Source organism: Zingiber officinale, chromosome 1B (genome assembly GCF_018446385.1).
Source record: "Zingiber officinale cultivar Zhangliang chromosome 1B, Zo_v1.1, whole genome shotgun sequence".
Taxonomy (NCBI): Eukaryota; Viridiplantae; Streptophyta; class Magnoliopsida; order Zingiberales; family Zingiberaceae; genus Zingiber; species Zingiber officinale.
In genome coordinates, this window is record NC_055986.1 from 170,447,424 (window position 1) to 170,509,716 (window position 62,293).

Consider the following 62,293-nt stretch of genomic DNA (forward strand, 5'->3'; position numbering starts at 1 on the left):
GCTCCTGCCTGGGGCTTCTTTTATATGCTGTCTCGGGCGCCTGGATCCCTTCCGGGCGCCTGGAATGTGACGTAGCTGCACAAACCATGATGCTCCACGTGGCGACGACTCGGCTGGATGAAATTTGCCTTCCGGGCGCTCGGATCCCCTCCGGGCGCCCGGACCCCTCTTCTCCAGAAAGTCCTTCTCCTGCAAGAAAAGGTTAGTCCGAGGCAAATGTACCCTGCAGCAAAGATTGTTAGCACAGTTTTATAGATAAGCAAAGTATGACTTAGATTCCGTCTTTCCGAGACCGGAATCTAGTCACGATCTCGACTTAGATATCCGAAATGGATCTAAGCCGGATCGACGCCTAATGTTCCCTTCCCGAGAACGCGTCCTCGCAGTCACTCCCCTCCAGTGACTTACCTCACTTACCTGCCAGACGTCCGGTCAGCCCGTCGACCCGTCTGGACTTCTCGCCAAGCGTCCGGTCAGCCCGTCGACCCGCTTGGACTTCTCGCCAGCTATCCGGTCAGCCCGTCGACCTAGCTGGACTTCTCGCCAAGCGTCCGGTCAGCCCGTCGACCCGCTTGGACTTCGTGCCAGACATCCGGTCAGCTTGTCGACCTGTCTGGACTTTTCCTGCACACTTGATCAAAGTGTTAGAACATGACAAACCTAACTTAACCTGATTTGTCATTCATCAAAACTCGAGTTAGACCGTTAGTGCTAACCGCACCAACAGGGACATCCTCCTTTTGATGGAATGACAACCTGGTTAAGTTAGTGATAAAAAGTATGCAAAAATCAAGCATGATTTTTGAGGTTTTTAAGGTTTAAGTTAGTTTTTTTTAAGTTTGCATTTAGTTGCCCTAACTTAACCAACCTAACCCTCCCCCTTTGGCATTCATCAAAAAACAAGGGTAAACAATCATAGCGAGAAATACTGAAAACAGTAATACCTTGAACAATAACTGAGTTTTTAAATCCAAGAGAAGATCAAATTGACTTGGGGGGGTATAAAGTTTTGAAAATTTGTTTAAAGCATTAGTTTTTAGCTTTTAGAAGAAATGCTAAGTTTAGATAGGTTAATTTTCAAACATAAGTGTATAAAAAAATTTTCCAAAACAAGTTTCAACTTTGAAATGCTACTTAAACATAAGTTTTCAAAACCAAAATTCCAAAACTAAGTTTGAAAAGTCTATTTTTCAAAACTAATTGAATTTTATTTTTCAACACTAAGTGTACAAGAGTCAATTTTCAAAATAAGGAAAATAACTTTGAGAAGCTTAGTTTGTAAACTAAATTTTGTAAAATTTATCCTTCAAATTAAATTGTCAAAATTAAGTAAAGTCAAACTTTTAAGAAGTAGACTCAGGATAATTTTCAAAGTAAAATTAAGTTTAAATCTTTATTTTTAGTTTTCAAAGGAGTTTTGATAAACGTAAGAAAAAAATTTTTGGAATGTTTTTGTAAAGTTTGCTTTTCAAAATCAAATTTTTCAAAGTTTAAAAGTATTAGATTCAAAACCATGGTTTAAGATACTTGAAAAGTTCAGTTTTCAAAGAATAGGTAAAAAGGATAAAAAATTTCACAATTTTAAACAAATTATTTTTAAACTTTGATTTTCAAAATTAAGTTTAAAATTCAATTTGGAAAACTAAAGTAGTTTTATTTCTCCCCCTGAATTTGATATTTAACTTCAACCAGCTGTCTAACCAATTAGGTACTAACTAACTATTAGAAAATAGTAGCTTTCACTTGGTTAGTCAGATTAAGTTAATTATAATCAGTCAGTGTTTGACTCGACTGATGAACTTTAATCTGATTAATATTTGAATTGTATTTAACGTCCAGACTTATACTGATGCACTGAAATAAGCATCTTAAGTCCAGACAGATGGCCTATGCATCTCACCCCTTTCTATGTTTATCAACCACAAGCAAGGTAAACCTAAGGTGTTGGTGAGATGCTCAAGAACTAAACCTATGGGTACATGCTTTCTAAGGATGTAAGACTAGTCTAAGGCCAAAACTGTTTTTGAAAGTTTAAAAATGGAAATTTTGAAAACAAACAAGTTTAGCCTATAAGTTGATAAAATCAGTTTTGAATTTTGAGAATCCTAGTCTATTAAACACATTCCTAACTGTCTACGCAGATTGCTAAATTCACTTTCAGAGAGTGGTTTTGTGAATATGTCAGCTAAATTAGATTTGGACTCAATGTATTTGAGTTTAATGTCTCCTTTAGTAACATGATCCCTGATGAAGTGATGCCTAATTTCAATATGTTTAGTTCTGGAATGATGCACTGAATTTTTTGTTAGGTTAATCGAACTTATATTATCAATTAATACTTTTACATTTGTGATATTTAAGTTGAAATCTTTTAGAGTATGCATCATCCATAATATTTGTGCAACACACTCGCCTATAGCTATGTATTCGACTCAGTTGTAGATAGTGCAACACGGTGTTGCTTTCTACTAAACTAGTTGACAAGGGATGGACCAAGTAGTTGGCATCCACCACTTGTGCTTTTGAGGTCTAATTTGCATCCGGCATAATCTGAATCGAATATCCTATTAATTCAAAGTTGTTGGTCCTAGGATACCAAATACCTACATTTGTGGTTCCTTGAGGTATCTAAAGATTCTTTTGACTTGAGTCAAATGAGATTCTTTAGCATAGGTTTAGTATCGAGCGCACATACTAACTGCAAATAAAATGTCGTCGGCTTGCAGTTAAGTAAAGTAGACTACCTATCGCTCCGATAATGTTTTAAGTCTACTGATTTTCCATTAGGATCATCATCTAGGATTGTGTTTACTACCATAGGTGTTTTTATTTCTTTAGTATTTTCCATTCCAAATTTTCTAAGTAACTCTTTAGTATATTTTTGTTGATAAATATAATTTCCTTCATTTGTTTGTTTGACTTGTAACCCTAGAAAATAAGTTAATTTTCCTACCAAACTCATTTCGAATTCGTGTTCCATTAGGTTTGTAAATTCGTTTAAAAATTCTGAGTTGGTTGAACCAAAGATGATATCATCTACATAAATTTGAGCTATAAAAATATCTTCTTTTATTGATTTCACAAATAGTGTTGGGTCAATTTGACCTTGATTGAACCCTTTAGAGGTTAAGTAAGAGGTTAGTCTTTCATACCATGCCCTAGGTGCCTGTTTAAGTCCATATAATGCCTTTTTTAATTTGTAGACATAATCAGGGTGTTCTAGGCTTTCAAAACCTGGCGGCTGACCTACATACACTTCTTCTTTTATCAATCCATTAAGAAAGGCAGACTTGACATCCATTTGGTATAGTTTGAATCCTTTATGGGCTGCATAGCTTAGTAACATTCTAATGGACTCTAGTCTAGCTACCGAGGCATAAGTTTCATCGTAGTCAAGTCCTTCAACTTGACTGAACCCTTTGGCAACTAACCTGGCCTTGTTCCTAGTAATTTCTCCACTTAATTTGTTTCGAAATACCCATTTGGTTTCTATTATTTTCTTATCGGTAGGTTGAGGTACTAGGTCCCAAACTTCATTGCGCTCAAATTGAGCTAATTCTTCTTGCATAGCTATGACCCAGTCTGGGTCAAGTAGAGATTCAGCTACAGTTTTGGGTTCAATATTTGAGATTAACGAGATTTGACTTAGGTTTCTGAAAGATGACCTAGTTTGAACCCTCAGGTCTGGGTCACCAATTATTTGATTAGTAGGATGGTTTGGGTTGACTCTTATGGTTCTAGGAGGTTGACTTTCTTGTAGTTGTTCTTCTTCTTCATTATTTTGGGTTTGGTTTGTTCCCTCATAATTGATATGTTCGTGAACAGAGTCAACTGGTTGAGGTTGGGCTTGTTCTAGGTTTTGATTGGATTCTTTGAATTTTACATTGGTGGTTTCTTCAATTCTTAAAGTGACTTTATTATAAATTCTGTAGCCTCTGCTATTCAGAGAGTAACCTAGAAAAATTCCATTTTCTATTTTGGAAGTGAATTTGCCTAAGTGTTCTCTAGTATTTAGGATAAAGGCTGGGCAACCAAATACCTTAAAGTATTTTATATTAGGTTGCTTGTTGTAAAACATTTCAAAAAATGTTTTATTGTGGTTTTTGTTTAGTGTTGTTCGGTTTTGTACATAGCAGGCTGTACTAACAGCTTCTGCCCAAAAATATTTAGGTAAGTTGTATTCATTTAGCATAGTTCTAGATGCTTCAAGTAAGGTTCTATTTTTCCTTTCTACAATTCCATTTTGTTGGGGAGTTTTAGGGCAAGAAAATTCATGATGGTAGCCATTTTCAAGGCAAAATTTATCAAAATTATGATTTTTAAATTCTCCTCCATTATCACTTCTGATTCTTTTAATTTTTATGCCTTTTTCATTTTCAATTTGTTTGCAGAAATTCGTAAAAATTTCAAAAGTTTCATCTTTATGTTTTAGAATTTGACCCAAGTGAACCTAGAATAGTCGTCTATTATAACTAAACAGTACAGACTTCCATTTATTGATTTGACCCCATGGGAGTCAAATAAATCTAAGTGTAAAAGTTCTAGGACTGAGTTGGTTTGGGATTCATTAATTGGTTTGTGGGTAGATTTTGTTTGTTTGCCTTGTTGACAAGCATTACATATTGTTGAATCTAAGTTAGGTAATTTTGGTAAACCTCTAACTAGACCGTTTAATTTACTTATGTTTCTGAAATGGGTGTGTGCCATAACCAGGTTTCTTCTTTTTGCGTTAAATAACACTTGACTGAAGAAGTGGTTAAGTTGATGGCATAGATATTGTCTTTTCTAAAGCCTTTTAAGCTTATAGTTGGATTATCTAGATGTTTGATCAAACATTCTGTGGATAGAAATTTTACCTTATACCTAGTGTCACACAATTGACTTATGCTCAGAAGATTGTATTTAAAATTTTCAACAAGTAGAACATTTGAAATTATGAAATTTATTTTTAATTCAATATTACCTATACCAATTACCTTGAGTTTACCGTTGTTTCCAAAGGCAACTGTTCCTAGGCTTTTGTAGGTTAATTGAGTGAACTTGGTGTGATCTCCAGTCATATGTTTGGAGCAACCACTGTCCAAAATCCACTTGGTTTCCTACAACAAGTAGGATTTTTATGTTAGTCTTAGTTTATCAATTTTTTAATCAATCATTATTTAAGTAAATTTTTTTTTTAATTGAGATTAAAACTAATTTAGGTTTTAGAATTTTAAGTTTTAAGATTAAAATTTTGAAATTGATTTAAGTTTTAAAATTTTGAAATTAATTTAAGTGTTTGAAATTAAAATCTTGAAATTAATTTTTAAGTTTAAAATTAAATTTTTGAAATTAATTTTTAAGTTTGAAATTAAAATTTTTGAAATTAATTTTTAAGTTTAAAATTAAAATTTTTGAAATTAATTTTTAAGTTTAAAATTAAAATTTTGAAATTAATTTTTATGTTTAAAATTTTGAAAATAATTTTTTAAGTTTAAAATTAAAATTTTTGAAATTAATTTTTAAGTTTAAAATTAAAATTTTGAAATTAATTTTTATGTTTAAAATTTTAAAATTAAAATTTTTGAAATTAATTTTAAGTTTAAAATTAAAATTTTTGAAATTAATTTTTAAGTTTAAAATTTTTGAAATTAATTTTTAAGTTTAAAATTAAAATTTTGAAATTAATTTTTAAGTTTAAAATGAAAATTTTGAAATTAATTTTTATGTTTAAAATTTTGAAAATAATTTTTAAGTTTAAAATTTTGAAAATAATTTTTAAGTTTAAAATTTTTGAAATTAATTTTTAAGTTTAAAATTAAAATTTTGAAATTAATTTTTAAGTTTAAAATTAAATTTTGAAATTAATTTTAAAATTAAATTAAGCCTTATTCATCTCACCCGATCTATATTATCAATCAGGGAATCCTATGATTTTGTGAGATGAAATTGGTTTGATTACAGACTTTTGGTTTAACTTGTGTTAGATTCAGATTTAGTTTTGGTTTCCACAAATAGGCATTCTTCGGATAAACTTCTAAGCTTGGTGAGTCACAGGGACATCATTAGAAGTAACCAACCTTTCGAAGTTTTCCGAATAGTCCTATCCACGGAACTTAGTACTAAATCTTGGTCTAACTGGTTAGGATTCGTTTAAGGGTAGCTTCGGTCAGTTCCACTTGGCCAAATGCACCAGATCGAAGCCATATCTTTCTAGACATGCGATGCCCAAGCTTCCCTAACGTACTATCATCCAAAAACTTCACCAGTACCATGAGTCAAGTTAACCTCGGTCTCTTTTTAACTAATCCTGATTACCCTGTCGGGTTAGTTTGTTTTGGGTTACCCTGTCGGGTATGTTAGTTTTGGAGGTGCCAGCTATTCTGGAGCCTCCCCCTGAATTATTGGCCATTAATTTAGATTTTAGGTTTGTGTCGATTCTTTTTATAGTTATAATCAACTTGGTGATAGTCTAAATTTTGTAGAGTTTTGAATTTTGATTTTAAGTTAAATTTATTTTTTAGTTTTTGATCTGATTTATTCAAGTTTATATAATGTATTTTATCTTTAGGTATATAGAATTGATTAAGTCCTACTTGCGTGGTTAAGCACGCTTTCGGGACCCAGGCTTGTTTAGTTGCTTTGTGTTGGGTTAATAATGATTTAAAGGTTTTGTTTGATTTTGACTTATATCCAAGTCCGGTTTTATTATAGCATGCCTTTTGGTTATTTAGAATTAAATCTAAATTTTTAGATCTTGTTGTGAATTTTTTCAACAATTCTTTTAAATTATTAATTTCACATTTTAATGATAAATTCTCCTCCTCAAGTGTTCGGTCTTGAGTTGGATTCGAATTTTTTAATTGTTCCTTCAGGTTTTAATTTTCCTCAAGAAGCGATTTATTTTCATTTTCCAATTTAACTAATTTTTTATTTAAACACGAGATAATTCTAAAGAATTTATGATTTAAGTTTAGGTATACCTCTTCGGAACCTTCGGAAACGAGTGCGGACTCGTGGCTCGATTCGGGTTCGGACCCGTCTTCCGATTCGTCTTCCGTTTCAGCTTCGCGAGCCATCAGCGCGAGGTGACTTTGGTGCTTTTGCCTTTCTCCCTCTGATTCGTCTGAGGAGGAATCGTCCCATGTTGCTTTGAGGGCTTTCTTCTTTGTTGACTTTGGTTTGTCAAGTTTCAATCTTGGGCATTCGTTCTTATAGTGCCCCTTTTGTTACATCCGAAACATGTGACATTTCTTGAGTCAGCTGGCGAACAGATCTTTTCTGCTGAAGTTTTTCTTTTCCTGGTGAACATTTTCCTTACCAGTTCACGGTGTTCTTCGTCTTGAGTCTTGATCGGAATCTTCTTATTCGGGTTTGAATTCAATCTAATCTCCAGTATAAATTCTTTGCCACAGAATGAAGTCTATAGAGCCACTCGGCTCAAAGTACAAAAGAATCATACCAATTTAATAATTTAGATAGAGAATTTTTTAAATTTTGTGGGCATCTACATTTTCCCACTTATTCATCGGAAAAGCAATTAACGCAGGATCTTATTAAGTCGTTCTCCATTTGGCCCGCTGGAACCGTCTGAGATATCTGACTCAGATACTTGATTTCTGCTTTTTTTTTATATTAAAATTTTATTTAACAGAAATCGTTACGTTGGGTTTTCTTCAAAACCGTTTCGTTTATCCCGGAGCTCCTTAGCGTTTTCACGCGGTCCGACCCGGTTCAGTTCTTCTCGTGTTAGTCCGCAGTAGAGTGTTGATGGCTTTGTTTTCAATTGACGCCTTTTTCTTTAAATCATTTGTCCATTCTTCAGGTCTATTATTTTTCCGGAGTTGTCTTGGAATTTTATAAGCCTTTGTGACGCTCATCCATTGGTCGTAGTCTGTCTTCATGTAGACCTCCATTCTTCTCTTCCAAGACGAAAAGTCATCCCGTTGAATAGGGGAGGACGTACCTGAAGCCTTCTTGTTGAGACATCTTATCCTGCACACACTAAATTAATCGAAAATCCCAAGACTTCGTCTTGGATTAGCAATGCGGGAAAAATAGAAACTCTAAGTGTAACGAAAAAAAACTTCCAAAAGATAATAATATCAGTTTGAATTGAAAAAATATTTCACCATTGGTGGTTGCACCAAATCGAGGCGACGCTCCGATACCACTTGTAAGACCGTTAGATTCGATAGAGGGGGTGAATATCGATTCAAAATATCGAGTATAAGCGCAGCGGAAAAGTAAAGTAGACACAGTTGTTTTACTTCGAGCCTGTGACGACTCCTACTCAAGGCCTGTGCTCCTTTCGCTGGGCAATCACTAGCAATTCGAATATAATTACAAAATGAATACGAAATGCTAATGAAACAAAGTAATACCGACAAGGAAATTAAGAAAACGAAGAAGCACTTTGTCGAGCTTTGTTAGCGTCGCAGAACGTAGAGCGGCAGGACCAAATGAAAAGTTCTCGATTGATGATTGATTCGAAGCTCTGCCCGGGCTTCTTTTATATCGTCCCGCTGGATCCTTCCGCGAATGTGACGTAGCTGCACAAACCATGATGCTCCACGTGGCGACGACTGGCTGGATGGAATTTGCCTTCCGGCGCCAGCGCCCGGACCCCTCTTCTCCAGAAAGTCCTTCTCCTGCAAGAAAAGGTTAGTCCGAGGCAAATGTACCCTGCAGCAAAGAGTGTTAGCACAGTTTTATAGATGAGCAAAGTATGACTTAGATTCCGTCTTTCCGAGACCGGAATCTAGTCACGATCTCGACTTAGATATCCGAAATGGATCTAAGCCGGATCGACGCCTAATGTTCCCTACCCGGGAACGCGTCCTTGCAGTCACTCCCCTCCAGTGACTTACCTCACTTACCTGCTAGACGTCCGGTCAGCCCGTCGACCCGTCTGGACTTCTCGCCAAGCGTCCGGTCAGCCTGTCGACTCGCTTGGACTTCTCGCCAGCTATCCGGTCAGCCCGTCGACCTAGCTGGACTTCTCGCCAAGCGTCCGGTCAGCCCGTCGACCCGCTTGGACTTCTCGCCAGCTATCCGGTCAGCCCGTCGACCTAGCTGGACTTTTCCTGCACACTTGATAAAAGTGTCAGACAACAACAAACCTAACTTAACCTGATTTGTCATTCATCAAAACCTGAGTTAGACCGTTAGTGCTAACCGCACCAACAGTATTGAATATTTTGTCTAATTTATAGACAACTATTCAAGATACAAATAAATTTACTTAATGTACCGCAAGACTAAGTACTTTGATTAGTTCAAAGAGTACAAGGTTGATGTGGAGAAATAAAGTAAAAAGTCACTATGGAAGATCGTAGTGGCAAGTACCTCTTGAGAGATTTTAGGAGTCACTTATCAGAAGTTGATCAATCCCAACTAACTGTATCTGGTAGAAAGAAGGTAAAGAACTCTTATGGAATAATTAGATAGATGATGAGTTATTCAGAAAATTACCAAATTTGTTTTAAGGATAAACTCTGAAAATGAAAGTGAACACAGTGCCTTCCAAGTCATAACTCTCTACTCATATAGAATTGCTGAATAGGCGTAAGCCTATTTTGAAGCATATTCGGATTCAGGTAATCCAGCATATATGTTAAAGAGAGATAAGTTGGATAGGAGTTCACTTGTTTGTAAGTTATCCTAGATAAACAAAAGTAGGTTTATAGTCTTAAAAATCAGAAGGTCATTGATAACATCAATGACTGATTTTTAGAAAAGGACTATATAATGAACCACGTGCTCATAAGTAAATTTGTAATAAAAGACATGTCTAATCTAGTACCAACTGTACAAGATGAGATACCACAAGAAAACTGCAACACGTATCACAAATGATACACAATTGCAGAAGATGCCTTGTCGTAGTGGGAGGGTTGTTAAAGCAACCTTAAAAGATTAATGTTTTGGGAGAGTTTTTGAACTCGATCCCTGAAGGACATGAACCTGATCTCCGGACATATGACGAAGCACTCCAAGATAAATATGAAGCATCTTGACAAAGAGTAATGAATAATAGAATTAGAATATATGCATTCTAATAAAATCTGGAAGCTTGTAGAACCACCAAGTGGTGTAAAAGCCTTTGGGTGTAAAAGGTCTATAATAGAAAAAGAGGGATAGACAGGAAGGTAGAAACCTTCAAAGCAAGGCTTGATGAAAAAGGAAACTTTTTTCACTGGTAGCCATGCTTAAGTCTATCCGGATTCTTTTATCTATTTGGCAAGTGGATGTCAAGACAGCATTCCTTAATGGAAGTCTTGAAGAAAGCATCCATATAAAGCAACCAGAAGGGTTCATTGCAAAGTGCTAAGAGCATCTTGTGTGCAAGATCAATCAGTCTATGGACTGATACAAAGCTTCAAGGTCTTGGAACATCCAGTTTATCAAAGTAATCCACACCTATGGATTTATTGAGTAAACGGATAAAGTTTTGTGTATACAAAGGATGTGATGGAAACGTGGTGGTATTTCTTGTACTATACGTAGATAACATTTTTGGTAGTTGGAAACAATATCAAAATGTTGTCAGAAGTAGGGGTATGGTTGTCCAAATAATTCGATATAAAGGACTTGGGAGAATGTATATATTTTTAAGATCAAAGAAATAAGGGATCACAAGAAAAAATATATTTATTCCAAGCTTGATACATCGGAAAAATCCTTGCTCGTTTTAAGCATGCAAAACTCCTCAAAAGGTTTCTTACCTTTTAAGCATGGAGTGTCTTTATCTAAAGAGATGTCTCCGATGACATTAAAGGAGATTGAGTTCTTTATGCTTCGGCAGTTAGACAACCTAATGTATGCTATGCACGAGATCAGAAATCTGTTTTGCCAAGAGCATAGTTAGCAGATATCAAAGTAACCCTAGACAAGGACATTGGACTGCAGTAAAACATATATTAAAGTACCTTAGAGGCACTAAAGATTATATGCTAGCTTACAAGGCAGTTAATTTGGTTCCTATGGGTTGTATGGATTTTGACCTCCAATCAGATAGGGACAATAATAAGTCAACCTCGGGGTTTTGTGTTTACTTTAGGAGGTAAAGTCATAACTATGAAAGAGTGATAAGCATAGGTGTTTTTCTGGACTCCACCATAGAAGCTTAGTATATGGCAAGCCTCTGAGGTAGCCATTAAAAGCTGTATGACTCAATAACCTCAAGATAGACTTAGATATGATTTCTGGTTTGTCCAAAGATTATTACAATTTATTGTAATAATGTTGGTGCAGTAGCAAACTCGAAGAAACCATAAGTCTATAAGGCAAGTAAACACAATAGAGCGCAAGTACCACCCAATACGAGAAATCGTATAAACGAGGAGAAGTTGTTGCTGCCTAGATTGCATCAGGTGATGACCTATTGATCCTTCCACTGAGGTCCTTAAGGCAAGAGCTTTTGATGGGCATATTGAAGGATTAGGAATCAGATGTATGGTAGCAGATATAGCAGCTTAGTCTTTTAGTATAAGTGGGAGATTGTTGGAGTGTATACTAAAAGCCTAGCTTTTGGTATAAACATTTATCTAGAAATAAGAATCACATTGGTCAAATGTCTACATTTATGATAAATGTAGTTGTTCAATTAATTTATATTGTAGATGACATGGTGTGTGGTGTCACACACAGAAGATCATGTTATCAGTACCTTATAAATTATAAACAGTAGCTCACGACCATGATGGAAAGGAACAAACCATTGGAAGGTCGTAGTGTAATTAGGTATTAGTTTATCTTGACTATATAATTACACTAGTACACTCAGAGTGTATTGAGTAGGACCAATTGAGGTCGTTTCTTTTATACTGACTTTATAAAGAAACAAAGACCTCGGTTATTATGGAAGTGTGTGCTCTTAATCCTAATGTAATAACAAGCACATATATTTGATATTTATTTCTTTAATTTATCAATGGGTGAGATTTAGTTCGTTGAATCAATAAACCCGATAAGTTGGGAAATGGTATCACTTATAGTGTGTGTTGTTGATTATAGAAGGAAACTGTGTCCTAGAGATACTAGGTTGATAATGTCCTCAAGAGGAGCTTGTAACACCCCTAGAAAGCCTAGATAAAGTAAGGGCAATGAGAGTACTAATGTAATAAAAAGAAAGTGTAGATAGTCTACGTTGAATGTTACGATGGGAAGGATTTAGATGATTATGAAAGAAAATAAAGTTGAGAATATAAATCATCTATGCATGATTTATAATGTATGGAATTAATGTAGACAAAAGGAAGAAATATGAATACATGTATGAAATATTTATGCATAATGCATAATAGGGAAATATACGAATTATTATGTACAAAAGAAAATAAAAATGTTAGAAGAGAGATTGAACCCTGGACCTCTTGTAAGGAACATGTATAAGATACCAAAGGGGATAGGAGAATTATTGATAAGGAGAGAAAGGATTAAGTAGTTAAGAATAAGAAAGGATTCTTTTTACTTAAAAGAAAAAGGAAGTAAAAAGAAATAAAAATATACATAACCAAGTTTTGAACCTTGGTTCTCTTGTGGATGCATGCATGTATTAACCAATTGGGATAAGAGAGGATATTGTAAGAGGAGAGATAGAAAATTTTATTAAAGGAGAGAAAAGAGAGAGATTAAGAGAGAACTCACAAGGCATATCTCTAGAATATTCCTATCATAAAGAAGAGGAATAAATGGGGAGGATGAATCAAGTCAAATTTCCTCCCCTCATTTTAGTATAAATAGGCATGGAGGGGTGACTTCAAATTCATCCTCCACTCCTCTCCCTCTCCTCCTCCCTCTTGTGCCGAGACCCCTCTCCCTCTCCTCTTCTTCTTGTTGCCAAGCAACACAAGAGGAAGGAAGCTCCTCTTCCTCCTCACTCCCTCCCTCTTCTTTCTTCCTTGTTGTTGCCGAGCAACACAAGAGGAAGAAGCTTCTTCTTCCTCCCCTCTCCACCAAAAGACCTAGCCACTCCTTTCCCTCCATTGGTGCCGAACCTAGCAAGCAAGAAGAAAGGTCCAAGCAAGTTCTCAATTCTAGGAAACTTAAGCGAAGAAGGTAAGCTTCCTCACCTGTGGTACAAGGCTTTTTACATGTTTTTATGATTTTATGAGGATTTTAAAACCTAGAAACAAGTATGAGAAAATTCGGTTAAGAAGAGCTTTCGAAATCTGGTGATGTTTAACTAGTCTTCACTAAATGATAGATTTTCTATGCCATAGGAAAGGATTCTTCTTCATGTTTTTATACCTATATGATGCTTGATAAGAGGAGCACTTAACCCTAGAATTTCGGCCAAAAATATTTTTAAGAGGCTAGAGAAATTCATTGTTTTACTCAACTAGTACAAGGTTCTTCCTATGAAATGTTAGGGACCATGTAATTAGTTTTCTTGCTTAGAAGATGTTTGAACTAAAAGGAAACCCACCCATATGTTTCGGCCAAGAAGGGGTTTAGGGTTAGGAATACCCTTAAATTTAAATAAACATGCTCATGAGGTAGGATACAAAGATGTTAAAAGATTTGTATGTTTCGGCCAAGTTGTTCATGAACTAAATTTATATGTTTATTTCTTAGTAAATTTTACCATGAAACTCACTTAGGTTTTCATGCTTTAGACTACTTAAGAACCTAGCTAAAGAATGGTAGGTTTCGGCCATGTGAAAGAAATAAAAGAAAAAAAAAAAAGGGAAAGAAAGAAACCTAGGAAATGTTATGCAATGAAATTTATGTAAATGCCATGATATGTGATAGCATATGAAATGCTATACATAATAAGAAGAATGAAATTTATGTAAATGCCATGATATGTGATAGCATATGAAATGCTATACATAATGAGAAGAATGAAATATATGTAAATGCCATGATATGTGATAGCATATGAAATGCTATACATAATGAGAAGAATGAAATTATGTGAATGCCATGATATGTGATAGCGTATGAAATGCTATACATAATGAGAAGAATGAAAAATGAAATGCATGAAAGATTGTTAGGGATATGATATGATAGTTATGCATGATAAATTACTTTGTATGGTTTGTACCAAGGGTGGGCTCCGTAAATGAATAAGACTCGGGCCTCGTCAGTAATGGGCTTCTGATGCCCTAGGTCGATGGAGTAAGACTCGGGCCTAGTATGTATGTATGGTAGGGTTCAAGACTTGCTACCTTGGACCTACGTATGATGTATGTGGTACAAACCGGGATCCCCAATGATGATGATATTAATTTTAAGTACTTACAAGTATAAGTTTTCAAATTCATGATGCATTGCCTGCATATGTGCTTGAATTAGCTAATGATTTGATATGATGCCATGATGATATGAATACGATACCTTTGTACGTTGTATGCTTATGATATTACGCATGATGTTAATATACGATGATTTTCGGTTTAGTGAGTAGGAAAGGAACTTACTGAGCCATGAGTGCTCACAGCTTACTTTCCTTGTACCGCAGATAAAAGAACTAGATGAACTAGAGGAGCAACAGGAGGAGCGGATAATGATGTGTGTGGTGGTGGCTCGGCAAAGAACGATTCGGATAGATTAATATGATTAGTTATAGAATCAATATATACATATTTAATCTGTGATATCATGCTTATTTAAATAAAATGAATAGTTTAAAATTTTTTACTCTTCCGCTGTTATAACTAAAGCATGTACGTAAGTAGTGTAAGAACGTAGCGCCGCCTTTGGTTGGGTAAGAAGGGTGGGCGTTACAGAGCTCATAAAGATTGTCATGTTAAACCCTGCAGGTGGACTTAGTCCGACATGATAATAAGGTTGAGTGGTACTACTCTTGGACTTAGATATTAATTAAATGAGTTGTCAGTAACTCACTTAATTAGTGGACATTCGATATCTTAAACACAGGGAGACTAACACACTCATAATAAGAAGGAGCCCAAAAATGTAATTTGGGATTGGTGCGGTAGTTCAATGATAATTCTCTAGTGGAATGAATTATCATTGATAAAATTAAGTTGTGTGTTCGGGGCGAACACGGGATGCTTAATTTTATCGGGAGACCAAAACTAATTCCTCCTCTCGGTCCCTATCGTAGCCTCTTATTTATAGAGTTCTATACCCACCTTCTATACCCACCCAATAGGGGCCGGCCAAGCTAGCTTGGGATCAAGCTAGGGCCGACCTAGGTATGAGATTGGGTGGCCGGCCCTAGCTTGAACCCAAGCTAGTAGGGCCGGCCAAAATAAATTAAAAAAGAAATTTAATTTTAATTTTTATTATTATGTGGAAGATATATTTTAAAGAGAATTAAAATTAAAATATCTCTTGTGTAAAAGATCTACAAAAGATTAAAGAAAGAGATTAGATCTCTTTCCTTATTTGTAGATTGGAGAGATGTTTTATTTTTTCTTTAAAAATTATTCACATGTTGATAAAATTAAAATTATAGAAATTTCCTTTTATCAACCATGAAGAGATTTTAAAGAGAAATTTTATTTTTTAAAATTTCCGGAAACAAATTAGGAAGTTTTAATTGTTGATTAAAACTTGTCCTCTTTTGTTTTCCAATAATGTGGCCGGCCACTTGAAATTAATTGGGGAAATTTTATTTTATTTCTCTCAATTAAATCATGTCAAGGAAATTAAGGAAAATTTATTGTAATTAAATTTCCTAATTTACCTAGGCCAAGGAATATAAAAGAAGGGGTGAGGGTGCCTTCACAAGACACAACATCTATTATTCCTCTCCTTTTGTTCCTTAGTGTGGCCGACCAACCTCTCCCTCTCTTCCTCTTGTGGTGGCCGAACCCTACCCTTCTATTGGAGCTCTTGTGGTGGCCGGATACTACTCGGAGAAGAAGAAGAAGAAGGAGAGAAAGCTAGCATCTCTTGGAGCTTGGTTAGTATTTTGTTTTTCTTCCTTGGTGAAGCTTCCTCTTTGTTGGCCGAACCTAGCTAGGAGGAGAAGAAGGTGATTGGTGGTTTCTCGTCTCGGAAGATTGTTGCCCACACAACGTCCGAGGTTAGAAGAGGAATACGGTAGAAGATCAAGAGGTTTTTCTACAAGGTATAACTAGTAAATTTTATTTCCGCATCATGCTAGTTATTTATGGAAATAATACCAAATACAAGAGGCTTACGTTCTAGAATTTCGAATATGTTTTTTTCGAAGTTGTGTTCTTTTGTTTCTTTCTTTTCCTTGTGATTTGATTGTTCTCTTTGGTTAACCTAAAGTTATTTTAGGAAATTAAATATTAGCTTTCTATTAAAGGTTTTGTCTAGTCGGTGGTGGTTGCTCCCATATCCAAGAAGGCCATGTGCCTCGCCACGTCAGTACTGGGAACCTTTTATGGAAATTAATATTTAATGGAATTAATAACTTAAGGAGACTTGGGTCGAACGTGTTAAGTTCCGCAGGAGATCCAAGTCAAAACCTAAAAGAACAAATAGATTAAGTTTTGGATCAAACGTGTTAAGTTCCGCAGGCGATCCAAAATTTAATTTAAAAGAACACATGGTAGCTAGGAAAAGGTTCAGACCTTTGTACAAAATTTTTGTACAGTGGAACCTATAGGTTTTCCGAGTAGCAACCAACAATTGGTGGGTATAGAAAGTGGGTATAGGTGGGTATAGAACTCTACAAATAAGAGGCTACGATAGGGACCGAGAGGAGGAATTGGTTTTGGTCTCCCGATAAAATTAAGCATCCCGTGTTCGCCCCGAACACACAACTTAATTTTATCAATGATAATTCATTCCACTAGAGAACTATCATTGAACTACCGCACCAATCCCAAATTACATTTTTGGGCTCCTTCTTATTATGAGTGTGTTCTCTAAGATAGACCTCAGATCAGGTTATCATCAGGTGAAAGTTAAAGAAGGGGATATACCCAAGACAGCATTCAGAACTAGATACGGACACTACGAGTTCGTAGTCATGCCCTTTGGCGTGACAAATGCTCCAGCTACTTTCATGGACCTCATGAACAGAGTATTCAGGGACTACCTAGATGGATTTGTTATTGTGTTTATCGATGACATTCTTATCTATTCAGGAACTCAGGAAGAACACGCAGAGCACCTGAGAATAGTATTGCAGACCCTTCAGCAGAACCAGCTGTACGCCAAGTTCACGAAATGTGAATTTTGGTTAGATCAGGTGTCCTTCCTGGGTCACATCATCTCAAAGGATGGTATCATGGTGGACCCCAGTAAAATAGAAGCTGTGAGTAACTGGAAAAGACCTAAGAATGCCAGTGAAATCAGAAGCTTCTTGGGACTAGCAGACTATTACAGAAAATTTGTAGAGGACTTCTCCAGAATAGCCTCCCCACTGACAGCTCTTACCAGAAAGAACAGAACATTTCAGTGGACAGAGGACTGTGAGAACAGCTTCAGTGAGTTAAAAAGGAGGTTGACCAGTGCACCTATTCTGACTCTACCAGAAAACACATATAGCTTTGACATTTACAGTGATGCCTCTAAATTGGGACTAGGAGCAGTACTGATGCAAGAAGGTAAGGTGATCGCCTATGCCTCCAGACAACTCAAGGAATATGAGAAGAATTACCCTACTCATGACCTTGAGCTTGCAGCAGTAGTGTTCGCTCTCAAAATTTGGAGACATTACTTGTATAGAGCTCAGTGCAGAGTGTATACAGATCATCAGAGTCTGAAGTACTTCTTTACTCAGAAGGATCTGAATATGCGACAGCGTAGATGGCTTGAGCTGGTCAAAGATTATGACATAGACATCCTCTACCACCCAGGAAAGACCAATAAGGTGGCAGACGCACTTAGCAGAAAGTCCAGTGCTACCTTATTATCCCTAACAGCCATGTCACCACCCCTACAGAAAGAGATCACAGATTTTGATCTCGAACTTATAGTGGGACAGCTCTCTACTATGACATTAGCATCTACTCTGCTTGGTGACATCCAGACAGCTTAGGAGTAGGATCCTGAAATTCAGAAAATCAAGCAAGGGTTAGCAGAATCAGAAAGTAGAGAATTCAGAGTGTCCGATAGTGGGGTATTATACTTCGGTGACAGACTCTGTGTTCCAGATCAAGAGGAAATGAAGAGGAAGATTTTAGACGAGGCTCACAGGACCCCTTATGCGATGCATCCAGGTTCCACCAAGATGTACCAAGATCTAAAGAAACATTTTTGGTGGCCTGGGATGAAAAGAGACATCGCTAGATATGTTAGCACCTGTCTGACCTGTCAGAGGGTCAAGGCAGAACATCAGAGACCAGGAGAAGTTCTGCAGCCTATTCAAATTCCAGAATGAAAGTGGGAAGACATCTCTATGGATTTCATAGTGGGCTTACCCAGAACCACGAATGGTTTCGATGCCATCTGGGTAATAGTCGACAGGTTGACTAAATCATCCCACTTCTTAGCTATCAGGATATCCTACTCCATGGAACAGCTAGCTCAGTTGTATCTCAAGGGGATCGTCAGACTACGTGGAGTCCCACAGACCATTATTTCAGACAGAGACAGTCGATTCACATCACACTTCTGGGAGTGTGTACAGTCAGCATTGGGCACTAAGTTGAAATTCAGCACAGCTTTCCATCCCCAGACAGATGGTCAGACGGAGCGAGTAAATCAGGTACTCGAAGATATGCTCCGAGCATGTGCCCTATACTTTAAGGGAAGTTGGTGCAAATATCTGAGTTTAGCAGAATTTGCATACAACAACAGCTATCAGGCCACCATCGGCATGACACCTTACGAGGCTCTCTATGGGCGGAGGTGTAGATCTCCAATCTGCTGGTATGAAAGTAGTGAACAGAAAGAACTAGAACTTCAGACAGATCTAGTAGCAGATACTACAGCAGCTATACAGCAGATCCGCCAGAGGATAGAGACAGCTCAGAGCCGCCAGAAAAGCTATGCTGATACACGGCACAAACCCTTAGAGTTTTCAGTTGGGGATTCAGTATTTCTCAGAGTGGCTCCCATGAAGGAAGTAATGCGTTTTGGGAAAAAGGGCAAACTAAGTCCCAGATATGTGGGACCATACCTTATCACTAGAAGAGTTGGCAAGGTAGCGTATGAGCTAGAGCTACCACAGGAGTTGTCAGTCATCCATAATGTATTTCATGTCTCTATGCTGAAGAAGCATATCCCAGATGCCACCCAGGTGATTGAGCCCCAGTCGGTACCATTCCGTGAAGACCTCAGCTATGATAGTCGGCCTATTCAGATAATAGACCGAGCAGTTAAGAAATTGTGGAACAAGGAGGTACCATTAGTAAAAGTTATTTGGCAAAATCACACCACAGAAGAGGCAACATGGGAGACAGAAGCTAGTATGAGACAGAAGTACCCAGAATTATTCTAAGTTCGAGGACGAACGTTTTATAAGGTATGGGGGATTGTAACGCCTGAAAATTCTCAAAATTATTTTAGAAATATTCTATGAATTTTTGAGAATTTTAGAATATTTTTATGGAATTTTTAGAGTAGCGGAAGTAGCAAAAACAAATAGAAGAGAAAATAGTCTACGCAGGAATTGAACCCGAGACCTATGAGGCCCTATGTCTTATAGATAGCTTTAGTAATCAGGTGAACCCAGCAGGGCCATGCTGAAAGGAAAGGGGAACAATTATATTTATATTTGAGTTGGGCTGAATTACCCACTTAATATAAATAGGGAAAAATTAAGTGAAGAGTTATTTTTAACGTAACTCTCCTCTCCCTCAAAACCCTTACACGCCGCCCCTCTCCCTACTCTTCTCCTCTCGGCGCACCAAGCCCCAAGGGCTAGGGTTCCATTCCAAGGCCTTCAAGAGCACCTTCCGGCAATGACTCAAACACGAGGACGCTTCTCTCCACGAGAAGAACGCGTAGAGCAAGAGAATCGTCGAGAAGATCGTCTCCACCGGAAAACTAGCGACTAGATTCGTAAGAAAACTAGAGCAGGAGGTAAGAAACCCCTCACCTACAGTATAAGTAGTTCTCGTGTGATTGCATGCTTTAGTTTAGTAGTATATGGATTTGTGGCACATAGGGTGTGCAACAGCGCACGCCAAGTGCTCGATAGTATGAACAATACAATTAAAATGCGACTTAGGCATTTTAATAGTTTAGCTAAATGCGATAGAAGCATTTATCTAGTATATGCAATTTTACTACAGCTTATATGGGACTACGGTCCAATGGGTGGGCTCCCACAGTCGCCTCTAGGTTCAGATAACCTAGCTCTAGGTTCAGATAACCTAGAAATAGCAAGATAAGAAGAATTCAACTATAACCAGTATTTTATTTTAGCAGTGGCACTGTACTGGATCAGATATCCATTGGGTTGGACTCCACAGTCGTCCCTAGGTTTAGATAACCTAGTAAACCCTACTAGATTCGGAATTTGCAACCCCGGGTTTAGTTAGGGATGCGCGCATAGCACGTACAGTTATCGGGCCCATCAGCAGCATGATTATGTATTTTCATCTATCTATGAATATAGTTTTTTAAAACTTCACAAATAGTTATGTGGAATCAGTACAGCTTTAGCATTAGTTTAGAATTAGCTTAACTCAGTTTTTGTATCAGTTTAGTTTTCTATTGATACAATATGATAGCTTATGTTAGCACTTTTTGTCATGACTAGTTTGTTTGTATGCCCTGCTATGCTTTTACATGTCCAGTATATATTTCAAATAGCATGTTTTAAAAGCATGATTTCATCGTATGCATGTTTTTGTGAGGTAGATGATTTCTTACTAAGCTCTCAAGCTTACAGATACTTTCTTTTCCTTATATTGCAGATAAAGGTAAGGGAAAGATGGACTAGCGGAGGCTGAAGGTCAATGCTACAAAGATGTGTGTGGGCAGGAACTTGGAATAAAGATCTTAGGGATCCAGCAAGTTTTGTTTAAGCATTAGAACTCTGTAGCGTTTTATTTATTCCGCACTTTAGTCTGTTTAAGTGTCATGAACTAGTGAACTATGCAGTAGGCTATGCTTAGAATGCTAAATATTTGTTGTTAGAATGTTTCTCAGCCATTTTAGAACTTGTATATATGATTTAGGCATGAAACAGTGCTGAAATCAGAACACATATGCGAAATCAGAAACCCCAATCGATCAGTGGATCGATTGGGGCCCCTCAACCGATCAGTGGATCGATTGGGAGTCTGGTCCCGTAAACAGTAAGCTTCTGGATTGATCAGCCGATCGATCCAGACGCATTCTGTCGCAAACAGAGAATTCCGGGATCGATCGGGGAAAATCGCTCCCGCGAACAGAGAGCATTGGAATCGATCACTGGATCGATTGCCCAACCTGGATCGATCAGCCGATCGATCCAAATTGGTCTCCGTGCATAGTAGCACGCTGGATCGATCCGTGGATCGATCAGAGGACTAGTACTAGCTAAAAACACTTTAGTTCAGCCCCAGATGACAGCAAAGACCTAGAACACCCCTTCTAGCATAGCCACAGCAATTCAAGGGGTAGTTTAAACATTAAGTTCAGATAGTATAGCGATTAACCGGAGCATATTCATTAGTTCAGCAAAATTTTCATCAGACCAGCTTTCCGCACATGAATTAGTTAGCCTAATGTAATGATCGGCCTTACAGTCTAGTTAGTAGGAGGTGGGTCGTTACAGTTTTTGACCAAAACCCACTGATGGCCCTCCCCTACTTGGATTTACCTGAAATCACGTTCCCTGTGAAAGTCTAACTGGGGAGAAGGTATATCTGGTGTCAAAAAGTATTTATACCCCCTGTCTAAGAAGGTATAGTTCCGTGCCAGTTGGCACGGGGAACAGTGCATAACATTTCTTTTCAACCCTATAGAAGGGGACTTTTAAAATTGATGTTATTTATTTTTTTTTTTATCAGGACACTGTTAGAATGTTTGGAGTTTATATTAGGGGGAGATAGAATCAACCTTTATGAAACGATACGATACCAGGCCCAACGGAGGCTGATTATATCTTTTTTCCCAGCACCTATAGAGCTTTAAATAAGGATTTGCCAGCAGATTTGGAGTCCTTGTAACTCCAGATTACCACTCGAACTGAAATGAATCGAATCAGAAGTGTCTAGGTCCATCAGTGGGTTTTGACCAAAACCCACTAATGGCCCTCCCCTACTTGTATTTACCTGAAATCACGTTCCCTGTGAAGGTCTGAATGGGGAGAAGGTATATCTGGCGTCACAAAGTATTTATACCCTCTGTCTAAGAAGGTATAACTTCGTGCCAGTTAGCACGGAACAATGCATAACATTTCTTTTCAACCCTATGGAAGGGGACTTTTAAAATTGATGTTATTTATTTTTTTTTATCAGGACACTGTTAGAATATTTGGAGTTTATATTAGGGGGGAGATAGAATCAACCTTTATGAAACGATACGATATCAGGCCCACGTTGGGCCTGATATGCACTCATATCAGGCCCACGTTAGGCCTGATATTGAAGCATATCAGGCCCAACGGAGGTTGATTATATTTTATTTTTTTTTCCAACACCTATAAAGCTTTAAATAAGGATTTGCCAGCAGATTTGGAGTCCTTGCAACTCCAGATTACCACTCAAACTGAAATGGGTCGAATCAGAGGTGTCTAGGTCCATCAGTGGGTTTTGACCAAAACCCACTGATGGCCCTCCCCTACTTAGATTTACCTGAAATCATGTTCCCTGTGAAGGTCTGACTGGGGAGAAGGTATATCTGGTGTTAAAACGTATTTATACCCATTTTTAAGAAGGTATTGCTCCGTGTGAGTTGGCACGGAACCTAGTGACATTGGTCCAAGCCTATTTGATATTTTAAACAATCACAACCGTTGTCATGTATTTAGTTTTGAGAAGATAGAAATGGTGTGCAGTATAACTTATATACATTATGTCTCTTTCCACTGATAAGCACCAGCATCACATTTTGTATATTGTGACTTATATTTGACTAATCACTATGCAATATTATTAATATTCCAGTGACAGTTTATAATCTTCTCATATACTACATACCACTGTATTATACAACAAAGATTACATACAAAGATATTAAACTACCCAGACTACGTAATAAGTTCATTTACATTCTATACAAGTTTTTGCCTTACAAGACTGGATATTTAATCCAATGTTTTAAAATACTTATCCCTCAAAATTGATCCCATTACATCAATTCTAATCTTTTTCATGTCTCCTTATTTGAAGTCCATCTTCATATCATATAGGAGACATCGAATGTATTGCATCACAAAGAAGTCACAGTCAACGCTGTAAACAACAACATTTTTATGGTCAATATTTTCTTATTAATAATTTATATTCACACTCTGTGCTCGATTTACCTTGCTTGTTGTTGTGGACATTCTATTGTGTGATTGTGCGAGAGACCCATTTATTGAACGGATAATGCCTTTCCAAGTTTGGATGAATAGCAGCAACGTGCTCACGACTATATAATTTAAAATCTGATACCTAAAGATTGAAGAGGAAATTTTCATTTTCCATCAACTAGCATTTATATTAAAATACAACCATACACATTATTATTAGATGCTCACCGCTGCTTCAAATTCATATTTGTATTTACTTCCACTTGCTAGAGAATTGTACTGATTGAACGTCATTGATTTGGTGTCCACCAGCAGCAAGTGGAAGTGTGCATTATCACTGCACAAAGGTATAAATATATACCTTACCTCTTCATCTCCTCTATCCGTCTTTATCAGGTGTTGAAAGGCAAACTTACTTGACGATTTCATTAATGACTACAAATATGCAAAGTCATACATACATAACCAAATAATAAAAAGAATTCTAAATTTTACTATATTCAAATCAATTCCTTACTGTGAAGAATGTTGAACAATATATTGACTTGGTGTATGTGCTTCTAGATGGGAATGCCCCCCTAAATAGAATTTTACAATACGTGTCGATTACATCCCCTCTTGTCAACATCTCTCCATTCACACCAGATAAAAGGGAATACAAATTTAAACAAAAGGGTGATTCCTCCCAAATTATATCATTTGTAAACCTACAAAGTAAACAAATCAGAGATTATTTTTACAAATTTAATTTTGATAACCTTAGCTCAACTATGTAATTAGAGAAGCATATAATAGTCTTGACTAATCAACTATGTAATTTACATACTTTATTTCCTTCAAGGCTTTTAACAAGTACGCCATCTCTTCGTCTTATTTTTTTTCTTGGAAGACTTAAATTGATTCTTCACATACTATGCACACAAACAAAAAAGGCAATTAGATAATCCATTAAATCTAACAAATTACAATGAAATTTACAGATATCGTCTTACAACAATTGCTTGTTTCCTCATTTTGTCATATTTGGCAAACATATCTACATCCTTCTCTGACTCTTCATCAGATTTGTCTTCTATCAATTATACAATATTAATTTCTTCTTCCATTTCATCCAAATCAATTTTTCATTTCCCCTTGCCCACAACAACATATTCTTTGACAACTTTTCTTTCTTCTCCTAGACTTGTAACTTTCTCCGCAGGCTCACTTATTTGTATATTCTACGTTGCCTCTTAGGTAAAGTTTTGAGCCACAATGGACTATCAATTGGAGTGTCCTTGTAATCATAGCGACTTCTGTCACGTCCTCTCCTACTTCTTGTTGTAACACCTACAGGTTCAATTTGAGGATCATCTACAGGCTCCCTATATTGAGATTCCATGCCTTTATTTTCAACTATGTTAAGTAATTCTTTCACCCTCTCCTTCAATTGCATGTTCTCCATTGTTAGCTTTTTAATTCTGTTTGCTTGAATAATGCAATTACAACACTCCTTATTAATCTGTCTTCGTACTTCAGTGACTTCAATTTGTGATGCCTCCATTGCAGGTGGACTGTCAACAACGCCAGCAAGGTTCTCAACCAATGATTTTTCATCTTTGTTAGGGATTAGGTCAATCACAACCTGTAAGAATATTAAACCACATGTTAAAGCAAGACTTTTTAACCAAACTATAGTCAAAGTATTCAAAATTTACCTCTTCAGATAAGACTTTGTCAATCAATTCTCTCACCTTACTAATATGTGAAGGAATATTCCTCCACTTATTTATTCTTGCTCCTTTGATTTTGTATGATTTTTGGATTGGAACATGCTCCAAAAACCATGCCTGATTCACCATCACAATGGTTAACTATTTTAAAATTGTCCGCAAAATATTAAAAAATTTCACATAAATTATACACTTACTGCCAAAAGACTAGCAAATCTCTTTAGGTAAGGAAGGTTGGTGTTAGACTATTTTGTCTCAGTTGATGAAAATATGTCCCCAATCTTAGGTAATTGTGGAGTCATAAATTCATGGATTACTTCAACCCAGTTGAATCTATCAAAATTCTCAAAATCATCTACTATATCTATAAGACTTAACGGGATCTTATATGTACTAGAAGAAAATAAGAGACAAACAAATATATACAAAATATAGAATTTGCAAAATAATAAAACATCATCTTCGCCTTCAACGCGATTGCCATAAAATTTAAACAATTCCTCAATTCTTGATCTAGTAGCTTCTTTTTTGTTTGAGAAGTAAGTTAGAAAGAGGTCACTGGATGCTTTAGCTGAATTCATCAGAATTGAAGCTCCACGGTCTGCAATACCAAGTAGCAATGAAACGTCTCCTCTTGTGAAGCCAACTGGAACACCTGACCAAGTTAAATTTTTATTAGACTTCTACCAACACATACAAAAGTATTAGGAACACCGTGGACATGATACGATGCCATATCAAGCACACGTTGGGCCTGATACGGCATCGTATCAGGCCCAGGTTTAGCAAAAGATTAAATTTTACCATACAACTACTTTGTGATTAAAATATAAAATTATAAATTGTACCTGAGAATCTAAAGGTTTGACTACTTGGATATCCCAATTTTGAAATATATTTACCAAAATCCAACGGATGTGTTGCATATCTTCTATGTCCAAAAAAATATGAAAGGGTGACTGTTTGATCAGCACTATGTGTCGATCATGTAAAATAACAGACCCTTCATGCGTTCCTTTCTTCGTGGATGGTTGAAAAAAACTTTTAAAGTGACCGAGGACACTATTCCAATGCAGTTTCTGTCCAACATCAACTAAACCCTATACTTTATAAAAATAAAAAAAATTAAATCATACTATTTCAGCTTCTCAAGATCACAGAGTTTGTAAAATGATAACCTTTACAGCTAATTGATGTGGAGAGGATGATGATACACCCGATCGACGTCTTTGCGTCATTATGATACTAGCTTATTGATGTAAACCCTAGAATCCTTCACTATTGGCGTGCAAACAGTCCTGATTTTTAATTGAACTGAAATGTTTGATGCCGCTTAAGAAACACTCGATGTCACTAAACTAGGGTTTCACAAGAGGGAGCTGCACTCGCATGTCACGAAGAAGGAGCTATACTAATGATCGAATTTATTTTTTTTAAATCAAAGTTATTCAAAAATATGGTTCGGATGCGTGGGAAATGATGACTGATCAGAGGAGATTAGCAGGAGGGTTATATTCGATATTACACATCACTTACCTATATCTTTTGGTAAATATCAAATAGTGATACGTCTTTTGATAAATACAATATACCATGTACATCTTTTTGATAAATTACCGAAAAAATAAACACCATTTCTGATATCTCCCACGAGGATTATTATTTTTATTAAAATATATCATAGTATGCATTACAAAGCTATAAAATTAATGCATGTATGCACCGTACATGCATGCACATACAAACATATATTTCATAATTAAGATTTATAAATAGTATAGTCATTTGCATTCGTATTTGAGAATGCCCGGAATATGAATGCCGTGGAGATAAGAGTTCCACTCGATGTGCTTGGAGTCCATCTCAAACATCTCCTCCTTTCCCATCATCGCCCTTAATTTTTCCAAGTTGGCATCATCAAACCTAATTGCACCAAAACAAGATCATGCATGCATGTAAACGAATCATATATATATATATATAAATATATATATTGTCGATCGATGAAAACAAAGCATACCGGCCTTTGAAGAAAGTGTATGGCTCAAAAAGATCGATAAGAAGCTTCAAGTATTTATACTTGCGGTTTAGATCATCGTATAGACGCCCAAATATAAACCCACAAGTTATAAAATGAATAAGGCCAAGTACCTAAAACACAGATATAATTACTCCGGGGATATATAGAATAATCTAATCATAATTAAGACTATTTGAGATGCATATATATATATATATATATATATATATATATAATCAGTACCTGTAATAAGAATTTGTATACCATAATTAAGAAGGTGGTTCTAATGCTCGGATTCATCTTTCTAGTGATCTTCAGGGGGGTTCCATCCTTCCCTGTACGGGGATATACGGAGAAATAATCGAACCAACACTGCAGTAGAGAATCATAAGTAATAGGGTTTCTTGTGGAGGAGCCAACATGGTAGATGAACTCAGACTGCTGCTTTGAGTGAGCCACCGTGGTAGCCATCATAGCATTCACCACCATGTCTCCTGGTATCTGCATTCACGCATGATCAATTTAATTAATTAATTAATGCATGTATATGTAATTAAACTGATCAGTACCAAATCTACAGTCATCTGAGGGTCTCCTGGAAAACTTTGGAGCTTCCTGTCTGCATAAGCCATCATGAAGATGTCAGTTGTCCTGCACATCGATCGATCGCCAACAATTAATTAATGCACACATGACTCATGCAGATTAATAACTGAGTTGTATTGATTTGACGACCTTATGCCTTCTATCCAACCAGGCAATGGATCTCTGAGGATGCTCGTTATGATACTTGGTCTCACGATGACCAGAGGCAAGTTTCCCCGCGAGTGCCCTAGCACCATCTCACCCATTGCCTTGGTGAAAACGTAAGTGTTGGGCCACCCAAAAAACCTTGCTCTTAATTAGTTTTATAGTCAGTTAATTAGTTATTCAGAAATATTATACATATAGTTTTATTAATTAAATTAACCTTTGCATGCCCAACTCTTTCATGGCGAGTTTTTGGGCTATTGGAGTGAGATTATGATCAGCTTGCAGCTCCACTTTCTTCTTCTCTACCAAATCTATCTCAGCTTCGATGTCCAAATAACAAGAGTTTGATCCTGATCTGAGAGTTTCACCCATTGACAATCTCTTCTCTGGTATGAGTCCACTGCGCTCAGTACCAGATACGTAAGCTGGGGATCGGAGAAGAAATAAATAGATAATATAATGTATTAATTATTAGTTTAGATTAAATGATTAATTTTAGATATATGCACAAAAGAAAACGTAACAATAAGTAAAAATATATCTATATATATACCAGTTGAAACATGAAGAAACATTTCGAGTTTCACACATTGTTTTGCAAACTGCAGCACGTGCTTAGCTCCAAGCACGTTTATGTTCAAAGAAACATCATATCTGCATATATATTAATTAAAGTTGGTTGATTAATATTGATAGCCATTATCAATATATATAATTAATTAATTAATTAATTAATTAATTACCTCTCGTAAAAGTTGGTGGTGGCAGCAACGTTGACAATAATTTGCACTTCCTTGAACAATTCATTTACAAGATTAGAATCTTGAATTCCTAAATTCTCATGAACAATGTCTCCAGCCACAGGCCACAATTTGCTCCTCGCAAATGACTGGAATCCGTCTCCATGTTTCTCTTTCAGGGCCTTGAATAATTCCTTGCCTAAAATCTGAAAATTGCACCGATCGAGGATATATATCTCACGTCGATATGTATATTAAGATAAATCGTATACGTATACGTACGTACCTCATCTTCAAGGCGTTGCATGGCTGATGCAGCGTCGGCAGCTCTGATGAGGAGGAAGACCCTCTCCACGTCTGCCTGAACCCTCAGCAACTTCTCCACAAACACTAATTGATTCGTTCAAAAAAACAAAGAAAGAGAAAGTTAATTTAATTCTCTAGCTGTTTGCTTGTTTTTTCCTTCTTTTATATATTAATTTCAACTACAGTAGAAATTAATATAAAAATACATACTTTTGGCCAGAAACCCAGTCGATCCAGTTACGAGAATGGTCTTCGCCTTGAAAAAGTCCACGATGCTTTTCTCCCTGCTGCTCTCCATCTCAGTTCTCACACACTTTTTTTTGTTTTTGAAGGTTTATTAAGTGTTGAAGGGAGGTGGTAGTCGTAGTGCCATGTATAAATAGCCCAGCAAAGCTGCACTCTCACTTTTGTAAAAATAAATAAATAAATAAATTTAATGAAAAGAGGGACAGCTCAGGACAAAAAGGGGGTGACACTCTCACTAAGGGAAGTGCCTTAAGATTTTGGGAGACGAAAGAGGGGACGGCGGGTTGAACTTGAAGGCCACGAGCACATGTTAAGTTAAAATACAGTTTTGTTTTAAAAATGGGCCATGATCATTAATTAAAATTATAATCTTTTGTATTTTTCACGCCAAATACTAACAGTGTCATGTTATTACCGCTACTTAAATGATATTAAATAGTTATCATTAATTTTAAAATTGAGATTTTTTTTTGACTATTTTAAAATTCTTTAAAAATTAAAAGATATTTAATTACTGTAAAAAGCATAAGGAAGGACTAGGGGAGTTAAAATATGTTTCAGGAAAAGAAAAACTTATTCAGATATTTATTATTTTTTTTAAAAAATATTGATTTCAGTGGAGTAAATTTTTTAAAAAGTTAAAAGCAATTAGTGGAAAAAGAACCTAAGCCTAATAAAATTGTCATTTTAACAATTAAATAGAGATTATTTTTTGCATTCCTATATTCGATTTAAAAACTATTTTATCGTTTAAATGATTAATACTCCTGGTGGCTAGCATCCCTTTGAATTAAGTAAATTGAAAAATAAATGGCAAATTACTAAATCAGGTAGCAATTTAAGTTTCATATTATCCAAATTGATTTGTAGGCAATTACTTTTAAAATACTCAAATCGCATACTCGATGTTAATTTTGCACATCCACTTGTTCGCTTATGCTCGTCGGATCAATTGATACAGCATAACAAACAACAACATAACAATACAATAAAAAAACAAGTCTTATCCTACTAGGCGGGGTCCTTTTATGTCATTGAGCTATATCTCCTATTATTTTTATATCGTCTATATTTAAATAAATTTTATTTTATTTTATTATTACTAACTAAGTCTCTTTTTATCTTCCTCATTCTCGTTTGATATGTATGTTTGTCATTGTTTCACATTATCTAACTGAACCATTTATTGGTCATCTAAGTACATGTTCATACCACTCATTTCTTATTTTGTCTATCCTCGTATTTCCACACATCCACCTTAACATTTGCATATCTGTAACTCTCATTTTCTGCTCATGTGTTAACTTGAGCCATAGCTCAACATTCAGTTCCATATAATATAGCATGTCTAACTGCTATTTTATAAAATTTTCCTTTAAGTTTTATAGGTACTTTATGTAAGTATCCTGTGGAGATTTTGATGTGATCAATTAAGTTAAATTAGATCCTATTATTATTTTGATGCATTGTGTCTAATTGTGCAGGAACTTAGGAGTGCAGGAAGTCGAGCGAAAAACATAGCTAGCGAGAAAGACGACATGGGAGAGAGTCGACGGGCTCAATGCTTCTAAGGGATGAGGCGTTGCGGAAGAGTATGCTGATGGACGAAAAGGAGGCGCATGACGTTTCCAAGGGACGAGAAGCCGGAGTGGAAGATTGCTCAAGAAGGTCGAAAAATGGGTTCGGATGAGCCCTATTTTAGATGTTCAAAATAACCTCAGCGAGCGGAGCCGGAGCGAAAGACTCGGATGAAAAGTCAACTGGAAGTTGACTTTGGTCCGAGTGCCTGGGGCACCTGGACTGGTTTAGTCTAGCCGAGGTGCCTTGGCAAGGCGCCCCTGTGCGAAGGTGGTCCGTGTTGGCGCTGGGAATTCCATTCTGTGTAAATCCCCTGTACCAAAATTTATACGAGCACAGAACTTTTCCTAGCAACCCACATGATCGATCAGACATGTGTTTGATCAATCAAACAATTTCTTGATTGATCAAAGCATACCTTAATCGAAACACAAGATCGTTGGCCTCTTGTGTTGGTGTTCAGGATCCATACGAAGAAAAACAAACTAATTGCACTGCGGAATAAGAATTAGTTGTACCTTTCCTCGTGTGCTAAGACCTCTTGATCTTCTGTTATATTCCTCTCCTCCTCTTGGACGTCGTGTGAGCGATGATCTACCAAGACAAGACCACTCGACTCCTTCTTACTTAAAGGAAATAAAAAAAATAAAAATCTTACTTAAAAACTAAAAATAAAAATGTAAGAAAAGAGAATTTAGAAATAAAAAAATCTTAACAAAATCTTACTTAATAGAGGATCTTGAAAAAATAAAAAATTGAAAATGTTAATTTAAAGGAAAAAATAGAAAATTTTAAAAATTTCTACATTCTCAAATTTTAGATATTCTCAAAAATTAAATTGGTATTATAGATTTCACAAGGACCAAATCAGAAAAGTAACAAAAACATACATCTCTGAAAAATACTTGATCAATCTAGTAGAAAGGAACCTATATTAGATTTTAAAATCATACTTAGTTTAAATTGTACATATTTCTAATTTTAATTTGGTTGAATATTTGCCTTTTTAATTGTCAAGTGTGATAAAATAAGTTTCCTCATATAATTCTATTCAAAATTAATTAGGTATTAATTATTCTGAAAAAGAGGATTTCATTTTCTATCGGTAGAAAAATATTTTAAATTTTTTTACTATTGTATTATTTTTTTATTTTTGTTATAAATATTATATTTTTTAATTTAAAAATATCTTACAAAGTTATTTTTATAAAGTTTAACTTTTTGTAAAAATTTATAATATTCTATGTCTAAAACAATATTTTTGAAAATTTTAACTAATATTTAATCTTCTATGGATTATTTATTCAAATGCTAATTTTAATATTAAAAATTCTAGAACAATAAATTTTAAAAAATTTAATTTTTTTTACGAAAATGATTACTCTATTACAGTCTTAGAAAAATTTTCAAGATTTTTTAAACTTCAAAATATTTTTAAAATATTTTTAAGAAAAATTCATCTTTCTTTAGTAAATAATTCTTTTACTACTTACATTAATATTATTTTTCCATGAAAATTTTATTAGTACTTTGGATATCTCTCCTTAGCCTTTATAAAAGATTTTCAGAATTTTTCAATAGATAAAATAATTTATAAAATTATTTTTGTTGAAAATTATTTTTTAATCACAAAAAAACAGAATCTCGAGAATAAATAATATATTTTTTTAAAGTATTATTCACTGTACGTGTATTCCTTATACTTTAAATTCAATTTAATTTCACAAAACCCTTATTTTTAATGTAATCAAAGGGGAAGAGTTTGACGTTAAATTTAAGGAGGAGGTACATTTTTTTAATGCATATCAAATGTTTTAAACTTGCATAGTAATTTAATGTCTTGTTTTACCCAAACTTAACTTGGGTTGATCCACATCAAAAAAGGGGAGATTGTAAGTACCCTGTGAAGGTTTTGACGTGATCAACTAAGTCAAGTTAGGTTTTGTTATTATTTTGATGCCTTGTGTCTAAGTATGCAGGAACTTAGGAGCACAGAAAATCAAGCGAAAGACGTAGCTAGCGAGAAGGACGGCATGGGAGAGAGTCGTCGGACTCGGTGAGAGTTGACGGTCTCGGTGCGTCAGAGGGACGAGGCGTTGCAGAATAATACGCTGGCGAACAAGAAGAGGCGCACGACGTTTCCGAGGGACGAGAAGCCAGAGCAAAAGATTACTCGAGAAGGTCGGAAAATGGGTTCGGGTGAGCCCTATTCCAGATGACCGAAATTATCTAAGCGAGTAGAGCTAAAGCAGAAGACCCGGACGAAAGTCAACTGAAAGTTGACTTTGGTCTGGGCGCTCGGAGCTACTCCGAATGCTCGGACCGGTCTGATCCAGTCGGGGCACTCATGTATGAAGGCGGTCCGGGCACCCTGAACCCTTCCAAGCGCTCGGACCGGAGATTTTATCCAGACCTATTGCGATGTGATCCGTTACATCGCGGATAAAATTTTATCCACGCCTTCATGCATAGAATCTTTCCAGACGCCCAGATTATGTATGTAAATACATTCCTAAATGAACTCTCTTTCTATTCTACTACTTTTGTGAGCTGTCAATATTGTAAAGAGACTATTTCGGTCAAAGGAGATTTTAGTGAGCCTTATTTGTCTAGGATTAACAATCCTTTAATTGCTAACCTAGTAAACTCTCGTTTCTGTTTTTAATTTATGCATTTACTTTTTGTTATAATCCAAGTGTTTGTCTAATTTAGTTCGAAGAGTGAGAAAGGATATTCTTATTTTTCAGGGCTATTCACCCCCTCTAGCTGGTCGTCAAGGGATCAATACTTTATAGTCACATGAAACACCCGATGTTTTTTTTTTCTATTTCAACTATTCTACTTGTATTCTATATGTACATCTCTCTCAATCCCTCACTATGTAAATTTTATTGATAGACGTCGTCATTATTTACTTTGATAATTATTAATGACGAAGTAATATATGATAACCAATTTTGATAATCAATTTAATGAAGTAAATATCATTTTAGACTTTATATGTTAAAAATGCAAGCCTCAAGTCTAATTTTATTTGATATTTTATTTCATAATATTAATAGTAAATTGATGAAGTCTAAGTTATAAAATAAAATTGATATGTTTATCTGTTGAAATAATAAATTTAAATTGGTTAAAATATTTTTCCTCCCTTATAAGTTGAACCGATTAAAGGTTTAGTTTTTTTCCCGTAATAAGTTTTTCCCCCTCTTCTAAAATCGGTTAACACTTTTCCCTTTGTTTTCTTGTCTCATCCCTTTGTTCATCACCTCCAACGCTAGGGTTCGTCCCTCGAAGTCCCCTTCGGCCCCGATGCCGAAGAGAATATTCATAAGTTGTAGAGAAAATCCATCAAGTCGGATGCCCTCCCTCTTCTCTTCTTTTACCTCCTCTTGCCTTCCTCCTCGCTGCATATCCCTTCCTATTTTTCACTGTTGGATCTTTATCCATAATCTATCGGAGGGATATTACTTACTTATATGTCAAGATAACTTACGTTGATATTGTCAAACTGTTGGCCTACCTGAGTAGATCGATTGTCAAGTTGCTGCATTAGTGAGTTCTCCGAGTGTCGAGTTGAGGACGTCAGCTCGAGAAGGACACCGAACAAATACGGAGCATGTGTCCGAGATGCATGAGGAGCGTCGCCCGAGGAGCAAAGACGCCGAGTCCTGTAGTGATGTAGTCTCCTTAAAACAAATTTATCTCCTCCGATGGTACTAAAAGGTCACGTTTGGATATCTGTTTATCAAGAAAAAATGATGAGACCACGATATAACCTAACACAAATTGACATGGCGAATTGAGCGTATATCTGAATGCTATCATAGATATCTACTAAGCAAAAAAATGTTTGATAGAAAGATGAAATTGAACTGAGGGATTGCAAAGAGAAGAGCACTCTTGTTTTAACTCTTTTGCTTCTCTACACAAAGAAGAGCTTTGAAGAAAGCTATTCAACCTTCTGCTTTGCTCACTGCTTGCTTCTCGTTATAAAGACTAAGGGGGCATTTGGTTAAATGATGAGAATGACTATAGGTATGAGTTTGATAGTAGGGTGGAATGGGAATAGGAATGGAAATGAAACCTATCAAGTTATATGAGTTTGGTTGATTCCCATTAATCTGGTAATCATTCCCAAAATGTGATTCCTAAACCCACAATTCAAACACTATCTTTTACTATCATTTCATTCCCTTATTCTCAAATTCATCAACCAAATACCCCCTAAGTTTAGCAAGCTAGTGAGATATGTATGCTTGTGCATGCATAACACTTGTTCTTCATGCTGCATGTACTACTTGCATGCAACACAAGTGTTGTTTATGTTGTCATGCATGTGGCAGGAAGCAAGTTTCGCATTTCTTTTGAACCACACAAGTAGGGTTGTAAATAAGTCGAGTCGAATCGAGATTTGGGGTATTTAAGCTTGTTTGATAAGGTAACCGAGCCAAGTCGAGCCGAGCCGAGTCGAGTTTAAAATGAGCCAAGCTTTTAAAATGAGTGTTCAAACTTGGCTTGGTTTATTTTTTATGAGCTTGAGTTTGTTTGAAGCTTGGCTTGAGCTTGGTTCATTTAGATGTTATTAAGCTCTCAATTCAAACTTGACTTGAGTTTGGTTCGAGCTTGGTTCATTTAGATATTATCGAGCTCTCAATTTAAACATGTTTGATTGTTTGAAACTTTTAGTTGTTTGATTGGTTATTGAGTTTGATAATTTAAATTTATTTATTTATTTTATTATTTATTTAACATATTTAAAAGAGTTTTATTAATAAATTGGATTTGTGAACATTGTTCACGAACGCTGTTCAAGAACGTTAACGAGCTGAACACATATGTGTTAAAGCTTGTTTGTTTAGTTTAACAAGCTGTTCAAGCTTTTTTGTTTAATCAATTTTGTGTATATTGAACGAACATAAACAAGTTCTTACCAAACCAAACACCAAGCTTGTTCACGAACGCTTGGTTCATTTACAGCCTTACACACAAGTAGAGTAAAGCCACACAAAAGAGACTCGTGGCAACTTCTAACTGATATATATAGATAGATTGCAACCTGATCGCGATCCACTTCATGCAATAATATTCACACATGAACCCTTTGGTTGGTGTAATCCGAGCCTTGGATTCAGTGTCGGACCTGTGATTTTAGGGCCTGAGGTGAGCACTAAAAATGGTGCCCTCAAACCTTGATATTTATATATTTTTCAATCAATGTAAATATAACATTATTTGTAATATGAATTCTAAAAATTAAAGATAGACAAAATATATCATCCAAAATAATATGTCATAAGCAAATATTGATAAAGTCAAGATGATCCAAACAAAATATAAAATTCATGTTCCAATCAAGTATATAATCACTTGAAAATTGCTTGTCTCGCAGTTTTAGAAGCGAAAGTATTGATTAAGTTTGCATAATCAACTTTCTCAACCACTTTTTTCTCGATAGATAATATAGCCAAGTAATTTAATCTTTCTTGTAGTTGATTGGAGATAAGTTTTGATCAATTTAAACTTAGAAAAACTTCTTTTAGTAGATGCAATTGTAACTAGTATAGTCAGCAAAATTCGATAAACGATATAAGCATTTGGATAACAATCATCCATTTTCTTCAAATAATTCAGCACATCAATGGCTCTTTTTTATTCTCTTGGTAATGAGTGTCTTAATAACTTTAGTTCTGTTAGTATGTGCACTTATGTGGCAAGACACTCCTTATGTATTTTGTGGATAATTATTTAATAAAGGCAAGTTTTTATCATTAATTATTTACTTTTATGTGCATATATAATTAATGATACACTACAAAAAAACAGTCTATTAGGGACAACAGTTTGCAACGAATTTAAAATTTGTTCCAAACTTTCCAACAAAATAATAAATTGTTCCGAATTAGCAACAAATTTACCAACAAAATAAATTCGTTTGCAAATTAGCAACAAAAGATAATTTGTTGCTAATTTTGTTGCAAGTTAACAACAAAAAATAAAATTTTTTGCAAATTTTCCAACGAATATTTAGTTCGTTGCAAATTTTGCAACGAATATTTTATTCGTTGCAACTTTTTGCAACGAATAGTATTTCCGTCGCAAATATAGCAACGAAACTATTATTTGTTGGAAATTCCCGACAAATATATAATTCATCGCAACTTTACAGCAAAAATTTGAGGGTAGAGTTTCCAACGAATCTTAAATTCGTTGGAAATGTTTCCAACAAAAAGGCAGATTCGTTGGAAATCTTTCCAACAAATCTGCTAATTCGTTGGAAACATTTCCAACGAATCTGCCAATTCGTTGGAAATTGCCAACGAATCTGACAATTCGTTGGAAATTTCCAACGAATCTGACAATTCGTTGGAAATTTCCAACGAATCGCAGATTCGTTGGAAAGTATGCTGTGATTTAAAAACCCGTTTGACCGACCTAGAGACCTCGGAATCGGATGAAACAAGTTCCTATGTGCTCCTCTTGGTCTCCTGATTCTACAGATGACCTCAAATATTTTTTTTGAATTAAGATAAATTTTTTACATCAAGGTCAATTGGATGAATATGAATTTGATCATGAATGTGTTAGTGTTTTAAATCAAAATGGAGTTTAGTTGAACTTGGTGGATTTAAAAAATGAGGTTCGAGTGCTCAGAACGAGGGGAAATCAGTTTGTTGGTGAGCGTAAGGTTCTCGTGATTATATCCATGAATTAAAAATAATTACGGAGCTAATTTATTTTGATTTGTGAATTTTTAAACTTAAATTTAATTTTTCCAACACATTGGGGGTTGAAAAAATAAAGGAAAAAATATATAAAGTAAAAAAAATATTTGAGGACACATACAAAGTCAGGATAAATAGAGGAGCACGCAGGAACCGGTTTCATCCAATTCGGAGATCTCTAGGTCGGTCAACCGTGATTTAAAGAATAGGAAGGGCTTCCAACGAATCTGAAATTCGTTGGAGATTTCCAACAAAATGGCAGATTCGTTGGAAACATTTCCAACGAATCTGCCAATTCGTTGGAAAGTATGCTGTGATTTAAAAACCTGTTTGACCGACCTAGAGACCTCGGAATCGGATGAAACAAGTTCCTATGTGCTCCTCTTGGTCTCTTGATTCTATAGATGACCTCAAATATTTTTTTTGAATTAAGATAAATTTTTTACATCAAGGTCAATTGGATGAATTTGAATTTGATCATGAATGTGTTAGTGTTTTAAATCAAAATGGAGTTAAGTTGAACTTGGTGGATTTAAAAAATGATGTTCGAGTGCTCAGAACGAGGGGAAATCAGTTTGTTGGGGAGCGTAATGTTCTCGTGATTATATCCATGAATTAAAAATAATTACGGAGCTAATTTATTTTGATTTGTGAATTGTTAAACTTAAATTTAATTTTTCCAACACATTAGGGGTTGAAAAAATAAAGGAAAAAATATATAAAGTAAAAAAAAATATTTGAGGACACATATGAAGTCAGGATAAATAGAGGAGCACACAGGAACCGGTTTCATTCAATTCGGAGGTCTCTAGGTCGGTCAACCGTGATTTTAAGAATAGGAAGGGTTTCCAACGAATCTGAAATTCGTTGGAGATTTCCAACAAAATGGCAGATTCGTTGGAAACATTTCCAACGAATCTTCCAATTCGTTGGAAAATATGCTGTGATTTAAAAACCCGTTTGACCGACCTAGAGACCTCGGAATCGGATGAAACAAGTTCCTATGTGCTCCTCTTGGTCTCCTGATTCTATAGATGACCTCAAATATGTTTTTTGAATTAAGATAAATTTTTTACATCAAGGTCAATTGGTTGAATTTGAATTTGATCATGAATGTGTTAGTGTTTTAAATCAAAATGGAGTTTAGTTGAACTTGGTGGATTTAAAAAATGATGTTCGAGTGCTCAGAACGAGGGGAAATCAGTTTGTTGGGGAGCGTAAGGTTCTCGTGATTATATCCATGAATTAAAAATAATTAAGGAGCTAATTTTTTTTGATTTGTGAATTTTTAACCTTAAATTTAATTTTTCCAACACATTGGGGGTTGAAAAAATAAAGGAAAAAATATATAAAGTAAAAAAAATATTTGAGGATACATATGAAGTCAGGATAAATAGAGGAGCACACAGGAACCAGTTTCATCCAATTCTGAGGTCTCTAGGTCGGTCAACCATGATTTTAAGAATAGGAAGGGTTTCCAACGAATCTGAAATTCGTTGGAGATTTCCAACAAAATGGCAGATTCGTTGGAAACATTTCCAACGAATCTGCCAATTCGTTGGAAATTTCCAACGAATCGCAGATTCGTTGGAAAGTATGCTGTGATTTAAAAACCCGTTTGACCGACCTAGAGACCTCGGAATCGGATGAAACAAGTTCCTATGTGCTCCTCTTGGTCTCCTGATTCTATAGATGACCTCAAATATATTTTCTGAATTAAGATAAATTTTTTACATCAAGGTCAATTGGATGAATTTGAATTTGATCATGAATGTGTTAGTGTTTTAAATCAAAATGGAGTTTAGTTGAACTTGGTGGATTTAAAAAATGATGTTCGAGTGCTCAGAACGAGGGGAAATCAGTTTGTTGGTGAGCGTAAGGTTCTCGCGATTATATCCATGAATTAAAAATAATTACGGAGCTAATTTATTTTGATTTGTGAATTTTTAAACTTAAATTTAATTTTTCCAACACATTGGGGGTTGAAAAAATAAAGGAAAAAATATATAAAGTAAAAAAAATATTTGAGGACACATACAAAGTCAGGATAAATAGAGGAGCACGCAGGAACCGGTTTCATCCAATTCGGAGATCTCTAGGTCGGTCAACCGTGATTTAAAGAATAGGAAGGGCTTCCAACGAATCTGAAATTCGTTGGAGATTTCCAACAAAATGGCAGATTCGTTGGAAACATTTCCAACGAATCTTCCAATTCGTTGGAAATTTCCAACGAATCGCAGATTCGTTGGAAAGTATGTTGTGATTTAAAAACCTGTTTGACCGACCTAGAGACCTCGGAATCGGATGAAACAAGTTCCTATGTGCTCCTCTTGGTCTCTTGATTCTATAGATGACCTCAAATATTTTTTTTGAATTAAGATAAATTTTTTACATCAAGGTCAATTGGATGAATTTGAATTTGATCATGAATGTGTTAGTGTTTTAAATCAAAATGGAGTTTAGTTGAACTTGGTGGATTTAAAAAATGATGTTCGAGTGCTCAGAACGAGGGGAAATCAGTTTGTTGGGGAGCGTAAGGTTCTCGTGATTATATCCATGAATTAAAAATAATTACGGAGCTAATTTATTTTGATTTGTGAATTTTTAAACTTAAATATAATTTTTCCAACACATTAGGGGTTGAAAAAATAAAAGAAAAAATATATAAAGTAAAAAAAATATTTGAGGACACATATGAAGTCAGGATAAATAGAGGAGCACACAGGAACTGGTTTCATTCAATTCGGAGGTCTCTAGGTCGGTCAACCGTGATTTTAAGAATAGGAAGGGTTTCCAACGAATCTGAAATTCGTTGGAGATTTCCAACAAAATGGCAGATTCGTTGGAAACATTTCCAACGAATCTTCCAATTCGTTGGAAAGTATGCTGTGATTTAAAAACCCGTTTGACCGACCTAGAGACCTCGGAATCGGATGAAACAAGTTCCTATGTGCTCCTCTTGGTCTCCTGATTCTATAGATGACCTCAAATATGTTTTTTGAATTAAGATAAATTTTTTACATCAAGGTCAATTGGATGAATTTGAATTTGATCATGAATGTGTTAGTGTTTTAAATCAAAATGGAGTTTAGTTGAACTTGGTGGATTTAAAAAATGATGTTCGAGTGCTCAGAACGAGGGGAAATCAGTTTGTTGGGGAGCGTAAGGTTCTCGTGATTATATCCATGAATTAAAAATAAATACAGAGCTAATTTTTTTTGATTTGTGAATTTTTAACCTTAAATTTAATTTTTCCAACACATTGGGGGTTGAAAAAATAAAGGAAAAAATATATAAAGTAAAAAAAATATTTGAGGATACATATGAAGTCAGGATAAATAGAGGAGCACACAGGAACCGGTTTCATCCAATTCGGAGGTCTCTAGGTCGGTCAACCGTGATTTTAAGAATAGGAAGGGTTTCCAACGAATCTGAAATTCGTTGGAGATTTCCAACAAAATGGCAGATTCGTCGGAAACATTTCCAACGAATCTGCCAATTCGTTGGAAATTTCCAACGAATCGCAGATTCGTTGGAAAGTATGCTGTGATTTAAAAACCCGTTTGACCGACCTAGAGACCTCGGAATCGGATGAAACAAGTTCCTATGTGCTCCTCTTGGTCTCCTGATTCTATAGATGACCTCAAATATATTTTCTGAATTAAGATAAATTTTTTACATCAAGGTCAATTGGATGAATTTGAATTTGATAATGAATGTGTTAGTGTTTTAAATCAAAATGGAGTTTAGTTGAACTTGGTGGATTTAAAAAATGATGTTCGAGTGCTCAGAACGAGGGGAAATCAGTTTGTTGGTGAGCGTAAGGTTCTCGCGATTATATCCATGAATTAAAAATAATTACGGAGCTAATTTATTTTGATTTGTGAATTTTTAAACTTAAATTTAATTTTTCCAACACATTGGGGGTTGAAAAAATAAAGGAAAAAATATATAAAGTAAAAAAAATATTTGAGGACACATATGAAGTTAAGATAAATAGAGGAGCACACAGGAACCGGTTTCATCCAATTCGGAGGTCTCTAGGTCGGTCAACCGTGATTTTAAGAATAGGAAGGGCTTCCAACGAATCTGAAATTCGTTGGAGATTTCCAACAAAATGGCAGATTCGTTGGAAACATTTCCAACGAATCTGCCAATTAGTTGGAAATTTCCAACGAATCGCAGATTCGTTGGAAAGTATGCTGTGATTTAAAAACCCGTTTGACCGACCTAGAGACCTCGGAATCGGATGAAACAAGTTCCTATGTGCTCCTCTTGGTTTCCTGATTCTATAGATGACCTCAAATATTTTTTTTGAATTAATATAAATTTTTTACATCAAGGTCAATTGGATGAATTTGAATTTGATCATGAATGTGTTAGAGTTTTAAATCAAAATGGAGTTTAGTTGAACTTGGTGGATTTAAAAAATGATTTTCGAGTGCTCAGAACGAGGGGAAATCAGTTTGTTGGTGAGCGTGAGGTTCTCGTGATTATATCCATGAATTAAAAATAATTACGGAGCTAATTTATTTTGATTTGTGAATTTTTAAACTTAAATTTAATTTTTCCAACACATTGGGGGTTGAAAAAATAAATGAAAAAATATATAAAGTAAAAAAAATATTTGAGGACACATACGAAGTCAGGATAAATAGAGGAGCACACAGGAACCAGTTTCATCCAATTCGGAGGTCTCTAGGTCGGTCAACCGTGATTTTAAGAATAGGAAGGGTTTCCAACGAATCTGAAATTCGTTGGAGATTTCCAACAAAATGGCAAATTCGTTGGAAACATTTCCAACAAATCTGCCAATTCATTGGAAATTTCCAACGAATCGCAGATTCGTTGGAAAGTATGCTATGATTTAAAAACTCGTTTGACCGACCTAGAGACCTCGGAATCGGATGAAACAAGTTCCTATGTGCTCCTCTTGGTCTCCTGATTCTATAGATGACCTCAAATATTTTTTTTGAATTAAGATAAATTTTTTACATCAAGGTCAATTGAATGAATTTGAATTTGATCATGAATGTGTTAGTGTTTTAAATCAAAATGGAGTTTAGTTGAACTTGGTGGATTTAAAAAATGATGTTCGAGTGCTCAGAACGAGGGGAAATCAGTTTGTTGGTGAGCGTAAGGTTCTCGTGATTATATCCATGAATTAAAAATAATTACGGAGCTAATTTATTTTGATTTGTGAATTTTTAAACTTAAATTTAATTTTTCCAACACATTGGGGGTTGAAAAAATAAATGAAAAAATATATAAAGTAAAAAAAATATTTGAGGACACATACGAAGTTAGGATAAATAGAGGAGCACACAGGAACCAGTTTCATCCAATTCGGAGGTCTCTAGGTCGGTAAACCGTGATTTTAAGAATAGGAAGGGTTTCCAACGAATCTGAAATTCGTTGGAGATTTCCAACAAAATGGCAGATTCGTTGGAAACATTTCCAACGAATCTGCCAATTCGTTGGAACTTTCCAACGAATCGCAGATTCGTTGGAAAGTATGCTGTGATTTAAAAACCCGTTTAACCGACCTAGAGACCTCGGAATCGGATGAAACAAGTTCCTATGTGCTCCTCTTGGTCTCCTGATTCTATAGATGACCCTAAATATTTTTTTTGAATTAAGATAAATTTTTTACATCAAGGTCAATTGGATGAATTTGAATTTGATCATGAATGTGTTAATGTTTTAAATCAAAATGAAGTTTAGTTGAACTTGGTGGATTTAAAAAATGATGTTCGAGTGCTCAGAACGAGGGGAAATCAGTTTGTTGGGGAGCGTAAGGTTCTCGTGATTATATGAATTAAAAATAATTACAGAGCTAATTTTTTTTTATTTGTGAATTTTTAAACTTAAATTTAATTTTTCCAACACATTGGGGGTTGAAAAAATAAAGGAAAAAATATATAAAGTAAAAAAATATTTGAGGACACATATGAAGTCAGGATAAATAGAGGAGCACACAAGAACCGGTTTCATCCAATTCGGAGGTCTCTAGGTCGGTCAACCGTGATTTTAAGAATAGGAAGGGTTTCCAACGAATCTGAAATTCGTTGGAGATTTCCAACAAAATGGCAGATTCGTTGGAAATTTCCAACGAATCGCAGATTCGTTGCGAATATCCAACAAATAACATTTTTGTTGGAAATTTGTTGGAATCCCTAATTACATATCCTTACCCGGCCCGATCTTTTCTCCTCACATCTTCTCTTGACCTAATTTTCCTTACGGTGGCTGCGGCAATTTTTTCACCTTCTCTGGACTGGTAAGCCACTCTCGTTCTAGCCCTTCTTTTTTTCCCGATCTCCCGGCGTCTCCTTTTTTCCCGATCTCGCGGCGTCGCCTGGCCGCGACCGGCCGCGCCTGGCCGCGATCGGCCGCGCCTGGCCGCGACCGGCCGCGCTCGGCTGCGCCCGGTCGCGACCGGCCGCGCCCGGCCGCGACCGGCCACGCCTGGCCACGACTGGTGCCTGGTGGCGTGTGGCGGCGAATGGCAGCTCACGGCGGCGAATGGCAGCTCACGGCGGTCCCTGGTAGCTCAAGGTGCCGTCTAGCCCCTCGCGCTGGCGCCTGGCCTTAGTGCCGCTGCCTGGCCGCTCTCGCAGCTTCCTGGCTGCTCTCAACGGCGCTGAGGTTGACCACTAGCAGCCTCCCTGTCCACTGTCGTCATAGGATGGCTGATGGTGGCCTCACTTAGCTGTTGTTTGGCGTTGGTGATCCCGCTGCGGCGTAGGCTGGCCACTGGCGACTGATGCTGTCCGCCAGCAGCTGATAGCATTGGGTGACCTCTGTTTGTAAATCGACAGATCATTGTTTGATGTCAACTAGTTGTTCTCGATCTTGGATGGTTGTGGGCTGTCTGTGCGTTATAGTGGCACAGCTGTCCGGGGGTCAATGCCTTGCCGTTGGGGCCAAGAATATATTTGATAATTTCTAGACTTTTTTATTTTATTGTAAATTTAATATTATTGTTTGTGCAGGTTTGGATTTGACGTGGCTGGGAGAGACTTTCGGTTTTATTTACCTTTGTTAGGTATATTTTTTTACACATGATATTTTAATAATGATTGCATGCTTTTATTTTCCTCTATTATATTTTATTTGTAGTTGTATGTGAGCTAAGTAATATTGACCATTAGTATTTGTGTTCTAGGAGTTTTTATTACTATATTTTATTTGAAACAGGCAAAATTCACAAAGAGATCTTGATATGGTTGAAATGCGTAAACAACAAGCCTTTCTTTTACAATAATTTCAACAATTTAGATCGGGTTCAAGCTATATTCCTCCTGGTATTGGTGATGATGCTAATGACGATGATGATGTCGATGATGATGCCGTCGATGATGTTGATGATGATGCATGAGTGTTTGTAATTAGAATTTTTGACTTCTTTTATTTTATCGCTTTTATAAATTCTTAATTTTTGTATTTTGATTAGTATTCTTATTTTTGTTTCAAACAGGGTTGGTAGGTGAAGATGATGGTGGTATTGATGTAAAAATATGTAAGTCTTTACCTATTTACTTTTGTGTTGGTTTATAAGATTTTCTTTTTCTTTGTTTATCTTTTGATGTAGGTAGAAGAAGGATTTGGACTGAGAAGGATCTCCATAAGATTATCTTCAACTCTATCTTTTTCATGTTCTTGTATGATATTGGAATTTGGATACTATGACATGTTTGTTGTAACTTTATTGTAGTGTTTGGTTTAGGGTGTTAGTTGTAGTTGTATATTGTTGTAGTTTGTATTGTTGGATGATGATGTGTTGTATTGTTAGTTTTATGTTGCAAAAGGCGGGTCCCGCCGCCCAGCGGCCCCCTCACCCCTGCCCCACGAGTATGAGAGGGAGTAAATCACGGTGAATACGGGCCCGGCGATGACATGGCGGTCGAAGGTGTTTAGCACGGACAGATATTGATGTTATCGCAATTGCTGCCGCAGACCTTCGACCTCCCGACCCATGTTGCAAGAATACCATGTCATAACCGGTTGATCCCGCCCGTGGGGGCTGTATTGTTAGTTTTATGCTCTTGGTTTAGGTTGTATATGGAACAACATCTTTTAATGGTGCATGTGTTTGGGTTTATATTATTGATGTTTGTATTTATTTTGTTGTACACTAATATGTTAGTTGATTTTTTATTTATATTTGTGTTATTGTGTTTAGTGGTGAATATGTTGAATCTGTTAATGTGTTTAGTGCTCTTATATACGTTGAATCTGTTTGAAAAAAATTGTAATAGGAAAAAATATTGAGGGCTGGATATTTTTTTTATTTTTGGGACAAATTTTGCAATGAATTTAGATTCGTTGGAAATATCGTATTTTATCAGAATATTGCAACGAAAAGTATAAATTCGTTGGAAATTTCCAACGAAATATAAATTCGTTGGAAGTTTCCAACGAAATATAAATTCGTTGGAAGTTTCCAACGAATTCTAAATTCGTTGGAAGTTTCCAACGAATTCTAAATTCGTTGGAAACTTTCAACGACTATGAGTTTTGTTGTAAATTTCCAATGAAAATATGGATTCGTTGGAAATTTCCAACGAATTCTAAATTCGTTGGAAACTTCCAACAAATATGAATTTCGTTGGAAATTTCCAACGAATTATAAATTCGTTGGAAACTTCCAACGATTATGAATTTCGTTGGAAATTTCCAACGAAAATATGGATTCGTTGGAAATTTCCAACGAAAATATGGATTCGTTGGAAATTTCCAACGAAATTGCATTTTCGTTGGCAATTGCCAACGAATGTACATTTTCGTTGGTAATATTGCATTTTGAAACTTTTCCAACAAATAATTATTCGTCGCAAATCTGTTTGCAACGAATACGTTTTTTAGTTGCTAATTCGCAACAAATTTAGGGTTCGTTGGAGAATTTTTCTACTGACATTTCCAACGAATATTTATTTTCATTGCAGTTTTCCAACGAATTTTGCAACGAATTTTGGTTTTGTCGCAAAGTTTCCAACGAATTTTGCAACGAATATGATTTTCGTTGCAAAATTTCCAACGAATTCTTAATTTTTCGTCGCAAAGTTTTGGGACGGCAGATTTCCAACCAATTTTTTTTGTCGCATTTTTCGTCCCAAATCCAATTTCCAACGAATTTTTTTCTAAAATTTGTTGCAAATTTTGTCCCTAAGTGACAGTTTTTTTGTAGTGATAAAGTCCCACAGATTAATGGGTATACTAATATGAAAATAGTCCTTGATCGGACAGATATATAGAGGGGACATGGATATTTAGATCAACGCTGAGTATGACTAGGTCGAGATAGACCGGAGGGATGGATATCCAAGTTGTACTTGGGGGTGCTTGAGTTTAGAGGTACACTGGACACGACCCGCTCAAGAGGAGATCACATATTAAGCATCATTGGTTATTCCTCTTATGAACGAGTGTAACTGATCTTTTGACTTAAGACCTTCATTTATTCTATGCGTGGAGCTATGTGTGTTGGTTAGTCCTAAGAAAATCGTACCGGTTCCACTGTACAAAAATTTTTGTACAAGTGTCGAACATTTCCTTAAATAGCCTATTGTGTTCTTTAGAAGTTAAATTAGGAATCGCAGACGGAACTTAACATCATTGATTCCAAATTTAACTTATCTATTCTTAATGGTTTAGATTTGAATCGCAAGCGAAACTTAACACTATTGATTCAAATCTACCTAAGTTATTAATTCCATAAATATTAATTTCCAAAATTGGCATCCAGGACTGCATGGCGAGGCACATGGCCTTCTTGGATATGGGAGCAACCACCACCGCCTAGGCAAAGACTTTTAAGGAAAGCTAATATTTATTTCCTTAAATAACTCTAGGTTAACCAAAAAGAACAATCGAATCACAAATTCGAAAAAGAAGAAAACACAAACTCAAAAAACTATTTCGAAAACTCTAGAATCATATGCCTATTGTGTTTGGTATTTCCAAAAATAATAATACAAAGAAAACTAGTATGATGCGGAAACAATTACTAGTTATACCTTTCTTTGTAAGCAAAAATAACCTCTTGATCTTCTACCGTATTCCTCTTCTAACCTCGGACGTTGTGTGGGCAACGATCTTCCGAGACGAGAACCACCAAGCACCTTCTTCTTCCTTCTTGGTTTCGGTCACCACAATTCTCCAAGAGAAGTAGAGGTCCGGCCACCACCACTAAGCTCCAAGGGATGCAAGAAACAAAACCTCCTTTCTCTTCTTCTTCTCCTAGCTAGAACAGGCCACCATCAAGAGCACCAAGAGGGGTTGCCGTCGGCCACAAGAAGAAGAGAAGAGGAAGAAGCTAGGGTCGGCCACCAAGGAGGAAAAGAGAGGAGAAGAATAATAGAGTCGTTTTCCATGAAGGCACCTCTACCCCCTCTTTTATAATCCTTGGTCTTGGCAAATAAGGAAATTTTAATAAAAATTTCCTTAATTCTTTTGCCATGAAAAGGAAAATTTAATTAATTAAAAGTCAATTTTCTTTTCTCAATTCATATGTCGGCCACTTTCTCCCCTAAAACAAGGAAAGTTTTAATTAAAACAAGAATTAAAACTTCCTAATTTGTTTACGGAAATTTATAAAAAATTTCTCCAATAAATTTTCCCTTCATGGTGGTTTGTAAAAAGGAAATTTTATAAATTAAAATCTTTCTTTTAAACATGTGGATAAAAAGAAAGTTATCTCTAAAAATTAAAATCTCTTTTAATCTACAAATAAGGAAAGATATCAAATCTTTTGTAGAAACTTATAAAAGAGAATATTTAATTTTTAAACTCTCTTTTAAATCACGAACATGGTTAAAAAGGAAAGTTTTCTCAAAATTAAAATCTACCTTTCAATCTACAAATAAGGAAAGATTTCAAATCTTTTCTTAATCTTTTGTAGAAAGCTATAAAAGGAAAGATTTAAATTTTAAACTTTCTTTTAAAACCATGATATCCACATAAGAAATAATTTTAACAAAAAAACCTTTTTAATATGATGTGGCCGGCCACCTAAGCTTGGGCTCCAAGCTATTGGCCGGCCACCTTAAGGCCCAACCTTTAGGCTTGGCCGGCCCTAAGCTTGAGCTTCAAGCTTGGCTTGGCCGGCCCCTATTGGTTGGGTAAGAAGGTGGGTATGTGGTGGGTATAAATCTCTATATACAAGAGGCTACGATAGGGACCGAGAGGAGGAATTGGTCTCCCGATGAAATTAAGCATCCCGTGTTCGCCCCGAACACATAACTTAATTTCATCAATAATAATTCATTCCACTAAAGAACTATTATTGAACTACCGCACCAATCCCAAATTACATTTTGGGCTCCTTCTTATTATGAGTGTGTTAGTCTCCCTGTGTTTAAGATAATGAATATCCACTAATTAAATGAGTTACTGACAACTCACTTAATTAATATCTTAGTCCAAGAGTAGTACCACTCAACCTTATTGTCATGTCGGACTAAGTCCACCTGCAGGGTTTAACATGACAATCCTTATGAGCTCCTCTTGGGGTCATTCTCAACCTAGATTACTAGGACACAGTTTCCTTCTATAATCAACAACACACACTATAAGTGATATCATTTCTCAACTTACACTACAAGAAATTTTAGATTTAACCACACCTAATAGACAACAGTTTTTCGAGAAACTGTTGTCTTTTTGCCATTTAACAACGGTTTTATTGAAAACCGTTGTTGTTCACCATAATTTTTTTTAAATGACAACGGTTTTTAAAAAACTGTTGTCTTTTAGCGTTGCTTACATGATAATATACAACAGTTTTATTAAACTGTTGTCTATTGAATGTAGTTGAATCCCAAAAAACTAATAGTTTTTTTTAACTTCACGAAAAAAAACTCACGAGCAAAGAGTTTTTTTGTTCGCGTGAGGCTAGGTCACCACTGCCGATTCCCCTTTCCCCTCCTTCCCAACCCGACGTTGATCCTCGCCGCCTATCGACTTCTTCTCCCCGCATACATAACCACCAGCCAAGAGTTACTCAACGTCGGCTGAAGCCTCATTGAGTCATGCCTTGCTCCGATCAACGCCGACTTTGATTGACATGTCCACTACAACATATATAATTTTTCGCAGCGCATCATCAACGACGTGCGATTAGAGCACGCTATTAATAATAGTTTTTATGGTGCACCCAATTATATGCGCTGCGGATAATATAATATTTATACAAACGACAACGTGTAAAAATAATATGTTATCAATAAATTTTTCTACGATTTACAGAGTACGCTGTTAAAATTTAATATTAACCGTGTGTGAAATACACTATTAATACTTATTATACAATATAAATGATGGTGTGAAAAACATATGTCGTCAATAAATATTATAAAATATTAACAATGTACTTGTGGGTTGTTAATAATTTTTAAAAATTTAAGAATTTTTAAATCCCTAAACTGTCGCATCTAATTATGTCTGCCAAAACATCTGTTTGTCAAAACCCTTCGTCAAATTTTTTCCGCCCAAACATTTCGCCGAACCAACAAAACCCTTGGCAAACTTAAACTCCCTCACCGAAATCTATCTACCGTCGAACCAAAACCCTCTTCGATCCCTAAACTCCGTCCACCGAAATCTTTCTACCGCCGAACCAAAACCTTCGATCGTCAAGCAGTACATCCCAACGCTGAGGTGATCGACCAGTCTCTTCGCTTCCTTCGCCCGGCGCTTAGGAGACCTCTCTCACTGGTGCGACTACCTCCCGTATGATTCTGCGGCTACCACTGGTAACATCTAGTATACTGTTGTGACCCTTCTCTAAATCCCTAATCTTCTTCTCTTTCTTCCTCCCGTATGCTGTTGCGACTGCCAGTGGTGTTGTCTGCCAGTTTGATTGTGTCGCGCGGCCGCTACAGCTGCCTTGCCTAGAAGAATCACAAATCCCGCTCGTCGCTATAGGGTTTTTGATCTCACTATCTGAGAAGTCGCCAAGGAACCTAAGCGTGTGTAATCGCCACTCCATTTTTTTCATTTTGCCCCATTTTGGTGCTTTTTTTCCTCCATATTTACAGGTTGGCTAGATTTCTCAGATTTATTGGTCTAGCATAATGGCGGCAAGTAGAGTTTCTATTTTTTTTTTATTCTTTGTAATAATAGTTGCGGTTGTTTATGATAATATCTCCCTCTTTTTTTTTTGATCTTATCCTCTGGTTATTATTGTCTGTTCAGAATGCGAGATTACTTACAGATGAAGCTACCGAGGAGAAAGGAGATCGTGTGAGAATGCTATATATTTGATTTAATTAGTAGAAAAAAATTAGTTAAACTAACACTAGTCTCAATTTATGTGATCGAGCTTACTCTACAGTTCTGATATGTTTTTTTTTAATGTTTTCCTATATGCTTAGGAATCTCAGATTGAGTTTGATTATAGGTTCTATCAAATTTTAGATTTTTTTGCATTTTAAATTTAGTAAAATTAGCATCTTTTGTCTTATTTCCTCAGTCAATAATTACATGGTTTATTGTTATTGTAGTAATAACTCTGCATATTTTAGTGGAACTATGTTGATGAGGATGGAAACCTTTTTCCGAATAGCTCCTGCAACCAAGCGTGTGATGTTAAGTTTTTTGGCATTATCATTACTAGATGAGCATATTAAACCTCAGGACAACGTCAAATCTATTTACTTTTTACTCATTAATTGATAGAAGTTGGAAGCATGATTACTTGTTCGAGACTAGAGAAGATCAATTCTCTGTATGTGTAAATTCATATAATCTTTTTAACAAAACTATTCTTTTGTTGATGGCTTAACTTTTGATGTTATGCAGGAATCATTTGTTGGTGCTATGGCAATTGCGAATCTAGTCAAGACAATTTTTAAATTTGAGAATGTCCTAATGTAGGGTGATCTTGTCGGGAAGCTGAGAGGACGAACCTGTCGGCTAGTGAAAATACTGAAGAAGTATGACAAGAGAACATGAGCACTTATCAGGCAACCCTTCATCGAAAAGGTGCTGCAGCAGCCATTCTTTACAACTGATCTCCTATGCAAACTCGTGAAGGAGTGTGTGGCTATGCTCGACCACCTCTTCCCCAGCAACAACCTGTCAATTTCAGCAGAATGCGACGGACAAAATGGAGTGCCAAAGCCGGCACAATCAGGTGGGAGGGTTCCGGAGTTGGAGGAGATTAAATATATGCAGAGCTTATACATGAAGAGCACTGTAGCAGCGCTGCGGTCCTTGAAACAGATTAGGAGCAAAAGTTAAACAGTCAAAACAGATTAGAAAATCTCGTGTTATATTGTTCTACCTTTGTTTTAATAGTGTTATCATTTTGTTGGTTGCTTATGAAATTTTGTTGGTTGCTTATGAAATTTCTTCAGAATGTTATAGATATTATTTTTGAATGTTAGAAAATTGTATATTAAATTTTATTTTGAAATTTAGTATTTTGAATGATTTATAATATTGGAAAATTGTGTATTAATTTTTTTTATTTTTTATCTAAAAAAGACAACGGTTTTTCACCGTTGTCGTAGATAGTTTAAAACTGTTGTTGTTATTAACGGTAGGCGCTCAAAGACAACGGTGAAAAACTGTTGTCTTTGAAGGAAAAGACAACGGTTTTTCACCGTTGTAAAACTGTTGTCTTTGCCTTCAAAGACAACGGTTAAAAACTGTTATCTTTGGGTACCCCTTTTAACAACACAGCCTTTAACAACAGTCCGAAAGAGGCTACGACAATGGTGAAAAACCGTTGTTGTTAAGCTTTTTTCTTGTAGTGTTATCGGGCTTATTGATTTATCGAACTAAATCTCACCCATTGATAAATTAAAGAAATAAATATCAAATATATGTGCTTGTTATTATATTAGGATTAAGAGCACACACTTCCATAATAACTAAGGTCTAGTTCTTTTATCAAGTTAGTATAAAAAGAACTTACCTAAAATGGTCCTACTCAATACACTTAGAGTGTACTAGTGTAATTTATTAGTCAAGATAAACTAATACCTAATTACACTACGACTATTCCAATGGTTTGTTCCTTTCCATCTTAGTCATGAGCAACTGTTTATAATTTATAAAGAACTGATAACATAATCTTCTGTGTGTGACACCACACACCATGTTATCTACAATATAAATTAATTGAACAACTACATTTATCATAAATGTGGATATTTGACCAATGTGATTCTTAGTTCTAGATAAATGTTTATACCAAAAGCTAGACTTTTAGTATACACTCTAACAATGTGCTTTGACGCCGTTAAAAGCAGCCTTTAATCGGATTGTGATTAATACGGTAGTTGGGTGTATGACAAAGCGTAGAGAGAATAGTGTTGAGTCAATAGAGGATTCATCGCTCTCTTGGATTAGGAGTTAACATCCTGGCCGCCTGATAGAGATATTAGTGACTCGAAATCCATAGTCATAGGAGGAATAATTTATCATTCAAGAGGAGTCTATTATATCTTGGAAATCAAATTAAACAATTAATTTGGTAATGATGCATAATGTATCAAATTAATTGGGATGTAGGCTTAGATGAAGAGATTGAATTACACAGTAATCGGTTCATAGTGGTTTACAGTTTATGACTGATATTAATTTTATCGTGTTGGGTGGCTAAAAACTGTTGCTAGATGATTACCTTAATATGTGTATGGATTTACACTGCCTTCGTGTATAAAACCTAGAGGGTCGCACGCATAGCGCGTAGACATGAACAATGGTATCGAAAGCTAGTCGAGATAAAGATCAAATATAGATTTATTTGATACAAAGAAGAGAGAATTCGAATAGCCATAATCATTATGATTAATGGAGAATTCGAAGAGTCATCATAATGATAATTAATGAAGAATTTGAAGAGTTATCATAATGATGGTTATAAATGAAGAATTTATGGAGCCTATAACTCTTCATCTTCCTAATTAATGAAGATCATAAATGATGAATTTATTGAGAACTTAACTCTTCATATTCCTTGGAGGCTATAAGTACCCATCCTCGGAAAGATGCGAGAGTATAATTGATTCTCTCCGAGTTTCCCTCGTCAACTTCTTCTTCGTTCGGAAGAGATCATAGTGCTTCCAAGGCTTTGTCGATCCAAGAGGCTAGCACCTAATGGATCGTGTCAAATTCGTGATCTAGTGCGCGTGGATACCGCTAGAGGAGTCACACGTGAGGCTCTTATCTGTCTGTGATATTATTCACACCTATCGAGAACTCAAGGTATGTTTTATATTATTTTATGTAAAACTATATGTACTACGAAAGATCCATGATTCAATATATGTCTTCCGCTGCGCTCCGATCCCAACAAGTTCTAGAAATAAATTTGATCCATCAACATTAGAGTACCCATCATGTGTTAAAGAATCTTGAAGATTGACATATGAGTGTAAGAAACCATCATTATCAATAGACTTCAATCTCTCTAAAATAAATAAAAACTCATATGTTTCTTCGTATTTTTAAATTTGTTCGAATCAAGTTTGAAGAGAAGAAAGAGCTTGATCAATTATAAATAGGAAGTAATTAACTCGAGAATATTCTTTAGGATATTGGGTTACCTCTTCATTGTTGATCCCATCAAATTGTCTCTTTCTTTGACTGATGCATTTTTCTCAAAAAATAGGTTCAATTCTCATTTCACTTGCAATGTGTTCAACTTCGATCAATGCTTGATCAAATCTAGATTCTCTAAATTCTTGGAGAAGAAATAAGTCTCTTTAATTATCTAATAGCCATAACAATATTCATATTCTTTGATTGGAGAAACTTACTAACAATGTTAATCTCATATAACAACTTGTACCAAATTACCATTCTAGATAAAAACTCAAAATTCACAAGTTCAAATGAAGTCAAACCTTCAGCTTCACTCTTTATTTTTGAGTCATCAGAAATGTTTGTTGATGTGGAGATGATTTAGGGGCAGAAGAGTAATTAAGAGGGGAAGGAGGGGCATTTTCATCCTTCCACTATTTAGGGCTTTAAGGGGAGAAGAAACACTGTTCACCAAAGGGGGGAGGCTTCGTTTTTGCTTCCGCCGCCAACTCCTCTCCTTCTCCCTCGTTGTCGGCGCTCCTCTCCTCCTCCTCGCGACGCAACCACCGCTGAATTGGCCTTGCCGATCCTCTTCTTCTCCTCCTCTCGTCGCAGCCGCCAGGAGTAGGGGGAGGGGAGAGCTTTCTTCTTCCTCACGACGCCGCCTCCCGGTCTCGACGTCGCTTGAGCAGCACACCATCCGACGCCAACTCTTTCCTTCCTCTTCACGCACGCTCGACTGTTGCCGCCAGCGTCACTTCTGGTTTCTGCGCTCATGCCATGGGACGTCGAGATGGACACTGCTTCCTCATCTCCTTTCCTCCGTTGATCTCCAGCCCTTGCATGAACAATGCCACCGGACGATCGGGACTACCTCACAGAGGCCTCCTCTTCCCTCCTTCGTTGCCGACACCGCCTTCATGCTCCCCCTTCTCCTTGCCCCTCGTTGTCGCCCATGGCTCCGCCACGTCTCCCTCTCCCTTGGCATGTCGACATCCACTGCCGCTTCCAGTGGTCGCCGGTAGCCCAGCACCGCCTCCCTCTCCCTCCTTACCTGCGACCTTCTCTCCACCGACCACAGCCAACGTCAAACACTACCCTCCAGGGTCACCGCCTAACTTATGTCCGCTGCTGGGTAGCTGGCCAATCACACCAGTGCAAGATCAGCACTAAGTCGCAACCGCCCCCCCCCCCCCCCCATTGTCGTAGACGGTCTCCGATCCGTGTCGTCGCACATGCCTTCGAGCCACCGTTGTGTTACGGTCTTCATGCCAATTTGGCTTGTGCGCTGTATTTCGACCTTCGCATTGATCTGACTCACGCGTTGTGATGTTGTCATATTTCGGCCTTCGTGCCATGATTGTATCCTGGCCTACGTGCTGAAGTCATATCCCGGCCTACGTACCGAAGTCTTATTCCGGCCTGCATGTCGGTATCCTATTCCAGCCTGCGTGCCGAAGTCTTATCTCGGCCTACGTGCCAGTGTCCTATTCCGGCCTACATGCCGAAGTCTTATCCTGGCCTGCATGTCGATGTCCCATTTCAGTCTACGTGCTGATATCTCATCTCGGCCTGCATGTCAAGGTCACAGCCAATTTCGTGCCACCGCGTTCGGCTCTGCATCGTCAAATCAAGCTCCTCGTCCGGCGCATTCATCTACCCTTCTGGGTCATGACAACTCGAGCAGCGTCCTATACGAGGTCCCCCCTGGGCCAAGGTACATTTTTCGTACTCATCCCTCATTTATTTCATTATTATATTATCAGCCTGTTACTCATATATTCGATGGATCTACCTCGAGCCTCGGGATTCTAGGGACCGAGGGCAACCCGGTCACTGGTTGCAGATAGCGTTGACCAGAGGACTTCTGACGACTTGGTCAATATAGAAGTCATCTCAGCATACCCCCCCTCCAAGACATCGCAACTCGGTCAACATTCCATCCACCTCACCTGGCGATCTATCTGACTCAGATTCCTGATATGATCATTTGCTAAATCAATTAAAGCATCTTGTATTTTTGAAGTTTGATCTTTTATGGGCTTCACGCTTTGAACATGACTTTCCCATCGTGATTATGATAATGGCTTGACTGTAAGACCTTGCACATGATCTTTGAAGATTTGTCACCGCTTGGTAGAAGAAGAGAATAATGAATATATACGTTGTATAACACTAAAAAAGGACATTGCTTTAGGACAACATTTCACCATATTACATAATGTGATATTAAGACGGTAGCAGTTACATGGAGTGTAGAAAGCTCTAGGATTAATTTCAAGTAATATACTCTGTACATCCTTGTGCTTTCCTTTCATTTTAGATTCGTTGTCATATCCTTAACTTCTTATTATCAATGTCAAGTTCGAAATTGCTTAAAATATTTTTAATGTAATATCCGCAAACCAATGGTTAATTAAGAGGGTTCATTCAATTTAATTAAGAATTTATTAATATAGATAGATTTAAATTAATTAAGTTAGCATATAATTATAGAATTTGGATTAATCAATTTAAAAAATAATAGGATATATTATATATAATATAAAATATATAATTAAATAAGAATAAGAATATATATATATATATAGAATTAATATATTATGTATGTAACGTTTAGTAAATATGGAAATAAAATATAAATAATATATTATGTATAATATAAAATATATGATATAAATTATATGGTTAGAAACGTGTATATAAGAAATTATAATATGATATATGTATATAAGAATTATAAACATGTAATGTAATATAATATGTATATAAGAAATGTTTAGATAATAATTAAAACATTTAATACCATAATTATATTACTATGTGTATATATGGATATATATAGAAAATTTTGATCCATATAAATAATATAGGAAATATAATGTATATAACATAAATAATGGAAATATAAAAATTATAAGATATATATAGGAGATTTTAATTGAATATATATATATATAATATATATGTTCCTGTCGGGAAGCTGAGAAGACGAACCTGCCGGTATGACGTGTCTGGAGGGTTGACCGCATCCTCTTGACCCGGTGGTGATCTGTCCGCTGCGTTGACCAGATCGTCAGAAGTCCTCTTCCGGTCAACTGTACCTGTATCCAGCGACCGGGTTCCCCCGGTCTCTGGTACCTCGGTGCTCGAGGCGAATCCCACAGACATATAAGTAACCGCATAATAGTATAGCAATAAAATGAACAGATACCGAGTACGAGAACTTACCCTGGCCCAGGGGGGCGCCCTCGGATGGATAGATAAGCTGATCGGGATACTGACCGAGTCGTCGCGACCCTGAATAGTAGGCGAACGTCCGCCTGGTGAGTAGCTAGCTCCAGTGGCTCGGAGCCGAACACGATATGAACCCGTAGGATGATGCACTATCCGACTACAACCTCGGCTCGCAGGCCGAAATACAACAACGACACGAAAGGCGAACACTCTACCGGCTCGCAGACCGGGATACAACAACGGCACGAAGGCCGGGCACTCTCTCGGCTCGCAGGCCGGAATATAAGCATAATACGATACCTGAACCCTCGTACGGTGGCTGCTCGGAGGGCGATGACGGTTGCCCGGAGGTGTCGACGGCGCTGGCCACCAAAGGCGACTGTGGCAGTCGAAGGTGACGGCGCTAGATACCGGGTATGCTGGCCATCAAAGGCGGCTGCGACAGTGACTGCCCGAGGTGGTGGCGGTGAACGCCGGAGGCAGCGTCAGGAGGCGCTGGTTGTCGAAGGCAGCAGCGGTAGGCTCTGGTGCAGCAGTGACTGCCAGCGCAAGAAAGTGGCTGCCAGCGCAAGAAAGTGGCTGCCGCATGCGGAGGCGGCTGGACGCAGCGACGGAGGCTGCTGGACGCGGTGGTGAGGGCGGCTGGATGCAGAGTCAGCGCACGCAGCGACAATGGAGGTGTGCGACCATCGCCGGTGACGTCGCTGATCTCTCCATGGCGGCAGATCAGAGTTTGCCCGATGATGGCTTCGGCCGGAGGAGAAAAGAGAGTCCTAGCGGGGGGCCTCTGCCGGCGAGAGGAGAGGGGGAGAGGAGGGAGGCGGCTCGCCAGTAGCGAGGGAGAAGCAGTGCAGATCTGCTGGTGGCGGCTGCGTGGAGCCAAGGTCATGGCGGCGACAACGCCCACCTCCAAGACGAAGCCCCCTTCTTCCCATGAGCAGTGCCCACTATAAAGTCAAAAACCCTAACCATGAAAAGACCCTCTTGCCCCTCTCTTTTTCTCTAATTATCTCTTGAGCCTTCCAAACATATCCGTATCAATATATATATATATATATAGGAGATTTGATTAATATCAAATTAATGCCTAATATAAATTTAATGAACGTGTATATTTAGAAAACTATAAGCTGTTAATTATTATATATATATATATATATATAATGTAGACATAATAATTAACATCTTATAGTTTTCTAAATATATAGGTTCATTAAATTTATATTATATATATAATATATCATTTATATTAATCATATTAATATATATATATATATATATATAATTTGATTCAATATTAAATTAATGACTTAGTATTAAGAAACTCTAATATGAATTTAAAATATTACCATGTATATGTGATATATACATGGATATATATAAATATGAAATTAGTATATGGATATAAATATGTATGAAATTAATGTAATTAATGCAATTAATGACTTAGTATATAAAAAGGAAGACAAGGTCCTAAGCTTCCTCTTCTATTTAAACCATAACCTCAAAAGTCTCACCTTCGATGTTGCCCCCCTTTTGTTTCTCCACCGGTGCTAGAGCTTCAAGGGAAGACAAGTTAGGAGTTAAGTACTTAAGACATGTTCTCAACCATGTTATTATTTTATTTAGCTTCTATATCTTGTGAATTTCGGGTACCTTAGATTGAGTTGATGTTTCATAGATGTTCTGAAATTATGCTATGACCCTGCTGCTTTTGGTTCTATTGTGGTATAAATTAGCCTCAATAAGTGAACAAATTTTACTACAGAGTCTTCTGTTTAAATGTAAGAAATTTAGTTAGCTTTTATTATCAATTTATAGAATCCTTTTCGGATCAAAGATGAATTTCATATGATTTTTATACAACTGACTGACGAATCTGGAATTATGTTGTGACCTTGCCGCTTTTAGTTTTGTTATGGTGTAAATTAACCTCAATGGGTGAACGAATTTCATTACGGTTTCTTCTATTGAAATGTAAGAAATTTAGTTAGCTTTTATTACCAATTTACAGAACTCTTTTCGAATTAAAGATTAATTTCATATGATTTTTTTACTACTGACTGACAAATATAGAATTATACTGTGATCCTGCCACTTTTGGTTCTATTGTGGTGTAAATTATCCTCAATGGGTGAACGAATTTCACTATGGTATCTTCTGTTGAAATATAAGAAATTTAGTTATCTTTCATTCCCAATTTACAGAACCCTTTTTGGATAAAAAATGAATTTTATATGATTTTTATATCACTGACTGACAAATCTGGAATTATGCTGTGATCTTGCTGCTTTTGTTTCTGGGGATTTGAACCCAAGCCCTTTCAGACCAGAACCTTAATCTGGCGTCTTAGGCCAAATTTTACTAGAAATAAAAGCAGCAAGATCACAATATTATTCTAGATTCGTCAGTCAATGCTATAAAAATCATATAAAATCCATCTTTGATCCGAAAAGGGTTATATAAATTGGTAATGAAAGTTAACTAAATTTTCTATATTTCAACAGAAGACACTGTAGTAAAATTCGTTCATCCATTAAGGCTAATTTATACCACAATAGAACTAAAAGCAGCAGGGTCACAACATAATTTCATATTCGCCTGTCAGTGGTATAAAAATCATATGAAATTCATCTTTGATCCAAAAAGATTCTGTAAATTGATAATGAAAGCTAACTAAATTTCCTACATTTCAACAAAAGACACCATAGTGAAATTCGTTCACCCATTGAGGCTAATTTACACCATAACAGAACCAAAAGCGGTAGGGTTATAACATAATTCCATATTCATCAGTCAATGATAGAAAAATCATATGAAATTCATCTTTAATCCGAAAAGAGTTATGTAAATTGGTAATGAAATCTAACTAAATTTCTACAGTTTAACAGAAGACACCGTAGTGAAATTCGTTCACTCATTGAGGCTAATTTACACCACAACAGAGCCAAAAGCAGCAGGGTCATAGCATAATTTTAGAACATCTATGAAACATCAACTCAATCTAAGGTACCCGAAATTCACAAGATATAGAAGCTAAATAAAACAATAACATGGTTGAGAACATGCCTTAAGTACTTAGCTCCTAACTTATCTTCCCTTGAAGCTCTAGCACCGGTGGAGAAACAAAAGGGGACAAGGAACCTTCTTAGGGCCGATGGCAACATCTAAGGTGAGACTTTTGAGGGTAAGCTTTAAATAGAAGAGGGAGCTTAGGACCTTGTCTTCCTTTTTTATATATTAAGTCATTAATTGCATTAATTACATTAATTTCATACGTATTTATAATAATTAACATCTTATAGTTTTCTAAATATACACGTTCCATTAAATTTATATTATATATATAATATATCATTTATATTAGTTATTAATTTGATATTGAATGAAATCTCCTATATTTATCCATATCATAATTTCACGTTGAAGATATATCCATATTTTCAATTAAAATCCCCTATATATATCTTATAATTTTCTTATTTCCATTATTTATGCTATATACTTTATATATATAAAGTATATTCTTATTTAATTATATATTTCATATTATATATAACATATCTTATTATTTTCTTAATTGATTAATCCAAATTCCATAATTATATGTTAACTTAATTAATTTAAATCTATCTATATTAATAAATTCTTAATTAAATTGAATGAACCCTCTTAATTAATCATTGGTTTGCGGATATTACATGTAAGCTCTGTAAGAAGCGCAAGCCCTGAAGTTTCATTAACTTTCAAAAATCCTATCCAAAACTCCTCGATCGCTATTGCATTTTATGAATCATCCACACATCTAATTAGGACATCTGATTCTCGTAACTGGCATCTAGTGTATAATCAAGTATGATAGTGAAATACTTTGCATGTTTAATTTTTACAACAATTGAACTTCTTACTTCATCGACCAACATCTGTATCAATTCATTTTGGATTTTGGGCGAAGATAAGTGTAATGAATCTGTCTTTCTTGAACACGCCAAAGGTGTGCCTCCGTTATTGGATCAAATTTAGCAATCATTTCAATTAGCTGCAAAAAAATTCATTATTTTCAACATAAAGTTTCTCATTATCTCCCCGAAGTGTCAAGTTATTTTTCACAATTCTTTGCACAACTGTAATTATTCTCTTCAATATCTATTTCCAATGTTCTCTCTTTGTTAATTGCTACTTGCATATTTTCATCAATTGTTTTTTTTTTCTTTCGAAAGCTTCTTTCTAATTCAATCCAACTAGTCATGCAATCAATATGATCTTTACTAGTTTCATGAAGATTGAGACTCGACTAATATTCTTCCAATACTTGTATCCTTCGTTAGACAGATGACCAAGTTTCATTATGGTTCTTTGAGTCTTGAATTATTTGCAACAGAAATAGAAGATCTTGTCCATATAAATAGAATACACTAACTATTTTCTGTCACTTTTCTCACCATTTGACAACTGCTTCTTATAATGTGATGGATTGAAGTGTCTTCCGGTGTTATCAAAAGGAAACAAAATACCATCATCTTTTCTATGACCTCTTTCAACTAGAAAGTCCCTAATATTTTAAATTTTATCTCAATTTTCTAGATCATCAACATTTAAAGGAAACAAGATCTTTTGATTTATATCTACTTCACTATCATTTTTAAGCATACTGACTTCACCTTTATCATTTTCAGATTATTTTGAGTCTTCATTGTAAAGTTCATTCAATTCACTATGTTCTTAATCATTCAACTCATTATTAGTGTCATCCTGATTTACTTGTTATACTACTTTTGTTTGCTCTGATTTTTAGCTGCTAATGAAATACTTATAAGACTTCTTGATTTTGAATTAAAGCTTCTTCCTTTTGTTTCTTCTTCCTTTTTCCTACTCCAAACAATTATTTCCTTATAGGAGGCATGTTTGCTAAAAGCCTAAATATTAATGTGCACCAACAATTTATAAATTAAAATAGTTTCAACATCTAAATATAGGAAAAATTCACTAAATCATAATATATGTAAATACCAACATGCTAAATTATATCATATTTTTATCTAATCTTAAAACTATGGCGGATTTAAACAAAATGTTCATTGAGGGCTTGAACATTGAAAACATTCAACAAAAAAAAAAGTTGAAAATAATAAAAACTAGAGAAATTGTATGTCAATTAGCATAGT

General features: G+C 36.0%; 2 protein-coding genes across 2 annotated transcripts; one reads left to right on the top strand and one right to left on the bottom strand.

Moving 5' to 3' along the window:
* Positions 1 to 26,761: 26,761 nt before the first annotated feature.
* On the bottom strand, positions 26,762 to 29,129 carry LOC122045147 (probable fatty acyl-CoA reductase 4). The gene is made up of 10 exons (XM_042605247.1): positions 29,017 to 29,129; positions 28,787 to 28,890; positions 28,504 to 28,706; positions 28,314 to 28,414; positions 27,978 to 28,185; positions 27,743 to 27,904; positions 27,577 to 27,658; positions 27,251 to 27,508; positions 27,008 to 27,138; positions 26,762 to 26,910 (listed from the first exon to the last, which is right to left on the bottom strand). Exons 1-10 carry the CDS (start codon positions 29,102 to 29,104, stop codon positions 26,769 to 26,771), a joined length of 1,479 nt encoding a protein of 492 aa, XP_042461181.1. The 5' UTR covers positions 29,105 to 29,129; the 3' UTR covers positions 26,762 to 26,768.
* Positions 29,130 to 30,626: 1,497 nt separating this feature from the next.
* On the top strand, positions 30,627 to 45,149 carry LOC122045155. The gene is made up of 5 exons (XM_042605259.1): positions 30,627 to 30,644; positions 43,478 to 43,635; positions 44,351 to 44,403; positions 44,836 to 44,867; positions 44,950 to 45,149. The coding sequence occupies exons 1-5, from the start codon at positions 30,627 to 30,629 to the stop codon at positions 45,070 to 45,072; spliced, it is 384 nt and encodes a 127-aa protein (XP_042461193.1). The 3' UTR covers positions 45,073 to 45,149.
* Positions 45,150 to 62,293: the final 17,144 nt, after the last annotated feature.

What these genes read in the sequence shown, in the direction of transcription:
- LOC122045147 (XM_042605247.1), bottom strand. Translation starts at nt 29,104, where the DNA reads ATGGAGAGCAGCAGGGAGAAAAGCATCGTGGACTTTTTCAAGGCGAAG. An exon ending in GACTGGGTTTCTGGCCAAAA is followed by an intron (nt 28,891 to 29,016) that starts GTATGTATTTTT and finishes CGAATCAATTAG; the next exon opens with TGTTTGTGGAGAAGTTGCTG. An exon ending in GGTTGGATAGAAGGCATAAG is followed by an intron (nt 27,659 to 27,742) that starts GTCGTCAAATCA and finishes ATCGATGTGCAG; the next exon opens with GACAACTGACATCTTCATGA.
- LOC122045155 (XM_042605259.1), top strand. An exon ending in GTTTTATTTACCTTTGTTAG is followed by an intron (nt 44,404 to 44,835) that starts GTATATTTTTTT and finishes TGTTTCAAACAG; the next exon opens with GGTTGGTAGGTGAAGATGAT. An exon ending in AAGATGATGGTGGTATTGAT is followed by an intron (nt 44,868 to 44,949) that starts GTAAAAATATGT and finishes CTTTTGATGTAG; the next exon opens with GTAGAAGAAGGATTTGGACT.